The sequence below is a fragment of the Ursus americanus genome, unplaced genomic scaffold (assembly GCF_024610735.1).
Source record: "Ursus americanus isolate L20-20 unplaced genomic scaffold, mUrsAme1.1.p SCAF_76, whole genome shotgun sequence".
Taxonomy (NCBI): domain Eukaryota; kingdom Metazoa; phylum Chordata; class Mammalia; order Carnivora; family Ursidae; genus Ursus; species Ursus americanus.
Window position 1 is genome coordinate 382884 of NW_028273658.1, and position 70822 is coordinate 453705.

Sequence of the window (70822 nt, forward strand, 5' to 3'; positions counted from 1 at the left end):
GCTTCTGGCAGCAGGAGTGAAAAGAGAGGAGCAGAGCACTGGGACCCGTTTGACAAAAACCGGCTTCCCACGGGAAAGTCTTTCTCCACGTGCAGACATGCTCCCATGTGCCTGTGGCAAGGGGAAGGAAATGCCATACACTGACCTGGAAGAGACCACAGGGCCCAGGCACAGTCTGAACCCTTCCCTCAACCTGGCGGTTTTGCTAGCAGGAGTTCAAGCCCAACGAACACAGCCCGGAGACCCCTGGGGAAAAACGGCTTCCGACGAACAATAGGTGCTTGCTGTGGAACACCTATCCCAAGTGGGGGTAGCCAGCTCAACAAAATGCCACACACCCAGGTGTAAGAAACAACATTGCCCAGGCATGGTCTAAGCCCCTCACCTCATCCCTGTGCTTTGGGGAGCCGGAGGGACACCCGAGGCTCACGGCCCTGAGACCCCTTTGCAAAAAGCAGGCTTCCCACGGAAACAGTTTTCCTGAGGTGCAGACCCTCTCACAAGTGGTTGTGGCAAGGTAAAGCCAATGCCCTCCACTTCTCTGGAAGAAACCCCAGTGCCCAGCCATGTTCTAAGCCCTCCCATCCTCCCTGGGCTTCTGGCAGCAGGAGTGAAAAGAGAGGAGCAGAGCACTGGGACCCGTTTGACAAAAACCGGCTTCCCACGGGAAAGTCTTTCTCCACGTGCAGACATGCTCCCAGGTGCCTGTGGCAAGGGGAAGGAAATGCCATACACTGACCTGGAAGAGACCACAGGGCCCAGGCACAGTCTGAACCCTTCCCTCAACCCGGCGGTTTTGCTAGCAGGAGTTCAAGCCCAACGAACACAGCCCGGAGACCCCTGGGGCAAAAACGGCTTCCGACGAACAATAGGTGCTTGCTGTGGAACACCTATCCCAAGTGGGGGTAGCCAGCTCAACAAAATGCCACACACCCAGGTGTAAGAAACAACATTGCCCAGGCATGGTCTAAGCCCCTCACCTCGTCCCTGTGCTTTGGGGAGCCGGAGGGACACCCGAGGCCCACGGCCCTGAGACCCCTTTGCAAAAAGACGGCTTCCGAAGGAAACAGTTTTCCTGAGGTGCAGACCCTCTCACAAGTGGTTGTGGCAAGGTAAAGCCAATGCCCTCCACTTCTCTGGAAGAAACCCCAGTGCCCAGCCATGTTCTAAGCCCTCCCATCCTCCCTGGGCTTCTGGCAGCAGGAGTGAAAAGAGAGGAGCAGAGCACTGGGACCCGTTTGACAAAAACCGGCTTCCCACGGGAAAGTCTTTCTCCACGTGCAGACATGCTCCCAGGTGCCTGTGGCAAGGGGAAGGAAATGCCATACACTGACCTGGAAGAGACCACAGGGCCCAGGCACAGTCTGAACCCTTCCCTCAACCCGGCGGTTTTGCTAGCAGGAGTTCAAGCCCAAGGAACACAGCCCGGAGACCCCTGGGGCAAAAACGGCTTCCGACGAACTATAGGTGCTTGCTGTGGAACACCTATCCCAAGTGGGGGTAGCCAGCTCAACAAAATGCCACACACCCAGGTGTAAGAAACAACATTGCCCAGGCATGGTCTAAGCCCCTCACCTCGTCCCTGTGGTTTGGGGAGCCGGAGGGACACCCGAGGCCCACGGCCCTGAGACCCCTTTGCAAAAAGCAGGCTTCCCACGGAAACAGTTTTCCTGAGGTGCAGACCCTCTCACAAGTGGTTGTGGCAAGGTAAAGCCAATGCCCTCCACTTCTCTGGAAGAAACCACAGTGCCCAGCCATGTTCTAAGCCCTCCCATCCTCCCTGGGCTTCTGGCAGCAGGAGTGAAAAGAGAGGAGCAGAGCACTGGGACCCGTTTGACAAAAACCGGCTTCCCACGGGAAAGTCTTTCTCCACGTGCAGACATGCTCCCAGGTGCCTGTGGCAAGGGGAAGGAAATGCCATACACTGACCTGGAAGAGACCACAGGGCCCAGGCACAGTCTGAACCCTTCCCTCAACCCGGCGGTTTTGCTAGCAGGAGTTCAACCCCAACGAACACAGCCCGGAGACCCCTGGGGCAAAAACGGCTTCCGACGAACAATAGGTGCTTGCTGTGGAACACCTATCCCAAGTGGGGGTAGCCAGCTCAACAAAATGCCACACACCCAGGTGTAAGAAACAACATTGCCCAGGCATGGTCTAAGCCCCTCACCTCGTCCCTGTGCTTTGGGGAGCCGGAGGGACACCCGAGGCCCACGGCCCTGAGACCCCTTTGCAAAAAGACGGCTTCCGAAGGAAACAGTTTCCCTGAGGTGCAGACCCTCTCACAAGTGGTTGTGGCAAGGTAAAGCCAATGCCCTCCACTTCTCTGGAAGAAACCCCAGTGCCCAGCCATGTTCTAAGCCCTCCCATCCTCCCTGGGCTTCTGGCAGCAGGAGTGAAAAGAGAGGAGCAGAGCACTGGGACCCGTTTGACAAAAACCGGCTTCCCACGGGAAAGTCTTTCTCCACGTGCAGACATGCTCCCAGGTGCCTGTGGCAAGGGGAAGGAAATGCCATACACTGACCTGGAAGAGACCACAGGGCCCAGGCACAGTCTGAACCCTTCCCTCAACCCGGCGGTTTTGCTAGCAGGAGTTCAACCCCAACGAACACAGCCCGGAGACCCCTGGGGCAATAACTGCTTCCGAAGAACAATAGGTGCTTGCTGTGGAACACCTATCCCAAGTGGGGGTAGCCAGCTCAACAAAATGCCACACACCCAGGTGTAAGAAACAACATTGTCCAGCCATGGTCTAAGCCCCTCACCTCGTCCCTGTGCTTTGGGGAGCCGGAGGGACACCCGAGGCCCACGGCCCTGAGACCCCTTTGCAAAAAGACGGCTTCCCACGGAAACAGTTTTCCTGAGGTGCAGACCCTCTCACAAGTGGATGTGGCAAGGTAAAGCAAATGCCCTCCACTTCTCTGGAAGAAACCCCAGTGCCCAGCCATGTTCTAAGCCCTCCCATCCTCCCTGGGCTTCTGGCAGCAGGAGTGAAAAGAGAGGAGCAGAGCACTGGGACCCGTTTGACAAAAACCGGCTTCCCACGGGAAAGTCTTTCTCCACGTGCAGACATGCTCCCAGGTGCCTGTGGCAAGGGGAAGGAAATGCCATACACTGACCTGGAAGAGACCACAGGGCCCAGGCACAGTCTGAACCCTTCCCTCAACCCGGCGGTTTTGCTAGCAGGAGTTCAAGCCCAACGAACACAGGACGGAGACCCCTGGGGCAAAAACGGCTTCCGACGAACAATAGGTGCTTGCTGTGGAACACCTATCCCAAGTGGGGGTAGCCAGCTCAACAAAATGCCACACACCCAGGTGTAAGAAACAACATTGCCCAGGCATGGTCTAAGCCCCTCACCTCGTCCCTGTGCTTTGGGGAGCCGGAGGGACACCCGAGGCCCACGGCCCTGAGACCCCTTTGCAAAAAGCAGGCTTCCCACGGAAATAGTTTTCGTGAGGTGCAGACCCTCTCACAAGTGGTTGTGGCAAGGTAAAGCCAATGCCCTCCCCTTCTCTGGAAGAAACCCCAGTGCCCAGCCATGTTCTAAGCCCTCCCATCCTCCCTGGGCTTCTGGCAGCAGGAGTGAAAAGAGAGGAGCAGAGCACTGGGACCCGTTTGACAAAAACCGGCTTCCCACGGGAAAGTCTTTCGCCACGTGCAGACATGCTCCCAGGTGCCTGTGGCAAGGGGAAGGAAATGCCATACACTGACCTGGAAGAGACCACAGGGCCCAGGCACAGTCTGAACCCTTCCCTCAACCCGGCGGTTTTGCTAGCAGGAGTTCAACCCCAACGAACACAGCCCGGAGACCCCTGGGGCAAAAACGGCTTCCGACGAACAATTGGTGCTTGCTGTGGAACACCTATCCCAAGTGGGGGTAGCCAGCTCAACAAAATGCCACACACCCAGGTGTGAGAAACAACATTGCCCAGGCATGGTCTAAGCCCCTCACCTCGTCCCTGTGCTTTGGGCAGCCGGAGGGACACCCGAGGCTCACGGCCCTGAGACCCCTTTGCAAAAAGACGGCTTCCGAAGGAAACAGTTTTCCTGAGGTGCAGACCCTCTCACAAGCGGTTGTGGCAAGGTAAAGCCAATGCCCTCCACTTCTCTGGAAGAAACCACAGTGCCCAGCCATGTTCTAAGCCCTCCCATCCTCCCTGGGCTTCTGGCAGCAGGAGTGAAAAGAGAGGAGCAGAGCACTGGGACCCGTTTGACAAAACTGGCTTCCCACGGGAAAGTCTTTCTCCACGTGCAGACATGCTCCCATGTGCCTGTGGCAAGGGGAAGGAAATGCCATAAACTGACCTGGAAGAGACCACAGGGCCCAGGCACAGTCTGAACCCTTCCCTCAACCCGGCGGTTTTGCTAGCAGGAGTTCAAGCCCAAGGAACACAGCCCGGAGACCCCTGGGGCAAAAACGGCTTCCAACGAACAATAGGTGCTTGCTGTGGAACACCTATCCCAAGTGGGGGTAGCCAGCTCAACAAAATGCCACACACCCAGGTGTAAGAAACAACATTGCCCAGGCATGGTCTAAGCCCCTCACCTCGTCCCTGTGCTTTGGGGAGCCGGAGGGACAGCCGAGGCCCACGGCCCTGAAACCCCTTTGCAAAAAGCCGGCTTCCCACGGAAACAGTTTCCCTGAGGTGCAGACCCTCTCACAAGTGGTTGTGGCAAGGTAAAGCCAATGCCCTCCACTTCTCTGGAAGAAACCACAGTGCCCAGCCATGTTCTAAGCCCTCCCATCCTCCCTGGGCTTCTGGCAGCAGGAGTGAAAAGAGAGGAGCAGAGGACTGGGACCCGTTTGACAAAAACCGGCTTCCCACGGGAAAGTCTTTCTCCACGTGCAGACATGCTCCCAGGTGCCTGTGGCAAGGGGAAGGAAATGCCATACACTGACCTGGAAGAGACCACAGGGCCCAGGCACAGTCTGAACCCTTCCCTCAACCCCGCGGTTTTGCTAGCAGGAGTTCAAGCCCAACGAACACAGCCCGGAGACCCCTGGGGCAAAAACGGCTTCCGACGAACAATAGGTGCTTGCTGTGGAACACCTATCCCAAGTGGGGGTAGCCAGCTCAACAAAATGCCACACACCCAGGTGTAAGAAACAACATTGCCCAGGCATGGTCTAAGCCCCTCACCTCGTCCCTGTGCTTTGGGGAGCCGGAGGGACACCCGAGGCTCACGGCCCTGAGACCCCTTTGCAAAAAGCAGGCTTCCCACGGAAACAGTTTTCCTGAGGTGCAGACCCTCTCACAAGTGGTTGTGGCAAGGTAAAGCCAATGCCCTCCACTTCTCTGGAAGAAACCCCAGTGCCCAGCCATGTTCTAAGCCCTCCCATCCTCCCTGGGCTTCTGGCAGCAGGAGTGAAAAGAGAGGAGCAGAGCACTGGGACCCGTTTGACAAAAACCGGCTTCCCACGGGAAAGTCTTTCTCCACGTGCAGACATGCTCCCAGGTGCCTGTGGCAAGGGGAAGGAAATGCCATACACTGACCTGGAAGAGACCACAGGGCCCAGGCACAGTCTGAACCCTTCCCTCAACCCGGCGGTTTTGCTAGCAGGAGTTCAAGCCCAACGAACACAGCCCGGAGACCCCTGGGGCAAAAACGGCTTCCGACGAACAATAGGTGCTTGCTGTGGAACACCTATCCCAAGTGGGGGTAGCCAGCTCAACAAAATGCCACACACCCAGGTCTAAGAAACAACATTGCCCAGGCATGGTCTAAGCCCCTCACCTCGTCCCTGTGCTTTGGGGAGCCGGAGGGACACCCGAGGCCCACGGCCCTGAGACCCCTTTGCAAAAAGACGGCTTCCGAAGGAAACAGTTTTCCTGAGGTGCAGACCCTCTCACAAGCGGTTGTGGCAAGGTAAAGCCAATGCCCTCCACTTCTCTGGAAGAAACCCCAGTGCCCAGCCATGTTCTAAGCCCTCCCATCCTCCCTGGGCTTCTGGCAGCAGGAGTGAAAAGAGAGGAGCAGAGCACTGGGACCCGTTTGACAAAAACCGGCTTCCCACGGGAAAGTCTTTCTCCACGTGCAGACATGCTCCCAGGTGCCTGTGGCAAGGGGAAGGAAATGCCATACACTGACCTGGAAGAGACCACAGGGCCCAGGCACAGTCTGAACCCTTCCCTCAACCCGGCGGTTTTGCTAGCAGGAGTTCAACCCCAACGATCACAGGACGGAGACCCCTGGGGCAATAACGGCTTCTGAAGAACAATAGGTGCTTGCTGTGGAACACCTATCCCAAGTGGGGGTAGCCAGCTCAACAAAATGCCACACACCCAGGTGTAAGAAACAACATTGTCCAGCCATGGTCTAAGCCCCTCACCTCGTCCCTGTGCTTTGGGGAGCCGGAGGGACACCCGAGGCCCACGGCCCTGAGACCCCTTTGCAAAAAGCCGGCTTCCCACGGAAACAGTTTTCCTGAGGTGCAGACCCTCTCACAAGCGGTTGTGGCAAGGTAAAGCCAATGCCCTCCACTTCTCTGGAAGAAACCACAGTGCCCAGCCATGTTCTAAGCCCTCCCATCCTCCCTGGGCTTCTGGCAGCAGGAGTGAAAAGAGAGGAGCAGAGCACTGGGACCCGTTTGACAAAACTGTCTTCCCACGGGAAAGTCTTTCTCCACGTGCAGACATGCTCCCATGTGCCTGTGGCAAGGGGAAGGAAATGCCATACACTGACCTGGAAGAGACCACAGGGCCCAGGCACAGTCTGAACCCTTCCCTCAACCCGGCGGTTTTGCTAGCAGGAGTTCAAGCCCAAGGAACACAGCCCGGAGACCCCTGGGGCAAAAACGGCTTCCAACGAACAATAGGTGCTTGCTGTGGAACACCTATCCCAAGTGGGGGTAGCCAGCTCAACAAAATGCCACACACCCAGGTGTAAGAAACAACATTGCCCAGGCATGGTCTAAGCCCCTCACCTCGTCCCTGTGCTTTGGGGAGCCGGAGGGACAGCCGAGGCCCACGGCCCTGAAACCCCTTTGCAAAAAGCCGGCTTCCCACGGAAACAGTTTCCCTGAGGTGCAGACCCTCTCACAAGTGGTTGTGGCAAGGTAAAGCCAATGCCCTCCACTTCTCTGGAAGAAACCACAGTGCCCAGCAATGTTCTAAGCCCTCCCATCCTCCCTGGGCTTCTGGCAGCAGGAGTGAAAAGAGAGGAGCAGAGCACTGGGACCCGTTTGACAAAACTGGCTTCCCACGGGAAAGTCTTTCTCCACGTGCAGACATGCTCCCATGTGCCTGTGGCAAGGGGAAGGAAATGCCATACACTGACCTGGAAGAGACCACAGGGCCCAGGCACAGTCTGAACCCTTCCCTCAACCTGGCGGTTTTGCTAGCAGGAGTTCAAGCCCAACGAACACAGCCCGGAGACCCCTGGGGCAAAAACGGCTTCCGACGAACAATAGGTGCTTGCTGTGGAACACCTATCCCAAGTGGGGGTAGCCAGCTCAACAAAATGCCACACACCCAGGTGTAAGAAACAACATTGCCCAGGCATGGTCTAAGCCCCTCACCTCGTCCCTGTGCTTTGGGGAGCCGGAGGGACACCCGAGGCTCACGGCCCTAAGACCCCTTTGCAAAAAGCAGGCTTCCCACGGAAACAGTTTTCCTGAGGTGCAGACCCTCTCACAAGCGGTTGTGGCAAGGTAAAGCCAATGCCCTCCACTTCTCTGGAAGAAACCCCAGTGCCCAGCCATGTTCTAAGCCCTCCCATCCTCCCTGGGCTTCTGGCAGCAGGAGTGAAAAGAGAGGAGCAGAGCACTGGGACCCGTTTGACAAAAACCGGCTTCCCACGGGAAAGTCTTTCTCCACGTGCAGACATGCTCCCAGGTGCCTGTGGCAAGGGGAAGGAAATGCCATACACTGACCTGGAAGAGACCACAGGGCCCAGGCACAGTCTGAACCCTTCCCTCAACCCGGCGGTTTTGCTAGCAGGAGTTCAACCCCAACGAACACAGCCCGGAGACCCCTGGGGCAAAAACGGCTTCCGACGAACAATAGGTGCTTGCTGTGGAACACCTATCCCAAGTGGGGGTAGCCAGCTCAACAAAATGCCACACACCCAGGTGTAAGAAACAACATTGCCCAGGCATGGTCTAAGCCCCTCACCTCGTCCCTGTGCTTTGGGGAGCCGGAGGGACACCCGAGGCCCACGGCCCTGAGACCCCTTTGCAAAAAGACGGCTTCCGAAGGAAACAGTTTTCTTGAGGTGCAGACCCTCTCACAAGTGGTTGTGGCAAGGTAAAGCAAATGCCCTCCACTTCTCTGGAAGAAACCCCAGTGCCCAGCCATGTTCTAAGCCCTCCCATCCTCCCTGGGCTTCTGGCATCAGGAGTGAAAAGAGAGGAGCAGAGCACTGGGACCCGTTTGACAAAAACCGGCTTCCCACGGGAAAGTCTTTCTCCACGTGCAGACATGCTCCCAGGTGCCTGTGGCAAGGGGAAGGAAATGCCATACACTGACCTGGAAGAGACCACAGGGCCCAGGCACAGTCTGAACCCTTCCCTCAACCCGGCGGTTTTGCTAGCAGGAGTTCAAGCCCAACGAACACAGCCTGGAGACCCCTGGGGCAATAACGGCTTCCGAAGAACAATAGGTGCTTGCTGTGGAACACCTATCCCAAGTGGGGGTAGCCAGCTCAACAAAATGCCACACACCCAGGTGTAAGAAACAACATTGCCCAGGCATGGTCTAAGCCCCTCACCTCGTCCCTGTGCTTTGGGGAGCCGGAGGGACACCCGAGGCCCACGGCCCTGAAACCCCTTTGCAAAAAGCAGGCTTCCCACGGAAACAGTTTCCCTGAGGTGCAGACCCTCTCACAAGTGGTTGTGGCAAGGTAAAGCCAATGCCCTCCACTTCTCTGGAAGAAACCACAGTGCCCAGCCATGTTCTAAGCCCTCCCATCCTCCCTGGGCTTCTGGCAGCAGGAGTGAAAAGAGAGGAGCAGAGCACTGGGACCCGTTTGACAAAACTGGCTTCCCACGGGAAAGTCTTTCTCCACGTGCAGACATGCTCCCATGTGCCTGTGGCAAGGGGAAGGAAATGCCATACACTGACCTGGAAGAGACCACAGGGCCCAGGCACAGTCTGAACCCTTCCCTCAACCCGGCGGTTTTGCTAGCAGGAGTTCAAGCCCAACGAACACAGCCCGGAGACCCCTGGGGCAAAAACGGCTTCCGACGAACAATAGGTGCTTGCTGTGGAACACCTATCCCAAGTGGGGGTAGCCAGCTCAACAAAATGCCACACACCCAGGTGTAAGAAACAACATTGCCCAGGCATGGTCTAAGCCCCTCACCTCGTCCCTGTGCTTTGGGGAGCCGGAGGGACACCCGAGGCTCACGGCCCTGAGACCCCTTTGCAAAAAGCAGGCTTCCCACGGAAACAGTTTTCCTGAGGTGCAGACCCTCTCACAAGTGGTTGTGGCAAGGTAAAGCCAATGCCCTCCACTTCTCTGGAAGAAACCCCAGTGCCCAGCCATGTTCTAAGCCCTCCCATCCTCCCTGGGCTTCTGGCAGCAGGAGTGAAAAGAGAGGAGCAGAGCACTGGGACCCGTTTGACAAAAACCGGCTTCCCACGGGAAAGTCTTTCTCCACGTGCAGACATGCTCCCAGGTGCCTGTGGCAAGGGGAAGGAAATGCCATACACTGACCTGGAAGAGACCACAGGGCCCAGGCACAGTCTGAACCCTTCCTTCAACCCGGCGGTTTTGCTAGCAGGAGTTCAAGCCCAACGAACACAGCCCGGAGACCCCTGGGGCAAAAACGGCTTCCGACGAACAATAGGTGCTTGCTGTGGAACACCTATCCCAAGTGGGGGTAGCCAGCTCAACAAAATGCCACACACCCAGGTGTAAGAAACAACATTGCCCAGGCATGGTCTAAGCCCCTCACCTCGTCCCTGTGCTTTGGGGAGCCGGAGGGACACCCGAGGCCCACGGCCCTGAGACCCCTTTGCAAAAAGACGGCTTCCGAAGGAAACAGTTTTCCTGAGGTGCAGACCCTCTCACAAGTGGTTGTGGCAAGGTAGAGCAAATGCCCTCCACTTCTCTGGAAGAAACCCCAGTGCCCAGCCATGTTCTAAGCCCTCCCATCCTCCCTGGGCTTCTGGCAGCAGGAGTGAAAAGAGAGGAGCAGAGCACTGGGACCCGTTTGACAAAAACCGGCTTCCCACGGGAAAGTCTTTCTCCACGTGCAGACATGCTCCCAGGTGCCTGTGGCAAGGGGAAGGAAATGCCATACACTGACCTGGAAGAGACCACAGGGCCCAGGCACAGTCTGAACCCTTCCCTCAACCCGGCGGCTTTGCTAGCAGGAGTTCAACCCCAACGAACACAGCCCGGAGACCCCTGGGGCAATAACGGCTTCCGAAGAACAATAGGTGCTTGCTGTGGAACACCTATCCCAAGTGGGGGTAGCCAGCTCAACAAAATGCCACACACCCAGGTGTAAGAAACAACATTGTCCAGCCATGGTCTAAGCCCATCACCTCGTCCCTGTGCTTTGGGGAGCCGGAGGGACACCCGAGGCCCACGGCCCTGAGACCCCTTTGCAAAAAGCCGGCTTCCCACGGAAACAGTTTTCCTGAGGTGCAGACCCTCTCACAAGTGGTTGTGGCAAGGTAAAGCAAATGCCCTCCACTTCTCTGGAAGAAACCCCAGTGCCCAGCCATGTTCTAAGCCCTCCCATCCTCCCTGGGCTTCTGGCAGCAGGAGTGAAAAGAGAGGAGCAGAGCACTGGGACCCGTTTGACAAAAACCGGCTTCCCACGGGAAAGTCTTTCTCCACGTGCAGACATGCTCCCAGGTGCCTGTGGCAAGGGGAAGGAAATGCCATACACTGACCTGGAAGAGACCACAGGGCCCAGGCACAGTCTGAACCCTTCCCTCAACCCGGCGGTTTTGCTAGCAGGAGTTCAAGCCCAACGAACACAGCCCGGAGACCCCTGGGGCAAAAACGGCTTCCGACGAACAATAGGTGCTTGCTGTGGAACACCTATCCCAAGTGGGGGTAGCCAGCTCAACAAAATGCCACACACCCAGGTGTAAGAAACAACATTGCCCAGGCATGGTCTAAGCTCCTCACCTCGTCCCTGTGCTTTGGGGAGCCGGAGGGACACCCGAGGCCCACGGCCCTGAGACCCCTTTGCAAAAAGCAGGCTTCCCACGGAAACAGTTTTCCTGAGGTGCAGACCCTCTCACAAGTGGTTGTGGCAAGGTAAAGCCAATGCCCTCCCCTTCTCTGGAAGAAACCACAGTGCCCAGCCATGTTCTAAGCCCTCCCATCCTCCCTGGGCTTCTGGCAGCAGGAGTGAAAAGAGAGGAGCAGAGCACTGGGACCCGTTTGACAAAACTGGCTTCCCACGGGAAAGTCTTTCTCCACGTGCAGACATGCTCCCATGTGCCTGTGGCAAGGGGAAGGAAATGCCATACACTGACCTGGAAGAGACCACAGGGCCCAGGCACAGTCTGAACCCTTCCCTCAACCCGGCGGTTTTGCTAGCAGGAGTTCAAGCCCAACGAACACAGCCCGGAGACCCCTGGGGCAAAAACGGCTTCCGACGAACAATAGGTGCTTGCTGTGGAACACCTATCCCAAGTGGGGGTAGCCAGCTCAACAAAATGCCACACACCCAGGTGTAAGAAACAACATTGCCCAGGCATGGTCTAAGCCCCTCACCTCGTCCCTGTGCTTTGGGGAGCCGGAGGGACACCCGAGGCTCACGGCCCTGAGACCCCTTTGCAAAAAGCAGGCTTCCCACGGAAACAGTTTTCCTGAGGTGCAGACCCTCTCACAAGTGGTTGTGGCAAGGTAAAGCCAATGCCCTCCACTTCTCTGGAAGAAACCCCAGTGCCCAGCCATGTTCTAAGCCCTCCCATCCTCCCTGGGCTTCTGGCAGCAGGAGTGAAAAGAGAGGAGCAGAGCACTGGGACCCGTTTGACAAAAACCGGCTTCCCACGGGAAAGTCTTTCTCCACGTGCAGACATGCTCCCAGGTGCCTGTGGCAAGGGGAAGGAAATGCCATACACTGACCTGGAAGAGACCACAGGGCCCAGGCACAGTCTGAACCCTTCCCTCAACCCGGCGGTTTTGCTAGCAGGAGTTCAAGCCCAATGAACACAGCCCGGAGACCCCTGGGGCAAAAACGGCTTCCGACGAACAATAGGTGCTTGCTGTGGAACACCTATCCCAAGTGGGGGTAGCCAGCTCAACAAAATGCCACACACCCAGGTGTAAGAAACAACATTGCCCAGGCATGGTCTAAGCCCCTCACCTCGTCCCTGTGCTTTGGGGAGCCGGAGGGACACCCGAGGCCCACGGCCCTGAGACCCCTTTGCAAAAAGACGGCTTCCGAAGGAAACAGTTTTCCTGAGGTGCAGACCCTCTCACAAGTGGTTGTGGCAAGGTAGAGCAAATGCCCTCCACTTCTCTGGAAGAAACCCCAGTGCCCAGCCATGTTCTAAGCCCTCCCATCCTCCCTGGGCTTCTGGCAGCAGGAGTGAAAAGAGAGGAGCAGAGCACTGGGACCCGTTTGACAAAAACCGGCTTCCCACGGGAAAGTCTTTCTCCACGTGCAGACATGCTCCCAGGTGCCTGTGGCAAGGGGAAGGAAATGCCATACACTGACCTGGAAGAGACCACAGGGCCCAGGCACAGTCTGAACCCTTCCCTCAACCCGGCGGTTTTGCTAGCAGGAGTTCAAGCCCAACGAACACAGGACGGAGACCCCTGGGGCAAAAACGGCTTCCGACGAACAATAGGTGCTTGCTGTGGAACACCTATCCCAAGTGGGGGTAGCCAGCTCAACAAAATGCCACACACCCAGGTGTAAGAAACAACATTGCCCAGGCATGGTCTAAGCTCCTCACCTCGTCCCTGTGCTTTGGGGAGCCGGAGGGACACCCGAGGCCCACGGCCCTGAGACCCCTTTGCAAAAAGCAGGCTTCCCACGGAAACAGTTTTCCTGAGGTGCAGACCCTCTCACAAGTGGTTGTGGCAAGGTAAAGCCAATGCCCTCCACTTCTCTGGAAGAAACCCCAGTGCCCAGCCATGTTCTAAGCCCTCCCATCCTCCCTGGGCTTCTGGCAGCAGGAGTGAAAAGAGAGGAGCAGAGCACTGGGACCCGTTTGACAAAAACCGGCTTCCCACGGGAAAGTCTTTCTCCACGTGCAGACATGCTCCCAGGTGCCTGTGGCAAGGGGAAGGAAATGCCATACACTGACCTGGAAGAGACCACAGGGCCCAGGCACAGTCTGAACCCTTCCCTCAACCCGGCGGTTTTGCTAGCAGGAGTTCAAGCCCAACGAACACAGGACGGAGACCCCTGGGGCAAAAACGGCTTCCGACGAACAATAGGTGCTTGCTGTGGAACACCTATCCCAAGTGGGGGTAGCCAGCTCAACAAAATGCCACACACCCAGGTGTAAGAAACAACATTGCCCAGGCATGGTCTAAGCCCCTCACCTCGTCCCTGTGCTTTGGGGAGCCGGAGGGACACCCGAGGCCCACGGCCCTGAGACCCCTTTGCAAAAAGACGGCTTCCGAAGGAAACAGTTTTCCTGAGGTGCAGACCCTCTCACAAGTGGTTGTGGCAAGGTAAAGCCAATGCCCTCCACTTCTCTGGAAGAAACCCCAGTGCCCAGCCATGTTCTAAGCCCTCCCATCCTCCCTGGGCTTCTGGCAGCAGGAGTGAAAAGAGAGGAGCAGAGCACTGGGACCCGTTTGACAAAAACCGGCTTCCCACGGGAAAGTCTTTCTCCACGTGCAGACATGCTCCCAGGTGCCTGTGGCAAGGGGAAGGAAATGCCATACACTGACCTGGAAGAGACCACAGGGCCCAGGCACAGTCTGAACCCTTCCCTCAACCCGGCGGTTTTGCTAGCAGGAGTTCAAGCCCAAGGAACACAGCCCGGAGACCCCTGGGGCAAAAACGGCTTCCAACGAACAATAGGTGCTTGCTGTGGAACACCTATCCCAAGTGGGGGTAGCCAGCTCAACAAAATGCCACACACCCAGGTGTAAGAAACAATATTGCCCAGGCATGGTCTAAGCCCCTCACCTCGTCCCTGTGCTTTGGGGAGCCGGAGGGACAGCCGAGGCCCACGGCCCTGAAACCCCTTTGCAAAAAGCCGGCTTCCCACGGAAACAGTTTCCCTGAGGTGCAGACCCTCTCACAAGTGGTTGTGGCAAGGTAAAGCCAATGCCCTCCACTTCTCTGGAAGAAACCACAGTGCCCAGCCATGTTCTAAGCCCTCCCATCCTCCCTGGGCTTCTGGCAGCAGGAGTGAAAAGAGAGGAGCAGAGCACTGGGACCCGTTTGACAAAAACCGGCTTCCCACGGGAAAGTCTTTCTCCACGTGCAGACATGCTCCCATGTGCCTGTGGCAAGGGGAAGGAAATGCCATACACTGACCTGGAAGAGACCACAGGGCCCAGGCACAGTCTGAACCCTTCCCTCAACCTGGCGGTTTTGCTAGCAGGAGTTCAAGCCCAACGAACACAGCCCGGAGACCCCTGGGGAAAAACGGCTTCCGACGAACAATAGGTGCTTGCTGTGGAACACCTATCCCAAGTGGGGGTAGCCAGCTCAACAAAATGCCACACACCCAGGTGTAAGAAACAACATTGCCCAGGCATGGTCTAAGCCCCTCACCTCGTCCCTGTGCTTTGGGGAGCCGGAGGGACACCCGAGGCTCACGGCCCTGAGACCCCTTTGCAAAAAGCAGGCTTCCCACGGAAACAGTTTTCCTGAGGTGCAGACCCTCTCACAAGTGGTTGTTGCAAGGTAAAGCCAATGCCCTCCACTTCTCTGGAAGAAACCCCAGTGCCCAGCCATGTTCTAAGCCCTCCCATCCTCCCTGGGCTTCTGGCAGCAGGAGTGAAAAGAGAGGAGCAGAGCACTGGGACCCGTTTGACAAAAACCGGCTTCCCACGGGAAAGTCTTTCTCCACGTGCAGACATGCTCCCAGGTGCCTGTGGCAAGGGGAAGGAAATGCCATACACTGACCTGGAAGAGACCACAGGGCCCAGGCACAGTCTGAACCCTTCCCTCAACCCGGCGGTTTTGCTAGCAGGAGTTCAAGCCCAACGAACACAGCCCGGAGACCCCTGGGGCAAAAACGGCTTCCGACGAACAATAGGTGCTTGCTGTGGAACACCTATCCCAAGTGGGGGTAGCCAGCTCAACAAAATGCCACACACCCAGGTGTAAGAAACAACATTGCCCAGCCATGGTCTAAGCCCCTCACCTCGTCCCTGTGCTTTGGGGAGCCGGAGGGACACCCGAGGCCCACGGCCCTGAGACCCCTTTGCAAAAAGCAGGCTTCCCACGGAAACAGTTTCCCTGAGGTGCAGACCCTCTCACAAGCGGTTGTGGCAAGGTAAAGCCAATGCCCTCCACTTCTCTGGAAGAAACCCCAGTGCCCAGCCATGTTCTAAGCCCTCCCATCCTCCCTGGGCTTCTGGCAGCAGGAGTGAAAAGAGAGGAGCAGAGCACTGGGACCCGTTTGACAAAACTGGCTTCCCACGGGAAAGTCTTTCTCCACGTGCAGACATGCTCCCAGGTGCCTGTGGCAAGGGGAAGGAAATGCCATACACTGACCTGGAAGAGACCACAGGGCCCAGGCACAGTCTGAACCCTTCCCTCAACCCGGCGGTTTTGCTAGCAGGAGTTCAAGCCCAAGGAACACAGCCCGGAGACCCCTGGGGCAAAAACGGCTTCCAACGAACAATAGGTGCTTGCTGTGGAACACCTATCCCAAGTGGGGGTAGCCAGCTCAACAAAATGCCACACACCCAGGTGTAAGAAACAACATTGCCCAGGCATGGTCTAAGCCCCTCACCTCGTCCCTGTGCTTTGGGGAGCCGGAGGGACACCCGAGGCTCACGGCCCTGAGACCCCTTTGCAAAAAGCAGGCTTCCCACGGAAACAGTTTTCCTGAGGTGCAGACCCTCTCACAAGTGGTTGTGGCAAGGTAAAGCCAATGCCCTCCACTTCTCTGGAAGAAACCCCAGTGCCCAGCCATGTTCTAAGCCCTCCCATCCTCCCTGGGCTTCTGGCAGCAGGAGTGAAAAGAGAGGAGCAGAGCACTGGGACCCGTTTGACAAAAACCGGCTTCCCACGGGAAAGTCTTTCTCCACGTGCAGACATGCTCCCAGGTGCCTGTGGCAAGGGGAAGGAAATGCCATACACTGACCTGGAAGAGACCACAGGGCCCAGGCACAGTCTGAACCCTTCCCTCAACCCGGCGGTTTTGCTAGCAGGAGTTCAAGCCCAACGAACACAGCCCGGAGACCCCTGGGGCAAAAACGGCTTCCGACGAACAATAGGTGCTTGCTGTGGAACACCTATCCCAAGTGGGGGTAGCCAGCTCAACAAAATGCCACACACCCAGGTGTAAGAAACAACATTGCCCAGGCATGGTCTAAGCCCCTCACCTCGTCCCTGTGCTTTGGGGAGCCGGAGGGACACCCGAGGCCCACGGCCCTGAGACCCCTTTGCAAAAAGACGGCTTCCGAAGGAAACAGTTTTCCTGAGGTGCAGACCCTCTCACAAGTGGTTGTGGCAAGGTAAAGCCAATGCCCTCCACTTCTCTGGAAGAAACCCCAGTGCCCAGCCATGTTCTAAGCCCTCCCATCCTCCCTGGGCTTCTGGCAGCAGGAGTGAAAAGAGAGGAGCAGAGCACTGGGACCCGTTTGACAAAAACCGGCTTCCCACGGGAAAGTCTTTCTCCACGTGCAGACATGCTCCCAGGTGCCTGTGGCAAGGGGAAGGAAATGCCATACACTGACCTGGAAGAGACCACAGGGCCCAGGCACAGTCTGAACCCTTCCCTCAACCCGGCGGTTTTGCTAGCAGGAGTTCAACCCCAACGAACACAGCCCGGAGACCCCTGGGGCAAAAACGGCTTCTGACGAACAATAGGTGCTTGCTGTGGAACACCTATCCCAAGTGGGGGTAGCCAGCTCAACAAAATGCCACACACCCAGGTGTAAGAAACAACATTGCCCAGGCATGGTCTAAGCCCCTCACCTCGTCCCTGTGCTTTGGGGAGCCGGAGGGACACCCGAGGCCCACGGCCCTGAGACCCCTTTGCAAAAAGACGGCTTCCCACGGAAACAGTTTTCCTGAGGTGCAGACCCTCTCACAAGTGGTTGTGGCAAGGTAAAGCAAATGCCCTCCACTTCTCTGGAAGAAACCCCAGTGCCCAGCCATGTTCTAAGCCCTCCCATCCTCCCTGGGCTTCTGGCAGCAGGAGTGAAAAGAGAGGAGCAGAGCACTGGGACCCGTTTGACAAAAACCGGCTTCCCACGGGAAAGTCTTTCTCCACGTGCAGACATGCTCCCAGGTGCCTGTGGCAAGGGGAAGGAAATGCCATACACTGACCTGGAAGAGACCACAGGGCCCAGGCACAGTCTGAACCCTTCCCTCAACCCGGCGGTTTTGCTAGCAGGAGTTCAAGCCCAACGAACACAGGACGGAGACCCCTGGGGCAAAAACGGCTTCCGACGAACAATAGGTGCTTGCTGTGGAACACCTATCCCAAGTGGGGGTAGCCAGCTCAACAAAATGCCACACACCCAGGTGTAAGAAACAACATTGCCCAGGCATGGTCTAAGCCCCTCACCTCGTCCCTGTGCTTTGGGGAGCCGGAGGGACACCCGAGGCCCACGGCCCTGAGACCCCTTTGCAAAAAGCAGGCTTCCCACGGAAACAGTTTTCCTGAGGTGCAGACCCTCTCACAAGTGGTTGTGGCAAGGTAAAGCCAATGCCCTCCACTTCTCTGGAAGAAACCACAGTGCCCAGCCATGTTCTAAGCCCTCCCATCCTCCCTGGGCTTCTGGCAGCAGGAGTGAAAAGAGAGGAGCAGAGCACTGGGACCCGTTTGACAAAAACCGGCTTCCCACGGGAAAGTCTTTCTCCACGTGCAGACATGCTCCCATGTGCCTGTGGCAAGGGGAAGGAAATGCCATACACTGACCTGGAAGAGACCACAGGGCCCAGGCACAGTCTGAACCCTTCCCTCAACCCGGCGGTTTTGCTAGCAGGAGTTCAACCCCAACGAACACAGCCCGGAGACCCCTGGGGCAATAACGGCTTCTGAAGAACAATAGGTGCTTGCTGTGGAACACCTATCCCAAGTGGGGGTAGCCAGCTCAACAAAATGCCACACACCCAGGTGTAAGAAACAACATTGCCCAGGCATGGTCTAAGCCCCTCACCTCGTCCCTGTGCTTTGGGGAGCCGGAGGGACACCCGAGGCCCACGGCCCTGAGACCCCTTTGCAAAAAGCAGGCTTCCCACGGAAACAGTTTTCCTGAGGTGCAGACCCTCTCACAAGTGGTTGTGGCAAGGTAAAGCCAATGCCCTCCACTTCTCTGGAAGAAACCACAGTGCCCAGCCATGTTCTAAGCCCTCCCATCCTCCCTGGACTTCTGGCAGCAGGAGTGAAAAGAGAGGAGCAGAGCACTGGGACCCGTTTGACAAAAACCGGCTTCCCACGGGAAAGTCTTTCTCCACGTGCAGACATGCTCCCAGGTGCCTGTGGCAAGGGGAAGGAAATGCCATACACTGACCTGGAAGAGACCACAGGGCCCAGGCACAGTCTGAACCCTTCCCTCAACCCGGCGGTTTTGCTAGCAGGAGTTCAACCCCAACGAACACAGCCCGGAGACCCCTGGGGCAATAACGGCTTCTGAAGAACAATAGGTGCTTGCTGTGGAACACCTATACCAAGTGGGGGTAGCCAGCTCAACAAAATGCCACACACCCAGGTGTAAGAAACAACATTGTCCAGCCATGGTCTAAGCCCCTCACCTCGTCCCTGTGCTTTGGGGAGCCGGAGGGACACCCGAGGCTCACGGCCCTGAGACCCCTTTGCAAAAAGCAGGCTTCCCACGGAAACAGTTTTCCTGAGGTGCAGACCCTCTCACAAGTGGTTGTGGCAAGGTAAAGCCAATGCCCTCCACTTCTCTGGAAGAAACCCCAGTGCCCAGCCATGTTCTAAGCCCTCCCATCCTCCCTGGGCTTCTGGCAGCAGGAGTGAAAAGAGAGGAGCAGAGCACTGGGACCCGTTTGACAAAAACCGGCTTCCCACGGGAAAGTCTTTCTCCACGTGCAGACATGCTCCCAGGTGCCTGTGGCAAGGGGAAGGAAATGCCATACACTGACCTGGAAGAGACCACAGGGCCCAGGCACAGTCTGAACCCTTCCCTCAACCCGGCGGTTTTGCTAGCAGGAGTTCAAGCCCAACGAACACAGGACGGAGACCCCTGGGGCAAAAACGGCTTCCGACGAACAATAGGTGCTTGCTGTGGAACACCTATCCCAAGTGGGGGTAGCCAGCTCAACAAAATGCCACACACCCAGGTGTAAGAAACAACATTGCCCAGGCATGGTCTAAGCCCCTCACCTCGTCCCTGTGCTTTGGGGAGCCGGAGGGACACCCGAGGCCCACGGCCCTGAGACCCCTTTGCAAAAAGACGGCTTCCGAAGGAAACAGTTTTCCTGAGGTGCAGACCCTCTCACAAGTGGTTGTGGCAAGGTAAAGCCAATGCCCTCCACTTCTCTGGAAAAAACCCCAGTGCCCAGCCATGTTCTAAGCCCTCCCATCCTCCCTGGGCTTCTGGCAGCAGGAGTGAAAAGAGAGGAGCAGAGCACTGGGACCCGTTTGACAAAAACCGGCTTCCCACGGGAAAGTCTTTCTCCACGTGCAGACATGCTCCCAGGTGCCTGTGGCAAGGGGAAGGAAATGCCATACACTGACCTGGAAGAGACCACAGGGCCCAGGCACAGTCTGAACCCTTCCCTCAACCCGGCGGTTTTGCTAGCAGGAGTTCAACCCCAACGAACACAGCCCGGAGACCCCTGGGGCAATAACGGCTTCTGAAGAACAATAGGTGCTTGCTGTGGAACACCTATCCCAAGTGGGGGTAGCCAGCTCAACAAAATGCCACACACCCAGGTGTAAGAAACAACATTGTCCAGCCATGGTCTAAGCCCCTCACCTCGTCCCTGTGCTTTGGGGAGCCGGAGGGACACCCGAGGCCCACGGCCCTGAGACCCCTTTGCAAAAAGCAGGCTTCCCACGGAAACAGTTTCCCTGAGGTGCAGACCCTCTCACAAGCGGTTGTGGCAAGGTAAAGCCAATGCCCTCCACTTCTCTGGAAGAAACCACAGTGCCCAGCCATGTTCTAAGCCCTCCCATCCTCCCTGGGCTTCTGGCAGCAGGAGTGAAAAGAGAGGAGCAGAGCACTGGGACCCGTTTGACAAAACTGGCTTCCCACGGGAAAGTCTTTCTCCACGTGCAGACATGCTCCCATGTGCCTGTGGCAAGGGGAAGGAAATGCCATACACTGACCTGGAAGAGACCACAGGGCCCAGGCACAGTCTGAACCCTTCCCTCAACCCGGCGGTTTTGCCAGCAGGAGTTCAAGCCCAAGGAACACAGCCCGGAGACCCCTGGGGCAAAAACGGCTTCCGACGAACAATAGGTGCTTGCTGTGGAACACCTATCCCAAGTGGGGGTAGCCAGCTCAACAAAATGCCACACACCCAGGTGTAAGAAACAACATTGCCCAGGCATGGTCTAAGCCCCTCACCTCGTCCCTGTGCTTTGGGGAGCCGGAGGGACACCCGAGGCTCACGGCCCTGAGACCCTTTGCAAAAAGCAGGCTTCCCACGAAAACAGTTTTCCTGAGGTGCAGACCCTCTCACAAGTGGTTGTGGCAAGGTAAAGCCAATGCCCTCCACTTCTCTGGAAGAAACCCCAGTGCCCAGCCATGTTCTAAGCCCTCCCATCCTCCCTGGGCTTCTGGCAGCAGGAGTGAAAAGAGAGGAGCAGAGCACTGGGACCCGTTTGACAAAAACCGGCTTCCCACGGGAAAGTCTTTCTCCACGTGCAGACATGCTCCCAGGTGCCTGTGGCAAGGGGAAGGAAATGCCATACACTGACCTGGAAGAGACCACAGGGCCCAGGCACAGTCTGAACCCTTCCCTCAACCCGGCGGTTTTGCTAGCAGGAGTTCAAGCCCAACGAACACAGCCCGGAGACCCCTGGGGCAAAAACGGCTTCCGACGAACAATAGGTGCTTGCTGTGGAACACCTATCCCAAGTGGGGGTAGCCAGCTCAACAAAATGCCACACACCCAGGTGTAAGAAACAACATTGCCCAGGCATGGTCTAAGCCCCTCACCTCGTCCCTGTGCTTTGGGGAGCCGGAGGGACACCCGAGGCCCACGGCCCTGAGACCCCTTTGCAAAAAGACGGCTTCCGAAGGAAACAGTTTTCCTGAGGTGCAGACCCTCTCACAAGTGGTTGTGGCAAGGTAAAGCCAATGCCCTCCACTTCTCTGGAAGAAACCACAGTGCCCAGCCATGTTCTAAGCCCTCCCATCCTCCCTGGACTTCTGGCAGCAGGAGTGAAAAGAGAGGAGCAGAGCACTGGGACCCGTTTGACAAAAACCGGCTTCCCACGGGAAAGTCTTTCTCCACGTGCAGACATGCTCCCAGGTGCCTGTGGCAAGGGGAAGGAAATGCCATACACTGACCTGGAAGAGACCACAGGGCCCAGGCACAGTCTGAACCCTTCCCTCAACCCGGCGGTTTTGCTAGCAGGAGTTCAACCCCAACGAACACAGCCCGGAGACCCCTGGGGCAATAACGGCTTCTGAAGAACAATAGGTGCTTGCTGTGGAACACCTATACCAAGTGGGGGTAGCCAGCTCAACAAAATGCCACACACCCAGGTGTAAGAAACAACATTGTCCAGCCATGGTCTAAGCCCCTCACCTCGTCCCTGTGCTTTGGGGAGCCGGAGGGACACCCGAGGCTCACGGCCCTGAGACCCCTTTGCAAAAAGCAGGCTTCCCATGGAAACAGTTTTCCTGAGGTGCAGACCCTCTCACAAGTGGTTGTGGCAAGGTAAAGCCAATGCCCTCCACTTCTCTGGAAGAAACCCCAGTGCCCAGCCATGTTCTAAGCCCTCCCATCCTCCCTGGGCTTCTGGCAGCAGGAGTGAAAAGAGAGGAGCAGAGCACTGGGACCCGTTTGACAAAAACCGGCTTCCCACGGGAAAGTCTTTCTCCACGTGCAGACATGCTCCCAGGTGCCTGTGGCAAGGGGAAGGAAATGCCATACACTGACCTGGAAGAGACCACAGGGCCCAGGCACAGTCTGAACCCTTCCCTCAACCCGGCGGTTTTGCTAGCAGGAGTTCAAGCCCAACGAACACAGCCCGGAGACCCCTGGGGCAAAAACGGCTTCCGACGAACAATAGGTGCTTGCTGTGGAACACCTATCCCAAGTGGGGGTAGCCAGCTCAACAAAATGCCACACACCCAGGTGTAAGAAACAACATTGCCCAGGCATGGTCTAAGCCCCTCACCTCGTCCCTGTGCTTTGGGGAGCCGGAGGGACACCCGAGGCCCACGGCCCTGAGACCCCTTTGCAAAAAGACGGCTTCCCACGGAAACAGTTTTCCTGAGGTGCAGACCCTCTCACAAGTGGTTGTGGCAAGGTAAAGCAAATGCCCTCCACTTCTCTGGAAGAAACCCCAGTGCCCAGCCATGTTCTAAGCCCTCCCATCCTCCCTGGGCTTCTGGCAGCAGGAGTGAAAAGAGAGGAGCAGAGCACTGGGACCCGTTTGACAAAAACCGGCTTCCCACGGGAAAGTCTTTCTCCACGTGCAGACATGCTCCCAGGTGCCTGTGGCAAGGGGAAGGAAATGCCATACACTGACCTGGAAGAGACCACAGGGCCCAGGCACAGTCTGAACCCTTCCCTCAACCCGGCGGTTTTGCTAGCAGGAGTTCAAGCCCAACGAACACAGGACGGAGACCCCTGGGGCAAAAACGGCTTCCGACGAACAATAGGTGCTTGCTGTGGAACACCTATCCCAAGTGGGGGTAGCCAGCTCAACAAAATGCCACACACCCAGGTGTAAGAAACAACATTGCCCAGGCATGGTCTAAGCCCCTCACCTCGTCCCTGTGCTTTGGGGAGCCGGAGGGACACCCGAGGCCCACGGCCCTGAGACCCCTTTGCAAAAAGCAGGCTTCCCACGGAAACAGTTTTCCTGAGGTGCAGACCCTCTCACAAGTGGTTGTGGCAAGGTAAAGCCAATGCCCTCCACTTCTCTGGAAGAAACCACAGTGCCCAGCCATGTTCTAAGCCCTCCCATCCTCCCTGGGCTTCTGGCAGCAGGAGTGAAAAGAGAGGAGCAGAGCACTGGGACCCGTTTGACAAAAACCGGCTTCCCACGGGAAAGTCTTTCTCCACGTGCAGACATGCTCCCATGTGCCTGTGGCAAGGGGAAGGAAATGCCATACACTGACCTGGAAGAGACCACAGGGCCCAGGCACAGTCTGAACCCTTCCCTCAACCCGGCGGTTTTGCTAGCAGGAGTTCAACCCCAACGAACACAGCCCGGAGACCCCTGGGGCAATAACGGCTTCTGAAGAACAATAGGTGCTTGCTGTGGAACACCTATCCCAAGTGGGGGTAGCCAGCTCAACAAAATGCCACACACCCAGGTGTAAGAAACAACATTGTCCAGCCATGGTCTAAGCCCCTCACCTCGTCCCTGTGCTTTGGGGAGCCGGAGGGACACCCGAGGCCCACGGCCCTGAGACCCCTTTGCAAAAAGCAGGCTTCCCACGGAAACAGTTTTCCTGAGGTGCAGACCCTCTCACAAGTGGTTGTGGCAAGGTAAAGCCAATGCCCTCCACTTCTCTGGAAGAAACCCCAGTGCCCAGCCATGTTCTAAGCCCTCCCATCCTCCCTGGGCTTCTGGCAGCAGGAGTGAAAAGAGAGGAGCAGAGCACTGGGACCCGTTTGACAAAAACCGGCTTCCCACGGGAAAGTCTTTCTCCACGTGCAGACATGCTCCCAGGTGCCTGTGGCAAGGGGAAGGAAATGCCATACACTGACCTGGAAGAGACCACAGGGCCCAGGCACAGTCTGAACCCTTCCCTCAACCCGGCGGTTTTGCTAGCAGGAGTTCAAGCCCAACGAACACAGGACGGAGACCCCTGGGGCAAAAACGGCTTCCGACGAACAATAGGTGCTTGCTGTGGAACACCTATCCCAAGTGGGGGTAGCCAGCTCAACAAAATGCCACACACCCAGGTGTAAGAAACAACATTGCCCAGGCATGGTCTAAGCCCCTCACCTCGTCCCTGTGCTTTGGGGAGCCGGAGGGACACCCGAGGCCCACGGCCCTGAGACCCCTTTGCAAAAAGACGGCTTCCGAAGGAAACAGTTTTCCTGAGGTGCAGACCCTCTCACAAGTGGTTGTGGCAAGGTAAAGCCAATGCCCTCCACTTCTCTGGAAGAAACCCCAGTGCCCAGCCATGTTCTAAGCCCTCCCATCCTCCCTGGGTTTCTGGCAGCAGGAGTGAAAAGAGAGGAGCAGAGCACTGGGACCCGTTTGACAAAAACCGGCTTCCCACGGGAAAGTCTTTCTCCACGTGCAGACATGCTCCCAGGTGCCTGTGGCAAGGGGAAGGAAATGCCATACACTGACCTGGAAGAGACCACAGGGCCCAGGCACAGTCTGAACCCTTCCCTCAACCCGGCGGTTTTGCTAGCAGGAGTTCAACCCCAACGAACACAGCCCGGAGACCCCTGGGGCAATAACGGCTTCTGAAGAACAATAGGTGCTTGCTGTGGAACACCTATCCCAAGTGGGGGTAGCCAGCTCAACAAAATGCCACACACCCAGGTGTAAGAAACAACATTGTCCAGCCATGGTCTAAGCCCCTCACCTCGTCCCTGTGCTTTGGGGAGCCGGAGGGACACCCGAGGCCCACGGCCCTGAGACCCCTTTGCAAAAAGCAGGCTTCCCACGGAAACAGTTTCCCTGAGGTGCAGACCCTCTCACAAGCGGTTGTGGCAAGGTAAAGCCAATGCCCTCCACTTCTCTGGAAGAAACCACAGTGCCCAGCCATGTTCTAAGCCCTCCCATCCTCCCTGGGCTTCTGGCAGCAGGAGTGAAAAGAGAGGAGCAGAGCACTGGGACCCGTTTGACAAAACTGGCTTCCCACGGGAAAGTCTTTCTCCACGTGCAGACATGCTCCCATGTGCCTGTGGCAAGGGGAAGGAAATGCCATACACTGACCTGGAAGAGACCACAGGGCCCAGGCACAGTCTGAACCCTTCCCTCAACCCGGCGGTTTTGCCAGCAGGAGTTCAAGCCCAAGGAACACAGCCCGGAGACCCCTGGGGCAAAAACGGCTTCCAACGAACAATAGGTGCTTGCTGTGGAACACCTATCCCAAGTGGGGGTAGCCAGCTCAACAAAATGCCACACACCCAGGTGTAAGAAACAACATTGCCCAGGCATGGTCTAAGCCCCTCACCTCGTCCCTGTGCTTTGGGGAGCCGGAGGGACACCCGAGGCTCACGGCCCTGAGACCCTTTGCAAAAAGCAGGCTTCCCACGAAAACAGTTTTCCTGAGGTGCAGACCCTCTCACAAGTGGTTGTGGCAAGGTAAAGCCAATGCCCTCCACTTCTCTGGAAGAAACCCCAGTGCCCAGCCATGTTCTAAGCCCTCCCATCCTCCCTGGGCTTCTGGCAGCAGGAGTGAAAAGAGAGGAGCAGAGCACTGGGACCCGTTTGACAAAAACCGGCTTCCCACGGGAAAGTCTTTCTCCACGTGCAGACATGCTCCCAGGTGCCTGTGGCAAGGGGAAGGAAATGCCATACACTGACCTGGAAGAGACCACAGGGCCCAGGCACAGTCTGAACCCTTCCCTCAACCCGGCGGTTTTGCTAGCAGGAGTTCAAGCCCAACGAACACAGCCCGGAGACCCCTGGGGCAAAAACGGCTTCCGACGAACAATAGGTGCTTGCTGTGGAACACCTATCCCAAGTGGGGGTAGCCAGCTCAACAAAATGCCACACACCCAGGTGTAAGAAACAACATTGCCCAGGCATGGTCTAAGCCCCTCACCTCGTCCCTGTGCTTTGGGGAGCCGGAGGGACACCCGAGGCCCACGGCCCTGAGACCCCTTTGCAAAAAGACGGCTTCCGAAGGAAACAGTTTTCCTGAGGTGCAGACCCTCTCACAAGTGGTTGTGGCAAGGTAAAGCCAATGCCCTCCACTTCTCTGGAAGAAACCCCAGTGCCCAGCCATGTTCTAAGCCCTCCCATCCTCCCTGGGCTTCTGGCAGCAGGAGTGAAAAGAGAGGAGCAGAGCACTGGGACCCGTTTGACAAAAACCGGCTTCCCACGGGAAAGTCTTTCTCCACGTGCAGACATGCTCCCAGGTGCCTGTGGCAAGGGGAAGGAAATGCCATACACTGACCTGGAAGAGACCACAGGGCCCAGGCACAGTCTGAACCCTTCCCTCAACCCGGCGGTTTTGCTAGCAGGAGTTCAAGCCCAACGAACACAGCCCGGAGACCCCTGGGGCAAAAACGGCTTCCGACGAACAATAGGTGCTTGCTGTGGAACACCTATCCCAAGTGGGGGTAGCCAGCTCAACAAAATGCCACACACCCAGGTGTAAGAAACAACATTGCCCAGGCATGGTCTAAGCCCCTCACCTCGTCCCTGTGCTTTGGGGAGCCGGAGGGACACCCGAGGCCCACGGCCCTGAGACCCCTTTGCAAAAAGACGGCTTCCCACGGAAACAGTTTTCCTGAGGTGCAGACCCTCTCACAAGTGGTTGTGGCAAGGTAAAGCAAATGCCCTCCACTTCTCTGGAAGAAACCCCAGTGCCCAGCCATGTTCTAAGCCCTCCCATCCTCCCTGGGCTTCTGGCAGCAGGAGTGAAAAGAGAGGAGCAGAGCACTGGGACCCGTTTGACAAAAACCGGCTTCCCACGGGAAAGTCTTTCTCCACGTGCAGACATGCTCCCAGGTGCCTGTGGCAAGGGGAAGGAAATGCCATACACTGACCTGGAAGAGACCACAGGGCCCAGGCACAGTCTGAACCCTTCCCTCAACCCGGCGGTTTTGCTAGCAGGAGTTCAAGCCCAACGAACACAGGACGGAGACCCCTGGGGCAAAAACGGCTTCCGACGAACAATAGGTGCTTGCTGTGGAACACCTATCCCAAGTGGGGGTAGCCAGCTCAACAAAATGCCACACACCCAGGTGTAAGAAACAACATTGCCCAGGCATGGTCTAAGCCCCTCACCTCGTCCCTGTGCTTTGGGGAGCCGGAGGGACACCCGAGGCCCACGGCCCTGAGACCCCTTTGCAAAAAGCAGGCTTCCCACGGAAACAGTTTTCCTGAGGTGCAGACCCTCTCACAAGTGGTTGTGGCAAGGTAAAGCCAATGCCCTCCACTTCTCTGGAAGAAACCACAGTGCCCAGCCATGTTCTAAGCCCTCCCATCCTCCCTGGGCTTCTGGCAGCAGGAGTGAAAAGAGAGGAGCAGAGCACTGGGACCCGTTTGACAAAAACCGGCTTCCCACGGGAAAGTCTTTCTCCACGTGCAGACATGCTCCCATGTGCCTGTGGCAAGGGGAAGGAAATGCCATACACTGACCTGGAAGAGACCACAGGGCCCAGGCACAGTCTGAACCCTTCCCTCAACCCGGCGGTTTTGCTAGCAGGAGTTCAACCCCAACGAACACAGCCCGGAGACCCCTGGGGCAATAACGGCTTCTGAAGAACAATAGGTGCTTGCTGTGGAACACCTATCCCAAGTGGGGGTAGCCAGCTCAACAAAATGCCACACACCCAGGTGTAAGAAACAACATTGTCCAGCCATGGTCTAAGCCCCTCACCTCGTCCCTGTGCTTTGGGGAGCCGGAGGGACACCCGAGGCCCACGGCCCTGAGACCCCTTTGCAAAAAGACGGCTTCCGAAGGAAACAGTTTTCCTGAGGTGCAGACCCTCTCACAAGTGGTTGTGGCAAGGTAAAGCAAATGCCCTCCACTTCTCTGGAAGAAACCCCAGTGCCCAGCCATGTTCTAAGCCCTCCCATCCTCCCTGGGCTTCTGGCAGCAGGAGTGAAAAGAGAGGAGCAGAGCACTGGGACCCGTTTGACAAAAACCGGCTTCCCACGGGAAAGTCTTTCTCCACGTGCAGACATGCTCCCAGGTGCCTGTGGCAAGGGGAAGGAAATGCCATACACTGACCTGGAAGAGACCACAGGGCCCAGGCACAGTCTGAACCCTTCCCTCAACCCGGCGGTTTTGCTAGCAGGAGTTCAACCCCAACGAACACAGCCCGGAGACCCCTGGGGCAAAAACGGCTTCCGACGAACAATAGGTGCTTGCTGTGGAACACCTATCCCAAGTGGGGGTAGCCAGCTCAACAAAATGCCACACACCCAGGTGTAAGAAACAACATTGTCCAGCCATGGTCTAAGCCCCTCACCTCGTCCCTGTGCTTTGGGGAGCCGGAGGGACACCCGAGGCCCACGGCCCTGAGACCCCTTTGCAAAAAGCCGGCTTCCCACGGAAACAGTTTTCCTGAGGTACAGACCCTCTCACAAGTGGTTGTGGCAAGGTAAAGCCAATGCCCTCCACTTCTCTGGAAGAAACCACAGTGCCCAGCCATGTTCTAAGCCCTCCCATCCTCCCTGGGCTTCTGGCAGCAGGAGTGAAAAGAGAGGAGCAGAGCACTGGGACCCGATTCACAAAACAGGCTTTCCACGGGAAAGTCTTTCTCCACGTGCAGACATGCTCCCAGGTGCCTGTGGCAAGGGGAAGGAAATGCCATACACTGACCTGGAAGAGACCACAGGGCCCAGGCACAGTCTGAACCCTTCCCTCAACCCGGCGGTTTTGCTAGCAGGAGTTCAAGCCCAACGAACACAGCCCGGAGACCCCTGGGGCAAAAACGGCTTCCGATGAACAATAGGTGCTTGCTGTGGAACACCTATCCCAAGTGGGGGTAGCCAGCTGAACAAAATGCCACACACCCAGGTGTAAGAAACAACATTGCCCAGGCATGGTCTAAGCCCCTCACCTCGTCCCTGTGCTTTGGGGAGCCGGAGGGACACCCGAGGCTCACGGCCCTGAGACCCCTTTGCAAAAAGCAGGCTTCCCACGGAAACAGTTTTCCTGAGGTGCAGACCCTCTCACAAGTGGTTGTGGCAAGGTAAAGCCAATGCCCTCCACTTCTCTGGAAGAAACCCCAGTGCCCAGCCATGTTCTAAGCCCTCCCATCCTCCCTGGGCTTCTGGCAGCAGGAGTGAAAAGAGAGGAGCAGAGCACTGGGACCCGTTTGACAAAAACCGGCTTCCCACGGGAAAGTCTTTCTCCACGTGCAGACATGCTCCCAGGTGCCTGTGGCAAGGGGAAGGAAATGCCATACACTGACCTGGAAGAGACCACAGGGCCCAGGCACAGTCTGAACCCTTCCCTCAACCCGGCGGTTTTGCTAGCAGGAGTTCAAGCCCAACGAACACAGCCCGGAGACCCCTGGGGCAAAAACGGCTTCCGACGAACAATAGGTGCTTGCTGTGGAACACCTATCCCAAGTGGGGGTAGCCAGCTCAACAAAATGCCACACACCCAGGTGTAAGAAACAACATTGCCCAGGCATGGTCTAAGCCCCTCACCTCGTCCCTGTGCTTTGGGGAGCCGGAGGGACACCCGAGGCCCACGGCCCTGAGACCCCTTTGCAAAAAGACGGCTTCCAAAGGAAACAGTTTTCCTGAGGTGCAGACCCTCTCACAAGTGGTTGTGGCAAGGTAAAGCCAATGCCCTCCACTTCTCTGGAAGAAACCCCAGTGCCCAGCCATGTTCTAAGCCCTCCCATCCTCCCTGGGCTTCTGGCAGCAGGAGTGAAAAGAGAGGAGCAGAGCACTGGGACCCGTTTGACAAAAACCGGCTTCCCACGGGAAAGTCTTTCTCCACGTGCAGACATGCTCCCAGGTGCCTGTGGCAAGGGGAAGGAAATGCCATACACTGACCTGGAAGAGACCACAGGGCCCAGGCACAGTCTGAACCCTTCCCTCAACCCGGCGGTTTTGCTAGGAGGAGTTCAACCCCAACGAACACAGCCCGGAGACCCCTGGGGCAATAACGGCTTCCGAAGAACAATAGGTGCTTGCTGTGGAACACCTATCCCAAGTGGGGGTATCCAGCTCAATAAAATGCCACACACCCAGGTGTAAGAAACAACATTGTCTAGCCATGGTCTAAGCCCCTCACCTCGTCCCTGTGCTTTGGGGAGCCGGAGGGACACCCGAGGCCCACGGCCCTGAGACCCCTTTGCAAAAAGCAGGCTTCCCACGGAAACAGTTTCCCTGAGGTGCAGACCCTCTCACAAGCGGTTGTGGCAAGGTAAAGCCAATGCCCTCCACTTCTCTGGAAGAAACCACAGTGCCCAGCCATGTTCTAAGCCCTCCCATCCTCCCTGGGCTTCTGGCAGCAGGAGTGAAAAGAGAGGAGCAGAGCACTGGGACCCGTTTGACAAAACTGGCTTCCCACGGGAAAGTCTTTCTCCACGTGCAGACATGCTCCCATGTGCCTGTGGCAAGGGGAAGGAAATGCCATACACTGACCTGGAAGAGACCACAGGGCCCAGGCACAGTCTGAACCCTTCCCTCAACCCGGCGGTTTTGCCAGCAGGAGTTCAAGCCCAAGGAACACAGCCCGGAGACCCCTGGGGCAAAAACGGCTTCCAACGAACAATAGGTGCTTGCTGTGGAACACCTATCCCAAGTGGGGGTAGCCAGCTCAACAAAATGCCACACACCCAGGTGTAAGAAACAACATTGCCCAGGCATGGTCTAAGCCCCTCACCTCGTCCCTGTGCTTTGGGGAGCCGGAGGGACACCCGAGGCTCACGGCCCTGAGACCCTTTGCAAAAAGCAGGCTTCCCACGAAAACAGTTTTCCTGAGGTGCAGACCCTCTCACAAGTGGTTGTGGCAAGGTAAAGCCAATGCCCTCCACTTCTCTGGAAGAAACCCCAGTGCCCAGCCATGTTCTAAGCCCTCCCATCCTCCCTGGGCTTCTGGCAGCAGGAGTGAAAAGAGAGGAGCAGAGCACTGGGACCCGTTTGACAAAAACCGGCTTCCCACGGGAAAGTCTTTCTCCACGTGCAGACATGCTCCCAGGTGCCTGTGGCAAGGGGAAGGAAATGCCATACACTGACCTGGAAGAGACCACAGGGCCCAGGCACAGTCTGAACCCTTCCCTCAACCCGGCGGTTTTGCTAGCAGGAGTTCAAGCCCAACGAACACAGCCCGGAGACCCCTGGGGCAAAAACGGCTTCCGACGAACAATAGGTGCTTGCTGTGGAACACCTATCCCAAGTGGGGGTAGCCAGCTCAACAAAATGCCACACACCCAGGTGTAAGAAACAACATTGCCCAGGCATGGTCTAAGCCCCTCACCTCGTCCCTGTGCTTTGGGGAGCCGGAGGGACACCCGAGGCCCACGGCCCTGAGACCCCTTTGCAAAAAGACGGCTTCCGAAGGAAACAGTTTTCCTGAGGTGCAGACCCTCTCACAAGTGGTTGTGGCAAGGTAAAGCCAATGCCCTCCACTTCTCTGGAAGAAACCCCAGTGCCCAGCCATGTTCTAAGCCCTCCCATCCTCCCTGGGCTTCTGGCAGCAGGAGTGAAAAGAGAGGAGCAGAGCACTGGGACCCGTTTGACAAAAACCGGCTTCCCACGGGAAAGTCTTTCTCCACGTGCAGACATGCTCCCAGGTGCCTGTGGCAAGGGGAAGGAAATGCCATACACTGACCTGGAAGAGACCACAGGGCCCAGGCACAGTCTGAACCCTTCCCTCAACCCGGCGGTTTTGCTAGCAGGAGTTCAAGCCCAACGAACACAGGACGGAGACCCCTGGGGCAAAAACGGCTTCCGACGAACAATAGGTGCTTGCTGTGGAACACCTATCCCAAGTGGGGGTAGCCAGCTCAACAAAATGCCACACACCCAGGTGTAAGAAACAACATTGCCCAGGCATGGTCTAAGCCCCTCACCTCGTCCCTGTGCTTTGGGGAGCCGGAGGGACACCCGAGGCCCACGGCCCTGAGACCCCTTTGCAAAAAGCAGGCTTCCCACGGAAACAGTTTTCCTGAGGTGCAGACCCTCTCACAAGTGGTTGTGGCAAGGTAAAGCCAATGCCCTCCACTTCTCTGGAAGAAACCACAGTGCCCAGCCATGTTCTAAGCCCTCCCATCCTCCCTGGGCTTCTGGCAGCAGGAGTGAAAAGAGAGGAGCAGAGCACTGGGACCCGTTTGACAAAAACCGGCTTCCCACGGGAAAGTCTTTCTCCACGTGCAGACATGCTCCCATGTGCCTGTGGCAAGGGGAAGGAAATGCCATACACTGACCTGGAAGAGACCACAGGGCCCAGGCACAGTCTGAACCCTTCCCTCAACCCGGCGGTTTTGCTAGCAGGAGTTCAACCCCAACGAACACAGCCCGGAGACCCCTGGGGCAATAACGGCTTCTGAAGAACAATAGGTGCTTGCTGTGGAACACCTATCCCAAGTGGGGGTAGCCAGCTCAACAAAATGCCACACACCCAGGTGTAAGAAACAACATTGTCCAGCCATGGTCTAAGCCCCTCACCTCGTCCCTGTGCTTTGGGGAGCCGGAGGGACACCCGAGGCCCACGGCCCTGAGACCCCTTTGCAAAAAGCAGGCTTCCCACGGAAACAGTTTTCCTGAGGTGCAGACCCTCTCACAAGTGGTTGTGGCAAGGTAAAGCCAATGCCCTCCACTTCTCTGGAAGAAACCCCAGTGCCCAGCCATGTTCTAAGCCCTCCCATCCTCCCTGGGCTTCTGGCAGCAGGAGTGAAAAGAGAGGAGCAGAGCACTGGGACCCGTTTGACAAAAACCGGCTTCCCACGGGAAAGTCTTTCTCCACGTGCAGACATGCTCCCAGGTGCCTGTGGCAAGGGGAAGGAAATGCCATACACTGACCTGGAAGAGACCACAGGGCCCAGGCACAGTCTGAACCCTTCCCTCAACCCGGCGGTTTTGCTAGCAGGAGTTCAAGCCCAACGAACACAGGACGGAGACCCCTGGGGCAAAAACGGCTTCCGACGAACAATAGGTGCTTGCTGTGGAACACCTATCCCAAGTGGGGGTAGCCAGCTCAACAAAATGCCACACACCCAGGTGTAAGAAACAACATTGCCCAGGCATGGTCTAAGCCCCTCACCTCGTCCCTGTGCTTTGGGGAGCCGGAGGGACACCCGAGGCCCACGGCCCTGAGACCCCTTTGCAAAAAGACGGCTTCCGAAGGAAACAGTTTTCCTGAGGTGCAGACCCTCTCACAAGTGGTTGTGGCAAGGTAAAGCAAATGCCCTCCACTTCTCTGGAAGAAACCCCAGTGCCCAGCCATGTTCTAAGCCCTCCCATCCTCCCTGGGCTTCTGGCAGCAGGAGTGAAAAGAGAGGAGCAGAGCACTGGGACCCGTTTGACAAAAACCGGCTTCCCACGGGAAAGTCTTTCTCCACGTGCAGACATGCTCCCAGGTGCCTGTGGCAAGGGGAAGGAAATGCCATACACTGACCTGGAAGAGACCACAGGGCCCAGGCACAGTCTGAACCCTTCCCTCAACCCGGCGGTTTTGCTAGCAGGAGTTCAACCCCAACGAACACAGCCCGGAGACCCCTGGGGCAAAAACGGCTTCCGACGAACAATAGGTGCTTGCTGTGGAACACCTATCCCAAGTGGGGGTGGCCAGCTCAACAAAATGCCACACACCCAGGTGTAAGAAACAACATTGTCCAGCCATGGTCTAAGCCCCTCACCTCGTCCCTGTGCTTTGGGGAGCCGGAGGGACACCCGAGGCCCACGGCCCTGAGACCCCTTTGCAAAAAGCCGGCTTCCCACGGAAACAGTTTTCCTGAGGTACAGACCCTCTCACAAGTGGTTGTGGCAAGGTAAAGCCAATGCCCTCCACTTCTCTGGAAGAAACCACAGTGCCCAGCCATGTTCTAAGCCCTCCCATCCTCCCTGGGCTTCTGGCAGCAGGAGTGAAAAGAGAGGAGCAGAGCACTGGGACCCGATTCACAAAACAGGCTTTCCACGGGAAAGTCTTTCTCCACGTGCAGACATGCTCCCAGGTGCCTGTGGCAAGGGGAAGGAAATGCCATACACTGACCTGGAAGAGACCACAGGGCCCAGGCACAGTCTGAACCCTTCCCTCAACCCGGCGGTTTTGCTAGCAGGAGTTCAAGCCCAACGAACACAGCCCGGAGACCCCTGGGGCAAAAACGGCTTCCGATGAACAATAGGTGCTTGCTGTGGAACACCTATCCCAAGTGGGGGTAGCCAGCTGAACAAAATGCCACACACCCAGGTGTAAGAAACAACATTGCCCAGGCATGGTCTAAGCCCCTCACCTCGTCCCTGTGCTTTGGGGAGCCGGAGGGACACCCGAGGCTCACGGCCCTGAGACCCCTTTGCAAAAAGCAGGCTTCCCACGGAAACAGTTTTCCTGAGGTGCAGACCCTCTCACAAGTGGTTGTGGCAAGGTAAAGCCAATGCCCTCCACTTCTCTGGAAGAAACCCCAGTGCCCAGCCATGTTCTAAGCCCTCCCATCCTCCCTGGGCTTCTGGCAGCAGGAGTGAAAAGAGAGGAGCAGAGCACTGGGACCCGTTTGACAAAAACCGGCTTCCCACGGGAAAGTCTTTCTCCACGTGCAGACATGCTCCCAGGTGCCTGTGGCAAGGGGAAGGAAATGCCATACACTGACCTGGAAGAGACCACAGGGCCCAGGCACAGTCTGAACCCTTCCCTCAACCCGGCGGTTTTGCTAGCAGGAGTTCAAGCCCAACGAACACAGCCCGGAGACCCCTGGGGCAAAAACGGCTTCCGACGAACAATAGGTGCTTGCTGTGGAACACCTATCCCAAGTGGGGGTAGCCAGCTCAACAAAATGCCACACACCCAGGTGTAAGAAACAACATTGCCCAGGCATGGTCTAAGCCCCTCACCTCGTCCCTGTGCTTTGGGGAGCCGGAGGGACACCCGAGGCCCACGGCCCTGAGACCCCTTTGCAAAAAGACGGCTTCCAAAGGAAACAGTTTTCCTGAGGTGCAGACCCTCTCACAAGTGGTTGTGGCAAGGTAAAGCCAATGCCCTCCACTTCTCTGGAAGAAACCCCAGTGCCCAGCCATGTTCTAAGCCCTCCCATCCTCCCTGGGCTTCTGGCAGCAGGAGTGAAAAGAGAGGAGCAGAGCACTGGGACCCGTTTGACAAAAACCGGCTTCCCACGGGAAAGTCTTTCTCCACGTGCAGACATGCTCCCAGGTGCCTGTGGCAAGGGGAAGGAAATGCCATACACTGACCTGGAAGAGACCACAGGGCCCAGGCACAGTCTGAACCCTTCCCTCAACCCGGCGGTTTTGCTAGGAGGAGTTCAACCCCAACGAACACAGCCCGGAGACCCCTGGGGCAATAACGGCTTCCGAAGAACAATAGGTGCTTGCTGTGGAACACCTATCCCAAGTGGGGGTATCCAGCTCAACAAAATGCCACACACCCAGGTGTAAGAAACAACATTGCCCAGGCATGGTCTCAGCACCTCACCTCGTCCCTGTGCTTTGGGGAGCCAGAGGGACACCCGTGGCCCACAGCCCTGAGACCCCTCTGCAAAAAGCAGGCTTCCCACGGAAACAGTTTTCCTGAGGTGCAGACCCTCTCACAAGTGGTTGTGGCAAGGTAAAGCAAATGCCCTCCACTTCTCTGGAAGAAATCACAGTGCCCAGCCATGTTCTAAGTCCTCCCATCCTCCCTGGGCTTCTGGCAGCAGGAGTGAAAAGAGAGGAGCAGAGCACTGGGACCCGTTTGACAAAAACCGGCTTCCCACGGGACAGTCTTTCTCCACGTGCAGACATGCTCCCAGGTGCCTGTGGCAAGGGGAAGGAAATGCCATACACTGACCTGGAAGAGACCACAGGGCCCAGGCACAGTCTGAACCCTTCCCTCAACCCGGCGGTTTTGCTAGCAGGAGTTCAAGCCCAACGAACACAGCCCGGAGACCCCTGGGGCAAAAACGGCTTCCGACGAACAATAGGTGCTTGCTGTGGAACACCTATCCCAAGTGGGGGTAGCCAGCTCAACAAAATGCCACACACCCAGGTGTAAGAAACAACATTGCCCAGGCATGGTCTAAGCCCCTCACCTCGTCCCTGTGCTTTGGGGAGCCGGAGGGACACCCGAGGCCCACGGCCCTGAGACCCCTTTGCAAAAAGCAGGCTTCCCACGGAAACAGTTTTCCTGAGGTGCAGACCCTCTCCCAAGTGGTTGTGGCAAGGTAAAGCAAATGCCCTCCACTTCTCTGGAAGAAACCCCAGTGCCCAGCCATGTTCTAAGCCCTCCCATCCTCCCTGGGCTTCTGGCAGCAGGAGTGAAAAGAGAGGAGCAGAGCACTGGGACCCGTTTGACAAAAACCGGCTTCCCACGGGAAAGTCTTTCTCCACGTGCAGACATGCTCCCAGGTACCTGTGGCAAGGGGAAGGAAATGCCATACACTGACCTGGAAGAGACCACAGGGCCCAGGCACAGTCTGAACCCTTCCCTCAACCCGGCGGTTTTGCTAGCAGGAGTTCAAGACCAACGAACACAGCCCGGAGACCCCTGGGGCAATAACGGCTTCCGAAGAACAATAGGTGCTTGCTGTGGAACACCTATCCCAAGTGGGGGTAGCCAGCTCAACAAAATGCCACACACCCAGGTGTAAGAAACAACATTGTCCAGCCATGGTCTAAGCCCCTCACCTCGTCCCTGTGCTTTGGGGAGCCGGAGGGACACCCGAGGCCCACGGCCCTGAGACCCCTTTGCAAAAAGCAGGCTTCCCACGGAAACAGTTTTCCTGAGGTGCAGACCCTCTCACAAGTGGTTGTGGCAAGGTAAAGCCAATGCCCTCCACTTCTCTGGAAGAAACCCCAGTGCCCAGCCATGTTCTAAGCCCTCCCATCCTCCCTGGGCTTCTGGCAGCAGGAGTGAAAAGAGAGGAGCAGAGCACTGGGACCCGTTTGACAAAAACCGGCTTCCCACGGGAAAGTCTTTCTCCACGTGCAGACATGCTCCCAGGTGCCTGTGGCAAGGGGAAGGAAATGCCATACACTGACCTGGAAGAGACCACAGGGCCCAGGCACAGTCTGAACCCTTCCCTCAACCCGGCGGTTTTCCTAGCAGGAGTTCAACCCCAACGAACACAGCCCGGAGACCCCTGGGGCAAAAACGGCTTCCGACGAACAATAGGTGCTTGCTGTGGAACACCTATCCCAAGTGGGGGTAGCCAGCTCAACAAAATGCCACACACCCAGGTGTAAGAAACAACATTGCCCAGGCATGGTCTAAGCCCCTCACCTCGTCCCTGTGCTTTGGGGAGCCGGAGGGACACCCGAGGCCCACGGCCCTGAGACCCCTTTGCAAAAAGACGGCTTCCGAAGGAAACAGTTTTCCTGAGGTGCAGACCCTCTCACAAGTGGTTGTGGCAAGGTAAAGCAAATGCCCTCCACTTCTCTGGAAGAAACCCCAGTGCCCAGCCATGTTCTAAGCCCTCCCATCCTCCCTGGGCTTCTGGCAGCAGGAGTGAAAAGAGAGGAGCAGAGCACTGGGACCCGTTTGACAAAAACCGGCTTCCCACGGGAAAGTCTTTCTCCACGTGCAGACATGCTCCCAGGTGCCTGTGGCAAGGGGAAGGAAATGCCATACACTGACCTGGAAGAGACCACAGGGCCCAGGCACAGTCTGAACCCTTCCCTCAACCCGGCGGTTTTGCTAGCAGGAGTTCAACCCCAACGAACACAGCCCGGAGACCCCTGGGGCAAAAACGGCTTCCGACGAACAATAGGTGCTTGCTGTGGAACACCTATCCCAAGTGGGGGTGGCCAGCTCAACAAAATGCCACACACCCAGGTGTAAGAAACAACATTGTCCAGCCATGGTCTAAGCCCCTCACCTCGTCCCTGTGCTTTGGGGAGCCGGAGGGACACCCGAGGCCCACGGCCCTGAGACCCCTTTGCAAAAAGCCGGCTTCCCACGGAAACAGTTTTCCTGAGGTACAGACCCTCTCACAAGTGGTTGTGGCAAGGTAAAGCCAATGCCCTCCACTTCTCTGGAAGAAACCACAGTGCCCAGCCATGTTCTAAGCCCTCCCATCCTCCCTGGGCTTCTGGCAGCAGGAGTGAAAAGAGAGGAGCAGAGCACTGGGACCCGATTCACAAAACAGGCTTTCCACGGGAAAGTCTTTCTCCACGTGCAGACATGCTCCCAGGTGCCTGTGGCAAGGGGAAGGAAATGCCATACACTGACCTGGAAGAGACCACAGGGCCCAGGCACAGTCTGAACCCTTCCCTCAACCCGGCGGTTTTGCTAGCAGGAGTTCAAGCCCAACGAACACAGCCCGGAGACCCCTGGGGCAAAAACGGCTTCCGATGAACAATAGGTGCTTGCTGTGGAACACCTATCCCAAGTGGGGGTAGCCAGCTGAACAAAATGCCACACACCCAGGTGTAAGAAACAACATTGCCCAGGCATGGTCTAAGCCCCTCACCTCGTCCCTGTGCTTTGGGGAGCCGGAGGGACACCCGAGGCTCACGGCCCTGAGACCCCTTTGCAAAAAGCAGGCTTCCCACGGAAACAGTTTTCCTGAGGTGCAGACCCTCTCACAAGTGGTTGTGGCAAGGTAAAGCCAATGCCCTCCACTTCTCTGGAAGAAACCCCAGTGCCCAGCCATGTTCTAAGCCCTCCCATCCTCCCTGGGCTTCTGGCAGCAGGAGTGAAAAGAGAGGAGCAGAGCACTGGGACCCGTTTGACAAAAACCGGCTTCCCACGGGAAAGTCTTTCTCCACGTGCAGACATGCTCCCAGGTGCCTGTGGCAAGGGGAAGGAAATGCCATACACTGACCTGGAAGAGACCACAGGGCCCAGGCACAGTCTGAACCCTTCCCTCAACCCGGCGGTTTTGCTAGCAGGAGTTCAAGCCCAACGAACACAGCCCGGAGACCCCTGGGGCAAAAACGGCTTCCGACGAACAATAGGTGCTTGCTGTGGAACACCTATCCCAAGTGGGGGTAGCCAGCTCAACAAAATGCCACACACCCAGGTGTAAGAAACAACATTGCCCAGGCATGGTCTAAGCCCCTCACCTCGTCCCTGTGCTTTGGGGAGCCGGAGGGACACCCGAGGCCCACGGCCCTGAGACCCCTTTGCAAAAAGACGGCTTCCAAAGGAAACAGTTTTCCTGAGGTGCAGACCCTCTCACAAGTGGTTGTGGCAAGGTAAAGCCAATGCCCTCCACTTCTCTGGAAGAAACCCCAGTGCCCAGCCATGTTCTAAGCCCTCCCATCCTCCCTGGGCTTCTGGCAGCAGGAGTGAAAAGAGAGGAGCAGAGCACTGGGACCCGTTTGACAAAAACCGGCTTCCCACGGGAAAGTCTTTCTCCACGTGCAGACATGCTCCCAGGTGCCTGTGGCAAGGGGAAGGAAATGCCATACACTGACCTGGAAGAGACCACAGGGCCCAGGCACAGTCTGAACCCTTCCCTCAACCCGGCGGTTTTGCTAGGAGGAGTTCAACCCCAACGAACACAGCCCGGAGACCCCTGGGGCAATAACGGCTTCCGAAGAACAATAGGTGCTTGCTGTGGAACACCTATCCCAAGTGGGGGTATCCAGCTCAACAAAATGCCACACACCCAGGTGTAAGAAACAACATTGCCCAGGCATGGTCTCAGCACCTCACCTCGTCCCTGTGCTTTGGGGAGCCAGAGGGACACCCGTGGCCCACAGCCCTGAGACCCCTCTGCAAAAAGCAGGCTTCCCACGGAAACAGTTTTCCTGAGGTGCAGACCCTCTCACAAGTGGTTGTGGCAAGGTAAAGCAAATGCCCTCCACTTCTCTGGAAGAAATCACAGTGCCCAGCCATGTTCTAAGTCCTCCCATCCTCCCTGGGCTTCTGGCAGCAGGAGTGAAAAGAGAGGAGCAGAGCACTGGGACCCGTTTGACAAAAACCGGCTTCCCACGGGACAGTCTTTCTCCACGTGCAGACATGCTCCCAGGTGCCTGTGGCAAGGGGAAGGAAATGCCATACACTGACCTGGAAGAGACCACAGGGCCCAGGCACAGTCTGAACCCTTCCCTCAACCCGGCGGTTTTGCTAGCAGGAGTTCAAGCCCAACGAACACAGCCCGGAGACCCCTGGGGCAAAAACGGCTTCCGACGAACAATAGGTGCTTGCTGTGGAACACCTATCCCAAGTGGGGGTAGCCAGCTCAACAAAATGCCACACACCCAGGTGTAAGAAACAACATTGCCCAGGCATGGTCTAAGCCCCTCACCTCGTCCCTGTGCTTTGGGGAGCCGGAGGGACACCCGAGGCCCACGGCCCTGAGACCCCTTTGCAAAAAGCAGGCTTCCCACGGAAACAGTTTTCCTGAGGTGCAGACCCTCTCCCAAGTGGTTGTGGCAAGGTAAAGCAAATGCCCTCCACTTCTCTGGAAGAAACCCCAGTGCCCAGCCATGTTCTAAGCCCTCCCATCCTCCCTGGGCTTCTGGCAGCAGGAGTGAAAAGAGAGGAGCAGAGCACTGGGACCCGTTTGACAAAAACCGGCTTCCCACGGGAAAGTCTTTCTCCACGTGCAGACATGCTCCCAGGTACCTGTGGCAAGGGGAAGGAAATGCCATACACTGACCTGGAAGAGACCACAGGGCCCAGGCACAGTCTGAACCCTTCCCTCAACCCGGCGGTTTTGCTAGCAGGAGTTCAAGACCAACGAACACAGCCCGGAGACCCCTGGGGCAATAACGGCTTCCGAAGAACAATAGGTGCTTGCTGTGGAACACCTATCCCAAGTGGGGGTAGCCAGCTCAACAAAATGCCACACACCCAGGTGTAAGAAACAACATTGTCCAGCCATGGTCTAAGCCCCTCACCTCGTCCCTGTGCTTTGGGGAGCCGGAGGGACACCCGAGGCCCACGGCCCTGAGACCCCTTTGCAAAAAGCAGGCTTCCCACGGAAACAGTTTTCCTGAGGTGCAGACCCTCTCACAAGTGGTTGTGGCAAGGTAAAGCCAATGCCCTCCACTTCTCTGGAAGAAACCCCAGTGCCCAGCCATGTTCTAAGCCCTCCCATCCTCCCTGGGCTTCTGGCAGCAGGAGTGAAAAGAGAGGAGCAGAGCACTGGGACCCGTTTGACAAAAACCGGCTTCCCACGGGAAAGTCTTTCTCCACGTGCAGACATGCTCCCAGGTGCCTGTGGCAAGGGGAAGGAAATGCCATACACTGACCTGGAAGAGACCACAGGGCCCAGGCACAGTCTGAACCCTTCCCTCAACCCGGCGGTTTTCCTAGCAGGAGTTCAACCCCAACGAACACAGCCCGGAGACCCCTGGGGCAAAAACGGCTTCCGACGAACAATAGGTGCTTGCTGTGGAACACCTATCCCAAGTGGGGGTAGCCAGCTCAACAAAATGCCACACACCCAGGTGTAAGAAACAACATTGCCCAGGCATGGTCTAAGCCCCTCACCTCGTCCCTGTGCTTTGGGGAGCCAGAGGGACACCCGAGGCTCACGGCCCTGAGACCCCTTTGCAAAAAGACGGCTTCCGAAGGAAACAGTTTTCCTGAGGTGCAGACCCTCTCACAAGTGGTTGTGGCAAGGTAAAGCCAATGCCCTCCACTTCTCTGGAAGAAACCCCAGTGCCCAGCCATGTTCTAAGCCCTCCCATCCTCCCTGGGCTTCTGGCAGCAGGAGTGAAAAGAGAGGAGCAGAGCACTGGGACCCGTGTGACAAAAACCGGCTTCCCACGGGAAAGTCTTTCTCCACGTGCAGACATGCTCCCAGGTGCCTGTGGCAAGGGGAAGGAAATGCCATACACTGACCTGGAAGAGACCACAGGGCCCAGGCACAGTCTGAACCCTTCCCTCAACCCGGCGGTTTTGCTAGCAGGAGTTCAACCCCAACGAACACAGCCCGGAGACCCCTGGGGCAATAACGGCTTCTGAAGAACAATACGTGCTTGCTGTGGAACACCTATCCCAAGTGGGGGTAGCCAGCTCAACAAAATGCCACACACCCAGGTGTAAGAAACAACATTGCCCAGGCATGGTCTAAGCCCCTCACCTCGTCCCTGTGCTTTGGGGAGCCGGAGGGACACCCGAGGCTCACGGCCCTGAGACCCCTTTGCAAAAAGCAGGCTTCCCACGGAAACAGTTTTCCTGAGGTGCAGACCCTCTCACAAGTGGTTGTGGCAAGGTAAAGCCAATGCCCTCCACTTCTCTGGAAGAAACCCCAGTGCCCAGCCATGTTCTAAGCCCTCCCATCCTCCCTGGGCTTCTGGCAGCAGGAGTGAAAAGAGAGGAGCAGAGCACTGGGACCCGTTTGACAAAAACCGGCTTCCCACGGGAAAGTCTTTCTCCACGTGCAGACATGCTCCCAGGTGCCTGTGGCAAGGGGAAGGAAATGCCATACACTGACCTGGAAGAGACCACAGGGCCCAGGCACAGTCTGAACCCTTCCCTCAACCCGGCGGTTTTGCTAGCAGGAGTTCAAGCCCAACGAACACAGCCCGGAGACCCCTGGGGCAAAAACGGCTTCCGACGAACAATAGGTGCTTGCTGTGGAACACCTATCCCAAGTGGGGGTAGCCAGCTCAACAAAATGCCACACACCCAGGTGTAAGAAACAACATTGCCCAGGCATGGTCTAAGCCCCTCACCTCGTCCCTGTGCTTTGGGGAGCCGGAGGGACACCCGAGGCCCACGGCCCTGAGACCCCTTTGCAAAAAGACGGCTTCCGAAGGAAACAGTTTTCCTGAGGTGCAGACCCTCTCACAAGTGGTTGTGGCAAGGTAAAGCAAATGCCCTCCACTTCTCTGGAAGAAACCACAGTGCCCAGCCATGTTCTAAGCCCTCCCATCCTCCCTGGGCTTCTGGCAGCAGGAGTGAAAAGAGAGGAGCAGAGCACTGGGACCCGTTTGACAAAAACCGGCTTCCCACGGGAAAGTCTTTCTCCACGTGCAGACATGCTCCCAGGTGCCTGTGGCAAGGGGAAGGAAATGCCATACACTGACCTGGAAGAGACCACAGGGCCCAGGCACAGTCTGAACCCTTCCCTCAACCCGGCGGTTTTGCTAGCAGGAGTTCAAGCCCAAGGAACACAGCCCGGAGACCCCTGGGGCAAAAACGGCTTCCGACGAACAATAGGTGCTTGCTGTGGAACACCTATCCCAAGTGGGGGTAGCCAGCTCAACAAAATGCCACACACCCAGGTGTAAGAAACAACATTGCCCAGGCATGGTCTAAGCCCCTCACCTCGTCCCTGTGCTTTGGGGAGCCGGAGGGACACCCGAGGCCCACGGCCCTGAGACCCCTTTGCAAAAAGACGGCTTCCGAAGGAAACAGTTTTCCTGAGGTGCAGACCCTCTCACAAGTGGTTGTGGCAAGGTAAAGCAAATGCCCTCCACTTCTCTGGAAGAAACCCCAGTGCCCAGCCATGTTCTAAGCCCTCCCATCCTCCCTGGGCTTCTGGCAGCAGGAGTGAAAAGAGAGGAGCAGAGCACTGGGACCCGTTTGACAAAAACCGGCTTCCCACGGGAAAGTCTTTCTCCACGTGCAGACATGCTCCCAGGTGCCTGTGGCAAGGGGAAGGAAATGCCATACACTGACCTGGAAGAGACCACAGGGCCCAGGCACAGTCTGAACCCTTCCCTCAACCCGGCGGTTTTGCTAGCAGGAGTTCAACCCCAACGAACACAGCCCGGAGACCCCTGGGGCAATAACGGCTTCTGAAGAACAATAGGTGCTTGCTGTGGAACACCTATCCCAAGTGGGGGTAGCCAGCTCAACAAAATGCCACACACCCAGGTGTAAGAAACAACATTGTCCAGCCATGGTCTAAGCCCCTCACCTCGTCCCTGTGCTTTGGGGAGCCGGAGGGACACCCGAGGCCCACAGCCCTGAGACCCCTTTGCAAAAAGCAGGCTTCCCACGGAAACAGTTTTCCTGAGGTGCAGACCCTCTCACAAGTGGTTGTGGCAAGGTAAAGCCAATGCCCTCCACTTCTCTGGAAGAAACCACAGTGCCCAGCCATGTTCTAAGCCCTCCCATCCTCCCTGGGCTTCTGGCAGCAGGAGTGAAAAGAGAGGAGCAGAGCACTGGGACCCGTTTGACAAAAACCGGCTTCCCACGGGAAAGTCTTTCTCCACGTGCAGACATGCTCCCAGGTGCCTGTGGCAAGGGGAAGGAAATGCCATACACTGACCTGGAAGAGACCACAGGGCCCAGGCACAGTCTGAACCCTTCCCTCAACCCGGCGGTTTTGCTAGCAGGAGTTCAAGCCCAACGAACACAGCCCGGAGACCCCTGGGGCAAAAACGGCTTCCGATGAACAATAGGTGCTTGCTGTGGAACACCTATCCCAAGTGGGGGTAGCCAGCTCAACAAAATGCCACACACCCAGGTGTAAGAAACAACATTGTCCAGCCATGGTCTAAGCCCCTCACCTCGTCCCTGTGCTTTGGGGAGCCGGAGGGACACCCGAGGCCCACGGCCCTGAGACCCCTTGCAAAAAGACGGCTTCCGAAGGAAACAGTTTTCCTGAGGTGCAGACCCTCTCACAAGTGGTTGTGGCAAGGTAAAGCAAATGCCCTCCACTTCTCTGGAAGAAACCCCAGTGCCCAGCCATGTTCTAAGCCCTCCCATCCTCCCTGGGCTTCTGGCAGCAGGAGTGAAAAGAGAGGAGCAGAGCACTGGGACCCGTTTGACAAAAACCGGCTTCCCACGGGAAAGTCTTTCTCCACGTGCAGACATGCTCCCAGGTGCCTGTGGCAAGGGGAAGGAAATGCCATACACTGACCTGGAAGAGACCACAGGGCCCAGGCACAGTCTGAACCCTTCCCTCAACCCGGCGGTTTTGCTAGCAGGAGTTCAACCCCAACGAACACAGCCCGGAGACCCCTGGGGCAAAAACGGCTTCTGAAGAACAATAGGTGCTTGCTGTGGAACACCTATCCCAAGTGGGGGTAGCCAGCTCAACAAAATGCCACACACCCAGGTGTAAGAAACAACATTGTCCAGCCATGGTCTAAGCCCCTCACCTCGTCCCTGTGCTTTGGGGAGCCGGAGGGACACCCGAGGCCCACAGCCCTGAGACCCCTTTGCAAAAAGCAGGCTTCCCACGGAAACAGTTTTCCTGAGGTGCAGACCCTCTCACAAGTGGTTGTGGCAAGGTAAAGCCAATGCCCTCCACTTCTCTGGAAGAAACCACAGTGCCCAGCCATGTTCTAAGCCCTCCCATCCTCCCTGGGCTTCTGGCAGCAGGAGTGAAAAGAGAGGAGCAGAGCACTGGGACCCGTTTGACAAAAACCGGCTTCCCACGGGAAAGTCTTTCTCCACGTGCAGACATGCTCCCAGGTGCCTGTGGCAAGGGGAAGGAAATGCCATACACTGACCTGGAAGAGACCACAGGGCCCAGGCACAGTCTGAACCCTTCCCTCAACCCGGCGGTTTTGCTAGCAGGAGTTCAACCCCAACGAACACAGCCCGGAGACCCCTGGGGCAATAACGGCTTCTGAAGAACAATAGGTGCTTGCTGTGGAACACCTATCCCAAGTGGGGGTAGCCAGCTCAACAAAATGCCACACACCCAGGTGTAAGAAACAACATTGTCCAGCCATGGTCTAAGCCCCTCACCTCGTCCCTGTGCTTTGGGGAGCCGGAGGGACACCCGAGGCTCACGGCCCTGAGACCCCTTTGCAAAAAGCAGGCTTCCCACGGAAACAGTTTTCCTGAGGTGCAGACCCTCTCACAAGTGGTTGTGGCAAGGTAAAGCCAATGCCCTCCACTTCTCTGGAAGAAACCCCAGTGCCCAGCCATGTTCTAAGCCCTCCCATCCTCCCTGGGCTTCTGGCAGCAGGAGTGAAAAGAGAGGAGCAGAGCACTGGGACCCGTTTGACAAAAACCGGCTTCCCACGGGAAAGTCTTTCTCCACGTGCAGACATGCTCCCAGGTGCCTGTGGCAAGGGGAAGGAAATGCCATACACTGACCTGGAAGAGACCACAGGGCCCAGGCACAGTCTGAACCCTTCCCTCAACCCGGCGGTTTTGCTAGCAGGAGTTCAAGCCCAACGAACACAGCCCGGAGACCCCTGGGGCAAAAACGGCTTCCGATGAACAATAGGTGCTTGCTGTGGAACACCTATCCCAAGTGGGGGTAGCCAGCTCAACAAAATGCCACACACCCAGGTGTAAGAAACAACATTGTCCAGCCATGGTCTAAGCCCCTCACCTCGTCCCTGTGCTTTGGGGAGCCGGAGGGACACCCGAGGCCCACGGCCCTGAGACCCCTTGCAAAAAGACGGCTTCCGAAGGAAACAGTTTTCCTGAGGTGCAGACCCTCTCACAAGTGGTTGTGGCAAGGTAAAGCAAATGCCCTCCACTTCTCTGGAAGAAACCCCAGTGCCCAGCCATGTTCTAAGCCCTCCCATCCTCCCTGGGCTTCTGGCAGCAGGAGTGAAAAGAGAGGAGCAGAGCACTGGGACCCGTTTGACAAAAACCGAATTCCCACGGGAAAGTCTTTCTCCACGTGCAGACATGCTCCCAGGTGCCTGTGGCAAGGGGAAGGAAATGCCATACACTGACCTGGAAGAGACCACAGGGCCCAGGCACAGTCTGAACCCTTCCCTCAACCCGGCGGTTTTGCTAGCAGGAGTTCAAGCCCAAGGAACACAGCCCGGAGACCCCTGGGGCAAAAACGGCTTCCGACGAACAATAGGTGCTTGCTGTGGAACACCTATCCCAAGTGGGGGTAGCCAGCTCAACAAAATGCCACACACCCAGGTGTAAGAAACAACATTGCCCAGGCATGGTCTAAGCCCCTCACCTCGTCCCTGTGCTTTGGGGAGCCGGAGGGACACCCGAGGCCCACGGCCCTGAGACCCCTTTGCAAAAAGACGGCTTCCGAAGGAAACAGTTTTCCTGAGGTGCAGACCCTCTCACAAGTGGTTGTGGCAAGGTAAAGCAAATGCCCTCCACTTCTCTGGAAGAAACCCCAGTGCCCAGCCATGTTCTAAGCCCTCCCATCCTCCCTGGGCTTCTGGCAGCAGGAGTGAAAAGAGAGGAGCAGAACACTGGGACCCGTTTGACAAAAACCGGCTTCCCACGGGAAAGTCTTTCTCCACGTGCAGACATGCTCCCAGGTGCCTGTGGCAAGGGGAAGGAAATGCCATACACTGACCTGGAAGAGACCACAGGGCCCAGGCACAGTCTGAACCCTTCCCTCAACCCGGCGGTTTTGCTAGCAGGAGTTCAACCCCAACGAACACAGCCCGGAGACCCCTGGGGCAATAACGGCTTCTGAAGAACAATAGGTGCTTGCTGTGGAACACCTATCCCAAGTGGGGGTAGCCAGCTCAACAAAATGCCACACACCCAGGTGTAAGAAACAACATTGTCCAGCCATGGTCTAAGCCCCTCACCTCGTCCCTGTGCTTTGGGGAGCCGGAGGGACACCCGAGGCTCACGGCCCTGAGACCCCTTTGCAAAAAGCAGGCTTCCCACGGAAACAGTTTTCCTGAGGTGCAGACCCTCTCACAAGTGGTTGTGGCAAGGTAAAGCCAATGCCCTCCACTTCTCTGGAAGAAACCCCAGTGCCCAGCCATGTTCTAAGCCCTCCCATCCTCCCTGGGCTTCTGGCAGCAGGAGTGAAAAGAGAGGAGCAGAGCACTGGGACCCGTTTGACAAAAACCGGCTTCCCACGGGAAAGTCTTTCTCCACGTGCAGACATGCTCCCAGGTGCCTGTGGCAAGGGGAAGGAAATGCCATACACTGACCTGGAAGAGACCACAGGGCCCAGGCACAGTCTGAACCCTTCCCTCAACCCGGCGGTTTTGCTAGCAGGAGTTCAACCCCAACGAACACAGCCCGGAGACCCCTGGGGCAATAACGGCTTCTGAAGAACAATAGGTGCTTGCTGTGGAACACCTATCCCAAGTGGGGGTAGCCAGCTCAACAAAATGCCACACACCCAGGTGTAAGAAACAACATTGTCCAGCCATGGTCTAAGCCCCTCACCTCGTCCCTGTGCTTTGGGGAGCCGGAGGGACACCCGAGGCCCACGGCCCTGAGACCCCTTGCAAAAAGACGGCTTCCGAAGGAAACAGTTTTCCTGAGGTGCAGACCCTCTCACAAGTGGTTGTGGCAAGGTAAAGCAAATGCCCTCCACTTCTCTGGAAGAAACCCCAGTGCCCAGCCATGTTCTAAGCCCTCCCATCCTCCCTGGGCTTCTGGCAGCAGGAGTGAAAAGAGAGGAGCAGAGCACTGGGACCCGTTTGACAAAAACCGAATTCCCACGGGAAAGTCTTTCTCCACGTGCAGACATGCTCCCAGGTGCCTGTGGCAAGGGGAAGGAAATGCCATACACTGACCTGGAAGAGACCACAGGGCCCAGGCACAGTCTGAACCCTTCCCTCAACCCGGCGGTTTTGCTAGCAGGAGTTCAAGCCCAAGGAACACAGCCCGGAGACCCCTGGGGCAAAAACGGCTTCCGACGAACAATAGGTGCTTGCTGTGGAACACCTATCCCAAGTGGGGGTAGCCAGCTCAACAAAATGCCACACACCCAGGTGTAAGAAACAACATTGCCCAGGCATGGTCTAAGCCCCTCACCTCGTCCCTGTGCTTTGGGGAGCCGGAGGGACACCCGAGGCCCACGGCCCTGAGACCCCTTTGCAAAAAGACGGCTTCCGAAGGAAACAGTTTTCCTGAGGTGCAGACCCTCTCACAAGTGGTTGTGGCAAGGTAAAGCAAATGCCCTCCACTTCTCTGGAAGAAACCCCAGTGCCCAGCCATGTTCTAAGCCCTCCCATCCTCCCTGGGCTTCTGGCAGCAGGAGTGAAAAGAGAGGAGCAGAACACTGGGACCCGTTTGACAAAAACCGGCTTCCCACGGGAAAGTCTTTCTCCACGTGCAGACATGCTCCCAGGTGCCTGTGGCAAGGGGAAGGAAATGCCATACACTGACCTGGAAGAGACCACAGGGCCCAGGCACAGTCTGAACCCTTCCCTCAACCCGGCGGTTTTGCTAGCAGGAGTTCAACCCCAACGAACACAGCCCGGAGACCCCTGGGGCAATAACGGCTTCTGAAGAACAATAGGTGCTTGCTGTGGAACACCTATCCCAAGTGGGGGTAGCCAGCTCAACAAAATGCCACACACCCAGGTGTAAGAAACAACATTGTCCAGCCATGGTCTAAGCCCCTCACCTCGTCCCTGTGCTTTGGGGAGCCGGAGGGACACCCGAGGCTCACGGCCCTGAGACCCCTTTGCAAAAAGCAGGCTTCCCACGGAAACAGTTTTCCTGAGGTGCAGACCCTCTCACAAGTGGTTGTGGCAAGGTAAAGCCAATGCCCTCCACTTCTCTGGAAGAAACCCCAGTGCCCAGCCATGTTCTAAGCCCTCCCATCCTCCCTGGGCTTCTGGCAGCAGGAGTGAAAAGAGAGGAGCAGAGCACTGGGACCCGTTTGACAAAAACCGGCTTCCCACGGGAAAGTCTTTCTCCACGTGCAGACATGCTCCCAGGTGCCTGTGGCAAGGGGAAGGAAATGCCATACACTGACCTGGAAGAGACCACAGGGCCCAGGCACAGTCTGAACCCTTCCCTCAACCCGGCGGTTTTGCTAGCAGGAGTTCAAGCCCAACGAACACAGCCCGGAGACCCCTGGGGCAAAAACGGCTTCCGACGAACAATAGGTGCTTGCTGTGGAACACCTATCCCAAGTGGGGGTAGCCAGCTCAACAAAATGCCACACACCCAGGTGTAAGAAACAACATTGCCCAGGCATGGTCTAAGGCCCTCACCTCGTCCCTGTGCTTTGGGGAGCCAGAGGGACACCCGAGGCCCACGGCCCTGAGACCCCTTTGCAAAAAGACGGCTTCCGAAGGAAACAGTTTTCCTGAGGTGCAGACCCTCTCACAAGTGGTTGTGGCAAGGTAAAGCAAATGCCCTCCACTTCTCTGGAAGAAACCCCAGTGCCCAGCCATGTTCTAAGCCCTCCCATCCTCCCTGGGCTTCTGGCAGCAGGAGTGAAAAGAGAGGAGCAGAGCACTGGGACCCGTTTGACAAAAACCGGCTTCCCACGGGAAAGTCTTTCTCCACGTGCAGACATGCTCCCAGGTGCCTGTGGCAAGGGGAAGGAAATGCCATACACTGACCTGGAAGAGACCACAGGGCCCAGGCACAGTCTGAACCCTTCCCTCAACCCGGCGGTTTTGCTAGCAGGAGTTCAAGCCCAACGAACACAGCCCGGAGACCCCAGGGGCAAAAACGGCTTCCGACGAACAATAGGTGCTTGCTGTGGAACACCTATCCCATGTGGGGGTAGCCAGGTCAACAAAATGCCACACACCCAGGTGTAAGAAACAACATTGCCCAGGCATGGTCTAAGCCCCTCACCTCGTCCCTGTGCTTTGGGGAGCCGGAGGGACACCCGAGGCTCACGGCAATGAGACCCCTTTGCAAAAAGCCGGCTTCCCACGGAAACAGTTTTCCTGAGGTGCAGACACGCTCACAAGTGGTTGTGGCAAGGTAAAGCCAATGCCCTCCACTTCTCTGGAAGAAACCCCAGTGCCCAGCCATGTTCTAAGCCCTCCCATCCTCCCTGGGCTTCTGGCAGCAGGAGTGAAAAGAGAGGAGCAGAGCACTGGGACCCGTTTGACAAAACTGGCTTCCCACGGGAAAGTCTTTCTCCACGTGCAGACATGCTCCCAGGTGCCTATGGCAAGGGGAAGGAAATGCCATACACTGACCTGGAAGAGACCACAGGGCCCAGGCACAGTCTGAACCCTTCCCTCAACCCGGCGGTTTTGCTAGCAGGAGTTCAACCCCAACAAACACAGCCCGGAGACCTCTGGGGCAAAAACGGCTTCCGACGAACAATAGGTGCTTGCTGTGGAACACCTATCCCAAGTGGGGGTAGCCAGCTCAACAAAATGCCACACACCCAGGTGTAAGAAACAACATTGCCCAGGCATGGTCTCAGCCCCTCACCTCGTCCCTGTGCTTTGGGGAGCCGGAGGGACACCCGAGGCCCACGGACCTGAGACCCCTTTGCAAAAAGCAGGCTTCCCACGGAAACAGATTTCCTGAGGTGCAGACCCTCTCCCAAGTGGTTGTGGCAAGGTAAAGCCAATGCCCTCCACTTCTCTGGAAGAAACCCCAGTGCCCAGCCATGTTCTAAGCCCTCCCATCCTCCCTGGGCTTCTGGCAGCAGGAGTGAAAAGAGAGGAGCAGAGCACTGGGACCCGTTTGACAGAAACCGGCTTCCCACGGGAAAGTCTTTCTCCACGTGCAGACATGCTCCCAGGTGCCTGTGGCAAGGGGAAGGAAATGCCATACACTGACCTGGAAGAGACCACAGGGCCCAGGCACAGTCTGAACCCTTCCCTCAACCCGGCGGTTTTGCTAGCAGGAGTTCAAGCCCAAGGAACACAGCCCGGAGACCCCTGGGGCAAAAACGGCTTCCGACGAACAATAGGTGCTTGCTGTGGAACACCTATCCCATGTGGGGGTAGCCAGGTCAACAAAATGCCACACACCCAGGTGTAAGAAACAACATTGCCCAGGCATGGTCTAAGCCCCTCACCTCGTCCCTGTGCTTTGGGGAGCCGGAGGGACACCCGAGGCTCACGGCAATGAGACCCCTTTGCAAAAAGCCGGCTTCCCACGGAAACAGTTTTCCTGAGGTGCAGACCCTCTCACAAGTGGTTGTGGCAAGGTAAAGCAAATGCCCTCCACTTCTCTGGAAGAAACCCCAGTGCCCAGCCATGTTCTAAGCCCTCCCATCCTCCCTGGGCTTCTGGCAGCAGGAGTGAAAAGAGAGGAGCAGAGCACTGGGACCCGTTTGACAAAAACCGGCTTCCCACGGGAAAGTCTTTCTCCACGTGCAGACATGCTCCCAGGTGCCTGTGGCAAGGGGAAGGAAATGCCATACACTGACCTGGAAGAGACCACAGGGCCCAGGCACAGTCTGAACCCTTCCCTCAACCCGGCGGTTTTGCTAGCAGGAGTTCAAGCCCAACGAACACAGCCCGGAGACCCCAGGGGCAAAAACGGCTTCCGACGAACAATAGGTGCTTGCTGTGGAACACCTATCCCATGTGGGGGTAGCCAGGTCAACAAAATGCCACACACCCAGGTGTAAGAAACAACATTGCCCAGGCATGGTCTAAGCCCCTCACCTCGTCCCTGTGCTTTGGGGAGCCGGAGGGACACCCGAGGCTCACGGCAATGAGACCCCTTTGCAAAAAGCCGGCTTCCCACGGAAACAGTTTTCCTGAGGTGCAGACACGCTCACAAGTGGTTGTGGCAAGGTAAAGCCAATGCCCTCCACTTCTCTGGAAGAAACCCCAGTGCCCAGCCATGTTCTAAGCCCTCCCATCCTCCCTGGGCTTCTGGCAGCAGGAGTGAAAAGAGAGGAGCAGAGCACTGGGACCCGTTTGACAAAACTGGCTTCCCACGGGAAAGTCTTTCTCCACGTGCAGACATGCTCCCAGGTGCCTATGGCAAGGGGAAGGAAATGCCATACACTGACCTGGAAGAGACCACAGGGCCCAGGCACAGTCTGAACCCTTCCCTCAACCCGGCGGTTTTGCTAGCAGGAGTTCAACCCCAACAAACACAGCCCGGAGACCTCTGGGGCAAAAACGGCTTCCGACGAACAATAGGTGCTTGCTGTGGAACACCTATCCCAAGTGGGGGTAGCCAGCTCAACAAAATGCCACACACCCAGGTGTAAGAAACAACATTGCCCAGGCATGGTCTCAGCCCCTCACCTCGTCCCTGTGCTTTGGGGAGCCGGAGGGACACCCGAGGCCCACGGACCTGAGACCCCTTTGCAAAAAGCAGGCTTCCCACGGAAACAGATTTCCTGAGGTGCAGACCCTCTCCCAAGTGGTTGTGGCAAGGTAAAGCCAATGCCCTCCACTTCTCTGGAAGAAACCCCAGTGCCCAGCCATGTTCTAAGCCCTCCCATCCTCCCTGGGCTTCTGGCAGCAGGAGTGAAAAGAGAGGAGCAGAGCACTGGGACCCGTTTGACAAAAACCGGCTTCCCACGGGAAAGTCTTTCTCCACGTGCAGACATGCTCCCAGGTGCCTGTGGCAAGGGGAAGGAAATGCCATACACTGACCTGGAAGAGACCACAGGGCCCAGGCACAGGCTGAACCCTTCCCTCAACCCGGCGGTTTTGCTAGCAGGAGTTCAAGCCCAAGGAACACAGCCCGGAGACCCCTGGGGCAAAAACGGCTTCCGAAGAACAATAGGTGCTTGCTGTGGAACACCTATCCGAAGTGGGGGTAGCCAGGTCAACAAAATGCCACACACCCAGGTGTAAGAAACAACATTGCCCAGGCATGGTCTAAGCCCCTCACCTCGTCCCTGTGCTTTGGGGAGCCGGAGGGACACCCGAGGCTCACGGCAATGAGACCCCTTTGCAAAAAGCCGGCTTCCCACGGAAACAGTTTTCCTGAGGTGCAGACACGCTCACAAGTGGTTGTGGCAAGGTAAAGCCAATGCCCTCCACTTCTCTGGAAGAAACCCCAGTGCCCAGCCATGTTCTAAGCCCTCCCATCCTCCCTGGGCTTCTGGCAGCAGGAGTGAAAAGAGAGGAGCAGAGCACTGGGACCCGTTTGACAAAACTGGCCTCCCACGGGAAAGTCTTTCTCCACGTGCAGACATGCTCCCAGGTGCCTATGGCAAGGGGAAGGAAATGCCATACACTGACCTGGAAGAGACCACAGGGCCCAGGCACAGTCTGAACCCTTCCCTCAACCCGGCGGTTTTGCTAGCAGGAGTTCAACCCCAACAAACACAGCCCGGAGACCTCTGGGGCAAAAACGGCTTCCGACGAACAATAGGTGCTTGCTGTGGAACACCTATCCCAAGTGGGGGTAGCCAGCTCAACAAAATGCCACACACCCAGGTGTAAGAAACAACATTGCCCAGGCATGGTCTCAGCCCCTCACCTCGTCCCTGTGCTTTGGGGAGCCGGAGGGACACCCGAGGCCCACGGACCTGAGACACCTTTGCAAAAAGCAGGCTTCCCACGGAAACAGATTTCCTGAGGTGCAGACCCTCTCCCAAGTGGTTGTGGCAAGGTAAAGCCAATGCCCTCCACTTCTCTGGAAGAAACCCCAGTGCCCAGCCATGTTCTAAGCCCTCCCATCCTCCCTGGGCTTCTGGCAGCAGGAGTGAAAAGAGAGGAGCAGAGCACTGGGACCCGTTTGACAAAAACCGGCTTCCCACGGGAAAGTCTTTCTCCACGTGCAGACATGCTCCCAGGTGCCTGTGGCAAGGGGAAGGAAATGCCATACACTGACCTGGAAGAGACCACAGGGCCCAGGCACAGTCTGAACCCTTCCCTCAACCCGGCGGTTTTGCTAGCAGGAGTTCAAGCCGAAGGAACACAGCCCGGAGACCCCTGGGGCAAAAACGGCTTCCGAAGAACAATAGGTGCTTGCTGTGGAACACCTATCCGAAGTGGGGGTAGCCAGGTCAACAAAATGCCACACACCCAGGTGTAAGAAACAACATTGCCCAGGCATGGTCTAAGCCCCTCACCAAGTCCCTGTGCTTTGGGGAGCCGGAGGGACACCCGAGGCCCACGGCCCTGAGACCGCTTTGCAAAAAGCAGGCTTCCCACGGAAACAGTTTTCCTGAGGTGCAGACCCTATCCCAAGTGGTTGTGGCAAGGTAAAGCAAATGCCCTCCACTTCTCTGGAAGAAACCACAGTGCCCAGGCATGTTCTAAGCCCTCCCATCCTCCCTGGGCTTCTGGCAGCAGGAGTGAAAAGAGAGGAGCAGAGCACTGGGACCCGTTTGACAAAAACCGGCTTCCCACGGGAAAGTCTTTCTCCACGTGCAGACATGCTCCCAGGTGCCTGTGGCAAGGGGAAGGAAATGCCATACACTGACCTGGAAGAGACCACAGGGCCCAGGCACAGTCTGAACCCTTCCCTCAACCCGGCGGTTTTGCTAGCAGGAGTTCAAGCCCAACGAACACAGCCCGGAGACCCCTGGGGCAAAAACGGCTTCCGACGAACAATAGGTGCTTGCTGTGGAACACCTATCCCCTGTGGGGGTAGCCAGGTCAACAAAATGCCACACACCCAGGTGTAAGAAACAACATTGCCCAGGCATGGTCTAAGCCCCTCACCTCGTCCCTGTGCTTTGGGGAGCCGGAGGGACACCCGAGGCTCACGGCCCTGAGACCCCTTTGCAAAAAGCCGGCTTCCCACAGAAACAGTTTTCCTGAGGTGCAGACACGCTCACAAGTGGTTGTGGCAAGGTAAAGCCAATGCCCTCCACTTCTCTGGAAGAAACCCCAGTGCCCAGCCATGTTCTAAGCCCTCCCATCCTTCCTGGGCTTCTGGCAGCAGGAGTGAAAAGAGAGGAGCAGAGCACTGGGACCCGTTTGACAAAAACCGGCTTCCCACGGGAAAGTCTTTCTCCACGTGCAGACATGCTCCCAGGTGCCTGTGGCAAGGGGAAGGAAATGCCATACACTGACCTGGAAGAGACCACAGGGCCCAGGCACAGTCTGAACCCTTCCCTCAACCCGGCGGTTTTGCTAGCAGGAGTTCAACCCCAACGAACACAGCCCGGAGACCCCTGGGGCAAAAACGGCTTCCGAAGAACAATAGGTGCTTGCTGTGGAACACCTATCCCAAGTGGGGGTAGCCAGGTCAACAAAATGCCACACACCCAGGTGTAAGAAACAACATTGCCCAGGCATGGTCTAAGCCCCTCACCTCGTCCCTGTGCTTTGGGGAGCCGGAGGGACACCCGAGGCTCACGGCCCTGAGACCCCTTTGCAAAAAGCCGGCTTCCCACGGAAACAGTTTTCCTGAGGTGCAGACACGCTCACAAGTGGTTGTGGCAAGGTAAAGCCAATGCCCTCCACTTCTCTGGAAGAAACCCCAGTGCCCAGCCATGTTCTAAGCCCTCCCATCCTCCCTGGGCTTCTGGCAGCAGGAGTGAAAAGAGAGGAGCAGAGCACTCGGACCCGTTTGACAAAACCCGGCTTCCCACAGAAAGTCTTTCTCCACGTGCAGACATGCTACCAGGTGCCTGGGGCAAGGGGAAGGAAATGCCATACACTGACCTGGAAGAGACCACAGGGCCCAGGCACAGTCTGAACCCTTCCCTCAACCCGGCGGTTTTGCTAGCAGGAGTTCAACCCCAACGAACACAGCCCGGAGACCCCTGGGGCAAAAACGGCTTCCGACGATCAATAGGTTCTTGCTGTGGAACACCTATCCCAAGTGGGGGTAGCCAGCTCAACAAAATGCCACACACCCAGGTGTAAGAAACAACATTGCCCAGGCATGGTCTAAGCCCCTCACCTCGTCCCTGTGCTTTGGGGAGCCGGAGGGACACCCGAGGCTCACGGCCCTGAGACCCCTTTGCAAAAAGCCGGCTTCCCACGGAAACAGTTTTCCTGAGGTGCAGACCCTCTCACAAGTGGTTGTGGCAAGGTAAAGCCAATGCCCTCCACTTCTCTGGAAGAAACCACAGTGCCCAGCCATGTTCTAAACCCTCCCATCCTCCCTGGGCTTCTGACAGCAGGAGTGAAAAGAGAGGAGCAGAGCACTGGGACCCGTTTGACAAAACTGGCTTCCCACGGGAAAGTCTTTCTCCACGTGCAGACATGCTCCCAGGTGCCTATGGCAAGGGGAAGGAAATGCCATACACTGACCTGGAAGAGACCACAGGGCCCAGGCACAGTCTGAACCCTTCCCTCAACCCGGCGGTTTTGCTAGCAGGAGTTCAACCCCAACAAACACAGCCCGGAGACCTCTGGGGCAAAAACGGCTTCCGACGAACAATAGGTGCTTGCTGTGGAACACCTATCCCAAGTGGGGGTAGCCAGCTCAACAAAATGCCACACACCCAGGTGTAAGAAACAACATTGCCCAGGCATGGTCTCAGCCCCTCAACTCGTCCCTGTGCTTTGGGAAGCCGGAGGGACACCCGAGGCCCACGGACCTGAGACCCCTTTGCAAAAAGCAGGCTTCCCACGGAAACAGTTTTCCTGAGGTGCAGACCCTCTCCCAAGTGGTTGTGGCAAGGTAAAGCCAATGCCCTCCACTTCTCTGGAAGAAACCCCAGTGCCCAGCCATGTTCTAAGCCCTCCCATCCTCCCTGGGCTTCTGGCAGCAGGAGTGAAAAGAGAGGAGCAGAGCACTGGGACCCGTTGAGAAAAACCGGCTTCCCACGGGAAAGTCTTTCTCCACGTGCAGACATGCTCCCAGGTGCCTGTGGCAAGGGGAAGGAAATGCCATACACTGACCTGGAAGAGACCACAGGGCCCAGGCACAGTCTGAACCCTTCCCTCAACCCGGCGGTTTTGCTAGCAGGAGTTCAACCCCAACGAACACAGCCCGGAGACCCCTGGGGCAAAAATGGCTTCCGAAGAACAATAGGTGCTTGCTGTGGAACACCTATCCCATGTGGGGGTAGCCAGGTCAACAAAATGCCACACACCCAGGTGTAAGAAACAACATTGCCCAGGCATGGTCTAAGCCCCTCACCTCGTCCCTGTGCTTTGGGGAGCCGGAGGGACACCCGAGGCCCACGGCCCTGAGACGCCTTTGCAAAAAGCCGGCTTCCCACGGAAACAGTTTTCCTGAGGTGCAGTCCCTATCCCAAGTGGTTGTGGCAAGGTAAAGTTAATGCCCTCCACTTCTCTGGAAGAAACCCCAGTGCCCAGCCATGTTCTAAGCCCTCCCATCCTCCCTGGGCTTCTGGCAGTAGGAGTGAAAAGAGAGGAGCAGAGCACTGGGATCCGGTTGACAAAAACCGGCTTCCCACGGGAAAGTCTTTCTCCACGTGCAGACATGCTCCCAGGTGCCTGTGGCAAGGGGAAGGAAATGCCATACACTGACCTGGAAGAGACCACAGGGCCCAGGCACAGTCTGAACCCTTCCCTCAACCCGGCGGTTTTGCTAGCAGGAGTTCAACCCCAACAAACACAGCCCGGAGACCTCTGGGGCAAAAACGGCTTCCGACGAACAATAGGTGCTTGCTGTGGAACACCTATCCCAAGTGGGGGTAGCCAGCTCAACAAAATGCCACACACCCAGGTGTAAGAAACAACATTGCCCAGGCATGGTCTCAGCCCCTCACCTCGTCCCTGTGCTTTGGGGAGCCGGAGGGACACCCGAGGCCCACGGCACTGAGACCCCTTTGCAAAAAGCAGGCTTCCCACGGAAACAGTTTTCCTGAGGTGCAGACCCTCTCCCAAGTGGTTGTGGCAAGGTAAAGCCAATGCCCTCCACTTCTCTGGAAGAAACCCCAGTACCCAGCCATGTTCTAAGCCCTCCCATCCTCCCTGGGCTTCTGGCAGCAGGAGTGAAAAGAGAGGAGCAGAGCACTGGGACCCGTTTGACAAAACCGGCTTCCCACGGGAAAGTCTTTCTCCACGTGCAGACATGCTCCCAGGTGCCTGTGGCAAGGGGAAGGAAATGCCATACACTGACCTGGAAGAGACCACAGGGCCCAGGCACAGTCTGAACCCTTCCCTCAACCCGGCGGTTTTGCTAGCAGGAGTTCAAGCCCAACGAACACAGCCCGGAGACCCCTGGGGCAAAAACGGCTTCCAACGAACAATAGGTGCTTGCTGTGGAACACCTATCCCAAGTGGGGGTAGCCAGCTCAACAAAATGCCACACACCCAGGTGAAAGAAACAACATTGCCCAGCCATGGTCTAAGCCCCTCACCTCGTCCCTGTGCTTTGGGGAGCCGGAGGGACACCCGAGGCCCACGGCCCTGAGACGCCTTTGCAAAAAGCCGGCTTCCCACGGAAACAGTTTTCCTGAGGTGCAGACCCTATCCCAAGTGGTTGTGGCAAGGTAAAGTTAATGCCCTCCACTTCTCTGGAAGAAACCCCAGTGCCCAGCCATGTTCTAAGCCCTCCCATCCTCCCTGGGCTTCTGGCAGCAGGAGTGAAAAGAGAGGAGCAGAGCACTGGGTCCCGTTGGACAGAACACGGCTTCCCACGGAAAGTCTTTCTCCACGTGAAGACATGCTCCCAGGTGCCTGGGGCAAGGGGAAGGAAATGCCATACACTGACCTGGAAGAGACCACAGGGCCCAGGCACAGTCTGAACCCTTCCCTCAACCCGGCGGTTTTGCTAGCAGGAGTTCAACCCCAACGAACACAGCCCGGAGACCCCTGGGGCAAAAACGGCTTCCGACGAACAATAGGTGCTTGCTGTGGAACACCTATCCCAAGTGGGGGTAGCCAGCTCAACAAAATGCCACACACCCAGGTGTAAGAAACAACATTGCCCAGGCATTGTCTCAGCCCCTCACCTCGTCCCTGTGCTTTGGGGAGCCGGAGGGACAGCCGAGGCCCACGGCCCTGAGACCCCTTTGCAAAAAGCCGGCTTCCCACGGAGACAGTTTTTCTGAGGTGCAGACCCTATCCCAAGTGGTTGTGGCAAGGTAAAGCAAATGCCCTCCACTTCTCTGGAAGAAACCACAGTGCCCAGCCATGTTCTAAGCCCTCCCATCCTCCCTGGGCTTCTGGCAGCAGGAGTGAAAAGAGAGGAGCAGAGCACTCGGACTCGTTTGACAAAACCCGGCTTCCCACGGAAAGTCTTTCTCCACGTGCAGACATGCTACCAGGTGCCTGGGGCAAGGGGAAGGAAATGCCATACACTGACCTGGAAGAGACCACAGGGCCCAGGCACAGTCTGAACCCTTCCCTCAACCCGGCGGTTTTGCTAGCAGGAGTTCAACCCCAACGAACACAGCCCGGAGACCCCTGGGGCAAAAACGGCTTCCGACGATCAATAGGTGCTTGCTGTGGAACACCTATCCCAAGTGGGGGTAGCCAGGTCAACAAAATGCCACACACCCAGGTGTAAGAAACAACATTGCCCAGGCATGGTCTAAGCCCCTCACCTCGTCCCTGTGCTTTGGGGAGCCGGAGGGACAGCCGAAGCACACGGCCCTGAGACCCCTTTGCAAAAAGCCGGCTTCCCACGGAAACAGTTTTCCTGAGGTGCAGACCCTATCCCAAGTGGTTGTGGCAAGGTAAAGCAAATGCCCTCCACTTCTCTGGAAGAAACCACAGTGCCCAGCCATGTTCTAAGCCCTCCCCTCCTCCCTGGGCTTCTGGCAGCAGGAGTGAAAAGAGAGGAGCAGAGCACTGGGACCCGTTTGAGAAAAACCGGCTTCCCACGGGAAAGTCTTTCTCCACGTGCAGACATGCTCCCAGGTGCCTGTGGCAAGGGGAAGGAAATGCCATACACTGACCTGGAAGAGACCACAGGGCACAGGCACAGTCTGAACCCTTCCCTCAACCCGGCGGTTTTGCTAGCAGGAGTTCAACCCCAACAAACACAGCCCGGAGACCTCTGGGGCAAAAACGGCTTCCGACGAACAATAGGTGCTTGCTGTGGAACACCTATCCCAAGTGGGGGTAGCCAGCTCAACAAAATGCCACACACCCAGGTGTAAGAAACAACATTGCCCAGGCATGGTCTCAGCCCCTCACCTCGTCCCTGTGCTTTGGGGAGCCGGAGGGACACCCGAGGCCCACGGCCCTGAGACCCCTTTGCAAAAAGCAGGCTTCCCACGGAAACAGTTTTCCTGAGGTGCAGACCCTCTCCCAAGTGGTTGTGGCAAGGTAAAGCCAATGCCCTCCACTTCTCTGGAAGAAACCCCAGTGCCCAGCCATGTTCTAAGCCCTCCCATCCTCCCTGGGCTTCTGGCAGCAGGAGTGAAAAGAGAGGAACAGAGCACTGGGACCCGTTTGACAAAAACCGGCTTCAAACGGAAAGTCTTTCTCCACGTGCAGACATGCTCCCAGGTGCCTGTGGCAAGGGGAAGGAAATGCCATACACTGACCTGGAAGAGACCACAGGGCCCAGGCACAGTCTGAACCCTTCCCTCATCTCGGCGGTGTTGCTAGCAGGAGTTCAACCCCAACGAACACAGCCCGGAGACCCCTGGGGCAAAAACGGCTTCCGACGAACAATAGGTGCTTGCTGTGCAACACCTATCCCAGGTGGGGGTAGCCAGCTCAACAAAATGCCACACACCCAGGTGTAAGAAACAACATTGCCCAGGCATGGTCTAAGCCCCTCACCTCGTCCCTGTGCTTTGGGGAGCCGGAGGGACAGCCGAGGCACACGGCCCTGAGACCCCTTTGCAAAAAGCCGGCTTCCCACGGAAACAGTTTTCCTGAGGTGCAGACCCTATCCCAAGTGGTTGTGGCAAGGTAAAGCAAATGCCCTCCACTTCTCTGGAAGAAACCACAGTGCCCAGCCATGTTCTAAGCCCTCCCATCCTCCCTGGGCATCTGGCAGCAGGAGTGAAAAGAGAGGAGCAGAGCACTGGGACCCGCTGGACAGAACACGGCTTCCCACGGAAAGTCTTTCTCCACGTGCAGACATGCTCCCAGGTGCCTTGGGCAAGGGGAAGGAAATGCCATACACTGACCTGGAAGAGACCACAGGGCCCAGGCACAGTCTGAACCCTTCCCTCAACCCGGCGGTTTTGCTAGCAGGAGTTCAACCCCAACGAACACAGCCCGGAGACCCCTGGGGCAAAAACGGCTTCCGAGGAACAATAGGTGCTTGCTGTGGAACACCTATCCCAAGTGGGGGTAGCCAGCTCAACAAAATGCCACACACCCAGGTGTAAGAAACAACATTGCCCAGGCATGGTCTCAGCCCCTCACCTCGTCCCTGTGCTTTGGGGAGCCGGAGGGACACCCGAGGCCCACGGCCCTGAGACCCCTTTGCAAAAAGCCGGCTTCCCACGGAGACAGTTTTCCTGAGGTGCAGACCCTATCCCAAGTGGTTGTGGCAAGGTAAAGCAAATGCCCTCCACTTCTCTGGAAGAAACCACAGTGCCCAGCCATGTTCTAAGCCCTCCCATCCTCCCTGGGCTTCTGGCAGCAGGAGTGAAAAGAGAGGAGCAGAGCACTCGGACCCGTTTGACAAAACCCGGCTTCCCACGGAAAGTCTTTCTCCACGTGCAGACATGCTCCCAGGTGCCTGGGGCAAGGGGAAGGAAATGCCATACACTGACCTGGAAGAGACCACAGGGCCCAGGCACAGTCTGAACCCTTCCCTCAACCCGGCGGTTTTGCTAGCAGGAGTTCAACCCCAACGAACACAGCCCGGAGACCCCTGGGGCAAAAACGGCTTCCGACGATCAATAGGTGCTTGCTGTGGAACACCTATCCCAAGTGGGGGTAGCCAGCTCAACAAAATGCCACACACCCAGGTGTAAGAAACAACATTGCCCAGGCATGGTCTAAGCCCCTCACCTCGTCCCTGTGCTTTGGGGAGCCGGAGGGACAGCCGAAGCACATGGCCCTGAGACCCCTTTGCAAAAAGCCGGCTTCCCATGGAGACAGTTTTCCTGAGGTGCACACCCTATCCCAAGTGGTTGTGGCAAGGTAAAGCAAATGCCCTCCACTTCTCTGGAAGAAACCACAGTGCCCAGCCATGTTCTAAGCCCTCCCCTCCTCCCTGGGCTTCTGGCAGCAGGAGTGAAAAGAGAGGAGCAGAGCACTGGGACCCGTTTGACAAAACCCGGCTTCCCACGGGAAAGTCTTTCTCCACGTGCAGACATGCTCCCAGGTGCCTGTGGCAAGGGGAAGGAAATGCCATACACTGACCTGGAAGAGACCACAGGGCCCAGGCACAGTCTGAACCCTTCCCTCAACCCGGCGGTTTTGCTAGCAGGAGTTCAACCCCAACGAACACAGCCCGGAGACCCCTGGGGCAAAAACGGCTTCCGACGAACAATAGGTGCTTGCTGTGGAACACCTATCCCAAGTGGGGGTAGCCAGCTCAACAAAATGCCACACACCCAGGTGTAAGAAACAACATTGCCCAGGCATGGTCTAAGCCCCTCACCTCGTCCCTGTGCTTTGGGGAGCCGGAGGGACAGCCGAGGCACACGGCCCTGAGACCCCTTTGCAAAAAGCCGGCTTCCCACGGAAACAGTTTTCCTGAGGTGCAGACCCTATCCCAAGTGGTTGTGGCAAGGTAAAGTTAATGCCCTCCACTTCTCTGGAAGAAACCCCAGTGCCCAGCCATGTTCTAAGCCCTCCCATCCTCCCTGGGCTTCTGGCAGCAGGAGTGAAAAGAGAGGAGCAGAGCACTGGGACCCGTTTGACAAAACCCGGCTTCCCACGGAAAGTCTTTCTCCACGTGCAGACATGCTCCCAGGTGCCTGGGGCAAGGGGAAGGAAATGCCATACACTGACCTGGAAGAGACCACAGGGCCCAGGCACAGTCTGAACCCTTCCCTCAACCCGGCGGTTTTGCTAGCAGGAGTTCAACCCCAACGAACACAGCCCGGAGACCCCTGGGGCAAAAACGGCTTCCGACGAACAATAGGTGCTTGCTGTGGAACACCTGTCCCAAGTGGGGGTAGCTAGCTCAACAAAATGCCACACACCCAGGTGTAAGAAACAACATTGCCCAGGCATGCTCTAAGCCCCTCACCTCGTCCCTGTGCTTTGGGGAGCCGGAGGGACAGCCGAGGCACACGGCCCTGAGACCCCTTTGCAAAAAGCCAGCTTCCCACGGAGACAGTTTTCCTGAGGTGCAGACCCTATCCCAAGTGGTTGTGGCAAGGTAAAGCAAATGCCCTCCACTTCTCTGGAAGAAACCACAGTGCCCAGCCATGTTCTAAGCCCTCCCATCCGCCCTGGGCTTCTGGCAGCAGGAGTGAAAAGAGAGGAGCAGAGCACTGGGACCCGTTTGACAAAACCCGGCTTACCACGGGAATGTCTTTCTCCACTTGCAGACATGCTCCCAGGTGCCTGGGGCAAGGGGAAGGAAATGCCATACACTGACCTGGAAGAGACCACAGGGCCCAGGCACAGTCTGAACCCTTCCCTCAACCCGGCGGTTTTGCTAGCAGGAGTTCAAGCCCAACGAACACAGCCCGGAGACCCCTGGGGCATAAACGGCTTCCGACGAACAATAGGTGCTTGCTGTGGAACACCTATCCCAAGTGGGGGTAGCCAGCTCAACAAAATGCCACACACCCAGGTGTAAGAAACAACATTGCCCAGGCATGGTCTAAGCCCCTCACCTCGTCCCTGTGCTTTGGGGAGCCGGAGGGACACCCGAGGCACACGGCCCTGAGACCCCTTTGCAAAAAGCCGGCTTCCCACGGGGACAGTTTTCCTGAGGTGCACACCCTATCCCAAGTGGTTGTGGCAAGGTAAAGCAAATGCCCTCCACTTCTCTGGAAGAAACCACAGTGCCCAGCCATGTTCTAAGCCCTCCCATCCTCCCTGGGCTTCTGGCAGCAGGAGTGAAAAGAGAGGAGCAGAGCACTCGGACCCGTTTGACAAAACCCGGCTTCCCACGGAAAGTCTTTCTCCACGTGCAGACATGCTCCCAGGTGCCTGGGGCAAGGGGAAGGAAATGCCATACACTGACCTGGAAGAGACTACAGGGCCCAGGCACAGTCTGAACCCTTCCCTCAACCCGGCGGTTTTGCTAGCAGGAGTTCAACCCCAACGAACACAGCCCGGAGACCCCTGGGGCAAAAACGGCTTCCGACGAACAATAGGTGCTTGCTGTGGAACACCTATCCCAAGTGGGGGTAGCCAGCTCAACAAAATGCCACACACCCAGGTGTAAGAAACAACATTGCCCAGGCATGGTCTAAGCCCCTCACCTCGTCCCTGTGCTTTGGGGAGCCGGAGGGACACCCGAGGCCCACGGCCCTGAGACCCCTTTGCAAAAAGCCGGCTTCCCACGGAGACAGTTTTCCTGAGGTGCACACCCTATCCCAAGTGGTTGTGGCAAGGTAAAGCAAATGCCCTCCACTTCTCTGGAAGAAACCACAGTGCCCAGCCATGTTCTAAGCCCTCCCATCCTCCCTGGGCTTCTGGCAGCAGGAGTGAAAAGAGAGGAGCAGAGCACTGGGACCCGTTTGACAAAACCCGGCTTCCCACGGGAAAGTCTTTCTCCACGTGCAGACATGCTCCCAGGTGCCTGTGGCAAGGGGAAGGAAATGCCATACACTGACCTGGAAGAGACCACAGGGCCCAGGCACAGTCTGAACCCTTCCCTCAACCCGGCGGTTTTGCTAGCAGGTGTTCAACCCCAACGAACACAGCCCGGAGACCCCTGGGGCAAAAACGGCTTCCGACGAACAATAGGTGCTTGCTGTGGAACACCTATCCCAAGTGGGGGTAGCCAGCTCAACAAAATGCCACACACCCAGGTGTAAGAAACAACATTGACCAGGCATGGTCTAAGCCCCTCACCTCGTCCCTGTGCTTTGGGGAGCCGGAGGGATAGCGGAGGCACACGGCCCTGAGACCCCTTTGCAAAAGGCCGGCTTCCCACGGAGACAGTTTTCCTGAGGTGCAGACCCTATCCCAAGTGGTTGTGGCAAGGTAAAGCAAATGCCCTCCACTTCTCTGGAAGAAACCACAGTGCCCTGCCATGTTCTAAGCCCTCCCATCCTCCCTGGGCTTCTGGCAGCAGGAGTGAAAAGAGAGGAGCAGAGCACTGGGACCCGTTGGACAAAACCCGGCTTCCCACGGGAAAGTCTTTCTCACGTGCAGACATGCTCCCAGGTGCCTGGGGCAAGGGGAAGGAAATGCCATACACTGACCTGGAAGAGACCACAGGGCCCAGGAACAGTCTGAACCCTTCCCTCAACCCGGCGGTTTTGCTAGCAGGAGTTCAACCCCAACGAACACAGCCTGGAGACCCCTGGGGCAAAAACGGCTTCCGACGAACAATAGGTGCTTGCTGTGGAACACCTATCCCAAGTGGGGGTAGCCAGCTCAACAAAATGCCACACACCCAGGTGTAAGAAACAACATTGCCCAGGCATGGTCTAAGCCCCTCACCTCGTCCCTGTGCTTTGGGGAGCCGGAGGGACAGCCGAGGCACACGGCCCTGAGACCCCTTTGCAAAAAGCCGGCTTCCCACGGAGACAGTTTTCCTGAGGTGAAGACCCTATCCCAAGTGGTTGCGGCAAGGTAAAGCAAATGCCCTCCACTTCTCTGGAAGAAACCACAGTGCCCAGCCATGTTCTAAGCCCTCCCATCCTCCCTGGGCTTCTGGCAGCAGGAGTGAAAAGAGAGGAGCAGAGCACTGGGACCCGTTTGACAAAACCCGGCTTCCCACGGGAAAGTCTTCCTCCACGTGCAGACATGCTCCCAGGTGCCTGGGGCAAGGGGAAGGAAATGCCATACACTGACCTGGAAGAGACCACAGGGCCCAGGCACAGTCTGAACCCTTCCCTCAACCCGGCGGTTTTGCTAGCAGGAGTTCAAATCCAAGGAACACAGCCCGGAGACCCCTGGGGCAAAAACGGCTTCCGACGAACAATAGGTGCTTGCTGTGGAACACCTATCCCAAGTGGGGGTAGCCAGCTCAACAAAATGCCACACACCCAGGTGTAAGAAACAACATTGCCCAGGCATGGTCTAAGCCCCTCACCTCGTCCCTGTGCTTTGGGGAGCCGGAGGGACAGCCGAGGCACACGGCCCTGAGACCCCTTTGCAAAAAGCCGGCTTCCCACGGAGACAGTTTTCCTGAGGTGCACACCCTATACCAAGTGGTTGGGGCAAGGTAAAGCAAATGCCCTCCACTTCTCTGGAAGAAACCACAGTGCCCAGCCATGTTCTAAGCCCTCCCATCCTCCCTGGGCTTCTGGCAGCAGGAGTGAAAAGAGAGGAGCAGAGCACTGGGACCCGTTTGACAAAACCCGGCTTCCCACGGGAAAGTCTTTCTCCACGTGCAGACATGCTCCCAGGTGCCTGTGGCAAGGGGAAGGAAATGCCATACACTGACCTGGAAGAGACCACAGGGCCCAGGCACAGTCTGAACCCTTCCCTCAACCCGGCGGTTTTGCTAGCAGGAGTTCAACCCCAACGAACACAGCCCGGAGACCCCTGGGGCAAAAACGGCTTCCGACGAACAATAGGTGCTTGCTGTGGAACACCTATCCCAAGTGGGGGTAGCCAGCTCAACAAAATGCCACACACCCAGGTGTAAGAAACAACATTGCCCAGGCATGGTCTAAGCCCCTCACCTCGTCCCTGTGCTTTGGGGAGCCGGAGGGACACCCGAGGCACACGGCCCTGAGACCCCTTTGCAAAAAGACGGCTTCCCACGGAAACAGTTTTCCTGAGGTGCAGACCCTCTCACAAGTGGTTGTGGCAAGGTAAAGCAAATGCCCTCCACTTCTCTGGAAGAAACCCCAGTGCCCAGCCATGTTCTAAGCCCTCCCCTCCTCCCTGGGCTTCTGGCAGCAGGAGTGAAAAGAGAGGAGCAGAGCACTGGGACCCGTTTGACAAAAACCGGCTTCCCACGGGAAAGTCTTTCTCCACGTGCAGACATGCTCCCAGGTGCCTATGGCAAGGGGAAGGAAATGCCATACACTGACCTGGAAGAGACCACAGGGCCCAGGCACAGTCTGAACCCTTCCCTCAACCCGGCGGTTTTGCTAGCAGGAGTTCAAGCCCAACGAACACAGCCCGGAGACCCCTGGGGCAAAAACGGCTTCCGAAGAACAATAGGTGCTTGCTGTGGAACACCTATCCCATGTGGGGGTAGCCAGGTCAACAAAATGCCACACACCCAGGAGTAAGAAACAACATTGCCCAGGCATGGTCTAAGCCCCTCACCTCGTCCCTGTGCTTTGGGGAGCCGGAGGGACACCCGAGGCCCACGGCCCTGAGACGCCTTTGCAAAAAGCCGGCTTCCCACGGAAACAGTTTTCCTGAGGTGCAGACCCTATCCCAAGTGGTTGTGGCAAGGTAAAGTTAATGCCCTCCACTTCTCTGGAAGAAACCCCAGTGCCCAGCCATGTTCTAAGCCCTCCCATCCTCCCTGGGCCTCTGGCAGCAGGAGTGAAAAGAGAGGAGCAGAGCACTGGGACCCGTTTGACAAAAACCGGCTTCCCACGGGAAAGTCTTTCTCCACGTGCAGACATGCTCCCAGGTGCCTGTGGCAAGGGGAAGGAAATGCCATACACTGACCTGGAAGAGACCACAGGGCCCAGGCACAGTCTGAACCCTTCCCTCAACCCGGCGGTTTTGCTAGCAGGAGTTCAACCCCAACAAACACAACCCGGAGACCTCTGGGGCAAAAACGGCTTCCGACGAACAATAGGTGCTTGCTGTGGAACACCTATCCCAAGTGGGGGTAGCCAGCTCAACAAAATGCCACACACCCAGGTGTAAGAAACAACATTGCCCAGGCATGGTCTCAGCCCCTCACCTCGTCCCTGTGCTTTGGGGAGCCGGAGGGACACCCGAGGCCCACGGCCCTGAGACCCCTTTGCAAAAAGCAGGCTTCCCACGGAAACAGTTTTCCTGAGGTGCAGACCCTCTCCCAAGTGGTTGTGGCAAGGTAAAGCCAATGCCCTCCACTTCTCTGGAAGAAACCCCAGTGCCCAGCCATGTTCTAAGCCCTCCCATCCTCCCTGGGCTTCTGGCAGCAGGAGTGAAAAGAGAGGAACAGAGCACTGGGACCCGTTTGACAAAAACCGGCTTCAAACGGAAAGTCTTTCTCCACGTGCAGACATGCTCCCAGGTGCCTGTGGCAAGGGGAAGGAAATGCCATACACTGACCTGGAAGAGACCACAGGGCCCAGGCACAGTCTGAACCCTTCCCTCAAACCGGCGGTTTTGCTAGCAGGAGTTCAACCCCAACGAACACAGCCCGGAGACCCCTGGGGCAAAAACGGCTTCCGACGAACAATAGGTGCTTGCTGTGGAACACCTATCCCAAGTGGGGGTAGCCAGCTCAACAAAATGCCACACACCCAGGTGTAAGAAACAACATTGCCCAAGCATGGTCTAAGCCCCTCACCTCGTCCCTGTGCTTTGGGGAGCCGGAGGGACAGCCGAGGCACACGGCCCTGAGACCCCTTTGCAAAAAGCCGGCTTCCCACGGAAACAGTTTTCCTGAGGTGCAGACCCTATCCCAAGTGGTTGTGGCAAGGTAAAGTTAATGCCCTCCACTTCTCTGGAAGAAACCCCAGTGCCCAGCCATGTTCTAAGCCCTCCCATCCTCCCTGGGCTTCTGGCAGCAGGAGTGAAAAGAGAGGAGCAGAGCACTGGGACCCGTTTGACAAAACCCGGCTTCCCACGGAAAGTCTTTCTCCACGTGCAGACATGCTCCCAGGTGCATGGGGCAAGGGGAAGGAAATGCCATACACTGACCTGGAAGAGACCACAGGGCCCAGGCACAGTCTGAACCCTTCCCTCAACCCGGCGGTTTTGCTAGCAGGAGTTCAACCCCAACGAACACAGCCCGGAGACCCCTGGGGCAAAAACGGCTTCCGACGAACAATAGGTGCTTGCTGTGGAACACCTATCCCAAGTGGGGGTAGGTAGCTCAACAAAATGCCACACACCCAGGTGTAAGAAACAACATTGCCCAGGCATGGTCTAAGCCCCTCACCTCGTCCCTGTGCTTTGGGGAGCCGGAGGGACAGCCGAGGCACACGGCCCTGAGACCCCTTTGCAAAAAGCCAGCTTCCCACGGAGACAGTTTTCCTGAGGTGCAGACCCTATCCCAAGGGGTTGTGGCAAGGTAAAGCAAATGCCCTCCACTTCTCTGGAAGAAACCACAGTGCCCAGCCATGTTCTAAGCCCTCCCATCCGCCCTGGGCTTCTGGCAGCAGGAGTGAAAAGAGAGGAGCAGAGCACTGGGACCCGTTTGACAAAACCCGGCTTCCCACGGGAATGTCTTTCTCCACTTGCAGACATGCTCCCAGGTGCCTGGGGCAAGGGGAAGGAAATGCCATACACTGACCTGGAAGAGACCACAGGGCCCAGGCACAGTCTGAACCCTTCCCTCAACCCGGCGGTTTTGCTAGCAGGAGTTCAACTCCAAGGAACACAGCCCTGAGACCCCTGGGGCATAAACGGCTTCCGACGAACAATAGGTGCTTGCTGTGGAACACCTATCCCAAGTGGGGGTAGCCAGGTCAACAAAATGCCACACACCCAGGTGTAAGAAACAACATTGACCAGGCATGGTCTAAGCCCCTCACCTCGTCCCTGTGCTTTGGGGTGCCGGAGGGACAGCGGAGGCACACGGCCCTGAGACCCCTTTGCAAAAGGCCGGCTTCCCACGGAGACAGTTTTCCTGAGGTGCAGACCCTATCCCAAGTGGTTGTGGCAAAGTAAAGCAAATGCCCTCCACTTCTCTGGAAGAAACCACAGTGCCATGCCATGTTCTAAGCCCTCCCATCCTCCCTGGGCTTCTGGCAGCAGGAGTGAAAAGAGAGGAGCAGAGCACTGGGACCCGTTTGACAAAACCCGGCTTCCCACGGGAAAGTCTTTCTCCACGTGCAGACATGCTCCCAGGTGCCTGTGGCAAGGGGAAGGAAATGCCATACACTGACCTGGAAGAGACCACAGGGCCCAGGCACAGTCTGAACCCTTCCCTCAACCCGGCGGTTTTGCTAGCAGGAGTTCAAGCCCAACGAACACAGCCCGGAGACCCCTGGGGCAAAAACGGCTTCCGACGAACAATAGGTGCTTGCTGTGGAACACCTATCCCAAGTGGGGGTAGCCAGCTCAACAAAATGCCACACACCCAGGTGTAAGAAACAACATTGCCCAGGCATGGTCTAAGCCCCTCACCTCGTCCCTGTGCTTTGGGGAGCCGGAGGGACAGCCGAGGCACACGGCCCTGAGACCCCTTTGCAAAAGCCGGCTTCCCACGGAGACAGTTTTCCTGAGGTGCACACCCTATCCCAAGTGGTTGTGGCAAGGTAAAGCAAATGCCCTCCACTTCTCTGGAAGAAACCACAGTGCCCAGCCATGTTCTAAGCCCTCCCATCCTCCCTGGGCTTCTGGCAGCAGGAGTGATAAGAGAGGAGCAGAGCACTGGGACCCGTTGGACA